Genomic DNA, 60948 nt, shown 5'->3' with positions numbered 1-60948 from the left:
TGTGTTTAACAAAAGCTTCTGAAGGCAAGACTAATCATATTTATATCATTTCTTATTGTGGTTATCAGTTAAAGTATTAATCTTCGTCTTTGCTCCAGATAGACATGTCAACAATCTATGCTCACACTTAACATAATGTAATATTTGCCATCATGTCATGAACGTAAAAACGTTCTTGACAGAAAAATCTAATCTGTTTTAAAATAACGGGACTAAACTATATTAATAACATTTCATGTATGTGTGACAACAATTTGCTAAACTTGCTACAACAGGGCAGACAACTCAAGCCATTTCTCCCTGTGTTCATTCAATATGGCTCATTCAGCTCCAGGTAAATCGGCTATCGGCCAATGAACTTTTGTGCTCGTGCCCTGTTAGTATCCGCGAGCACATTTGCAGGCAACTTTTATTGACGTAAGCAATTAAATGGGGTGCTAGTTTACCCATTTCGGATTGGTTTCAAATTTAGCAAAAATCTGGAAAAAATGTTTTATGAAAAAGCTAGTAGTATGAGCCAGGTTCGAGAATCGAACAAAAATTATTGGGGGAGATAGTTTTGTAAATGTTGACTGGAGTTAATAGAATAAAAACGACCGGAAGAGCCGGAAGTCTAACAAGAAATGCAATACCACCTACATCCACTGGGGCCGTTGCTTCAAGCCGAGGGGCGAGGGGTGGGGGTTGATTTTAACATTCGACAGCCAGTCAGTGATTCAAAAATTGAATTTAATCGCTTACAATATGATAACAAAAATCGACACAGTAAACGTATTTATTCATCAGTCCTTCCAAATTTTTGTTTATTTATTGTTTTGTTTTACTAATTTAGCATGCAATCATTTTACGACAGTTTGATCGCATGGGGACTGAGTCAGCACGCTTATGCGGACCTTGTTACCGACAGGGTGCACGGTTGGTCGTTTGGAACGTATGTTTAGTGTTGTGAACTTCTTTTCAACTAGACCCATCAGCATTCAAGTTAGTATTTTCTTACTTTGGAGAACAACACATTCGCAAAGAAACAGTGCGCGGTATTGCACAAATACCCCTGTTCGGAGAGCAGGTCTGACTTGGAAACAAACGAGATCCAGTTACTGTTTAAATATGTCCACAATTAGCAAGGGAATATCGTCTTCAAAATCTGACGCCGGGATGTCTCAAAGAATGGTCTGGGTGGATTTAGAGGTAAATTGTGAACATTAGTTAGGAAATTTGCTGCAGCCACTTGCCACACTGAAACAGTTCACCTTGCTAACTTAGCAGTAGCCTACAGTAGCTAACTGTTTGCCAGCCCATAAAATCAGTTTCCTTGCTGAATTTCCCGTCTGTGTCACTCTTGTTGCTCTGACTGAGAACGGTGGAGAACACTAAGACCGTGGAAATGGGAATGATGCACACGAATTTCAGTGTGAAATTCCGTTAGCATTTGCGTTCCTGTTCCTTTTGGAAGTAGATACTATTGATTCATTCAGTCATCAACCACGGTGTTTTCTGTTAATCTAATCCAAAAACCAAAACCATTGTGGCAAACCATCCAACACAATTTATTTAAAAATGTGTTAAATGGCTGAGGTTTCACGAAGAATATAAATCTGCACTGGTATTCTTACATCCTATGCTTGTAAAATATGTTTTGGAATGGGATTGGATTCTAATCCCATGTCTCTCACCCAATTACAGATGACAGGTCTTGACATTGAGAGGGACCAGATTATTGAGATGGCATGCATCATTACAGACTCAGATTTGAAAATTTTGGCTGAGGTAAAACATCTGCATAATTGCCATAAGGTTGGTTACAGTTTTCACAGACATAAGGATGCATAATAATGTTGCTCTTGTGATGACAGGGTCCTAATTTGATAATCAACCAATCAAGTGAGCTGCTGGACAGAATGTCTGATTGGTGTAAAGAGCACCATGGGCAGGTAAGGAAAAACTGCATCCTGCACAGTCAGATCTCAAGTTACACTTATTTTTTTTTCTGAAGGCAGTAACATTTATACACATATATTCCCAGACCATGTGGTCCTCAGGGGGTTTCCTGGCTCAAAATGAGGCGGAGGTGGTAACATCCTGATCATGTGTGCATGCCTTCAACTGGCTCAAGCGAACACTTTTTACAAGTAGCAATTATTGGTTCTAATATTTATGATAAAATAAAATGACAATTATCACGTTAAAGCATAAAAAAACAAAAGGTTATATACACATTTCATAATCTGCAAAATGTGGCTCTGTTACAGAGTAGTTGAACATCAAACCTCTTTAGAATCCTGTTAAATTTGCCTGAAAATGCCTAAACAGCATACCCAAAGTAAATTGAAAGCCGTTCTTGAACCATTGGTCTCTTTTGAAAGGTGACTCCGCAGGTCTTTCCCCTGTTGTCAGGACCCCTGTAAATCCTACTGGTGTTGAGTAATAGAAGCTTGAACACAATTAAATTGAACGTTTTATTTCTGCCTGGATTTTGTTTTGAAAACCCATGCCTGAAGAGGCCTAGAGGTGGTGGGTATTACCTGGAAGACAAAATTGGACCACAGCATGAAGCCTTACCTAATTCAAGTCAAAAGTCAAATATAATACCACAATATATTCATATTTGACACGTTTTTCTTAGAATACATCCAGGCGTTTTCTAAAAGGGCCTTATGGAGAATCCAAAAGGACCCTTGGTAACCAAGGTAAAATACTTAAGATAAAAAGGTATTATTTTTCATAATTGTTATCTCTAATGAAAGGTGGTACTTAGAACTATCATATAATATAGTTTTTTGACAAGCTCTGGTAAATATTCGAACCAGAACCAGAGCTATGACCAAATGAATGTGATTGAAAGGATGCCTAAGTCGGCAAATGTAAAATGATGCAACAAGAGATCATGGCTATTGATGGATGTAATACATTGTTTTGGACAAAATACTTTACATGATTAGATAGTTTTGATCTTTGGGAATGTAACCAGACCATTTTTGTTGAGATGTTTTGCATAACTGGACAACTCTGAGCCGTAATAGGTAAGAAGTCTGTTTTTTCTTTCACGTAGCTGACATGCTCGTGGGCGGACAAAGACGTTGATTGTAAAAATGGTTTATATCAATAGAATCACAAGAATCATAGCTTTCCAACAATATATGGCATGTGTAGCAGTCTAAAATATTATTTTGGTTTAGAAGATTTAGACAACTTAACAAGCTACAACCTGCCGGCGGCCCGTTGGATCACAATCTGGTTTTAAAGCCATTGTTTTCCCCTACACAGTTTACAACCAGAGGCAGAACATTTTTGTCTCATATTTTTCATTTTATAAAACCTCTTCATGAAGTCCTTGTAGTCCAAGGCCTCCTGGTCTGGTCCATCGATGGCCACATTGCATCAAGTATCTCTATAAAAAGTAGGTCCATCTGTTGCACACAAGTGTCTTAACCTTCTTTCTTTTTTTAAACATTCATGCCTTAAGAAACTGTAGTATTCTGATACATACTGTACATTAATTGTGATAGTGTTCTCAATCATTCATTACAATCTTGAGTGCAGAAATATTGATGATCGGAAGATGTTAATGAAACTATTTGGCGTCTTTAAATCAATGGACTAATGTTTTTCATTTTATGCTGCTAGCTAGCTAACCTTTAAAAAAAGCAAAGCTGAATACACTACACCAGGGGTACTCAATTAGAAACCCAAAAGGTCCACTAACCAAATTTCCATTCAGTCCAGGGTCCGGAACAATTATGGTTTATTTTTCTGGCCCTTACCTCAGAGTTCTGGGGGTAATTTTGTTCAAAGTGTCCATGCTTTGTGTCATAGTGACCATAGCCGCGGGAACATAGGATATTTTATCAGGGGGGTGCTGCTGGGGGGGGGGGTTCTTAATGTTGCGGGGTGGTAGGGATGGACTGGGTCATGCACATTCTGTTTGATGTGATGCTAGTTCGTGAGAATGCTAGGATACTTAATGCGAGCGCGCGTAGCACGCAAGACCATTTTTTTTTTTGCCTTTTATTTGAGCACAAAATAGTTTTTTGAGCTTTATGTAAAATAAACATAGCCGTTTTTCAATTGGTAAAACCTTGTCTAGTGAAGGTGATGTCTTTTTGTCTCTTAATGTTTCAGCCCCACCCTTACGTTTCTTAGCCTGGTTTTCCATTGTTATTCTTCTCCCGGTGTTCCCGATGGCCAGTCCACTACTGCGGGGCTGGGCTGTGCCGCGGTGGTGAATTTTCAAGTCATATCATTGGAAATTCTCGTGCTGTCAGGGCTACAGCACTCCCTAGTTCCCACGGCCATGATAGTGACGTTTCACATTAGCTACCACTATTGACAAGGGCAACCGTCTCATTAAACACATCGGTTTTGTGCGCCCCACCGGCAGTACAAATGCATACTTGTCTGAAATTAGGTATTTTTGGATTTGGATTTTCACTGGGTTTAGAGCACGCCATGTTTTTCGCTAAGGAAGAAACAGGTACTGTTAGCAAATCGATTAGCCTGCGTTGTTGCGAATGACACACACAACCTGACCCACAGAGGTTGCAACCAACTTTCAGTGAGTGAGTTGTCATGGTGATTACAGTTATTAAAGCTCCTGATTGGACCTTTGTATTGGACAGGTAAGATAGAAACCACATTTAGTTGTAACAAAAAGATGTGCCGGTTAAAATGGAAACGTTCCGTCAAAATGAATTAATTCCATAATAATATATCGGTTATAGGTCCGGGTCCGGATAGGGAACCGCCTGGGTCCGGACCCGGACCGCGGTCCGCCAATTAGTGACCCCTGCACTACACTGATGGGATGTAACGGAAACCTTTTTATGAAATCAGACTGGCTTGGATCCAAAAGACACAATATTCACCTGTATGAACTACCATGAAATATTAGGGCAGTTTTCGCAGCGCTTTTCCCGGTGCACTGTTCTTATTACGATACAGCTCCACCACATCGGCGTTGTGCTGAAATTGCAGTTATAAACAACAGAAATTCACTGATAGCACAATTGTTAGGAAATTGTGTTTTCCATGAAGACACCCGTCAGTTTTGTCGAGAGCTGGAGGCGGCACAGAATTTGACGAAGGCGACCGCCTCATAATTCTCAATGCAGGAAAAACTTTGGTCCTGTAAATGGACTGGAATCAGAAGAGATAGAATCTCTTTATAACTAGACTCTCATGGAATTTGACCTATTGTGTGTTGCAGTTATTGCTGTGTGTTTCTGTCTCCCCCAGTCAGGGCTTACACAGGCTGTCAGGGACAGTAAGGTCTCCCTGCAGCAGGCAGAGTACGAGTTCCTCTCCTTCATCAGACAACACACCCCACCTGGCCATTGTCCCCTTGCTGGTAAAAAGTCCTTATCTCTCTTTCCTCCTCCAGTGTTCTTTCATTCTGTTTGTTTCTTTTTGAACTCAACAATGAATTTAAAAGCAAAGAAAAAAGACACTTGGTGGTTGTCAGAATTTAAACATCATTATTATAAAAATGCATTCATTTTGCAGACACTTTCTATTAACTATGAACAGTTTTGATGCTTCTCTCCACATAGGCAACTCTGTGCATGCTGACAAGAAGTTCTTGGATAAATACATGCCGCAGTTCATGCACCATCTACACTACAGAATAATTGACGTGAGCACCATCAAGGAGCTCTGCAGGTGTGTTTATTTCCCACTTTATAAAGACTCAATACCAGACTGGTTATTCTTTCTTACCACATATTCAATACAATAATAGTTGCCACCATTATTTTGTCCACTGGCAAGTTCAACCCTGGGCTCCCTGTAACAGAAGCTGTCAATCAAGGTCCCTGTGGGTGTGATCACGTTGAAAGTGACCAATCATAAGAGGGCTAGTGCCTCACTTGGTTTCCGTCCCCAAATTGGGGGTCAGATGGCTGAGCGGTTAGGGAATCAGGATATTAATCAGAAGGTTGCGGTTCGATTCCTTGTGCAAAATTACGTTGTTTCCTTGGACAAGGCACTTCACCCTACTTGCCTCGGGGAGAATGTCCCTGTACTTACTGTAAGTCTCTCTGGATAAGAGCGTCTGCTAAATGACTAAATGTAAATTGCCAAGTCATGAAGACTTGATCAATTGCACAAGCTGTGTGACCTGTGAGAGTGCCAGTGTTCGCTAGACAGAGACTCTCGACTTTTTACTTTGTTTCTTGCTCGCAGCTGCCTGCACAACATTCAAGTTGTTGAATTTGTGCGCAAGGACGTGTGTGAGTTGCAGTTAATGTCTGTGCATGCAAAATAAAATCATTCGCTTTTAAGCATTTTTTATCGTGTTCACAACTTTCAACATATATCTGCCATGATCATTGATTATCATTAAGGTTATGTCGTTAATCAACTTGTCAGTATCAGTGGCTCTGTTGGTCAAGGTTTTTTTTACTGACAGTAGCAAACTTTCAATTAAGTTTTTTTCAGTGAACCCTAATCTATTGCAGCAGAGAGTTCTGTGTAGGATAACAATGTGTTTTTATGCTTAAAGACGGTGGTTTCCTGAAGAATACATGCTTGCACCACAGAAGAAAGCATCTCACAGGCAAGTCTGAAAACTATGATCAAAATGACATTGCATTTATTAATTAAACTGGTCCATATGAGTGGAAAACTCATGTTGATGAACTGTACAACAGTGTTTTCCCACAAGATTTTGTGAGACTATGGGGGGTGAATCTCAGACCCTCTAGTGGTTCTGGGGACATGCACCCCTGGAATACATTTAGTTGTATTATAAAGTTAAAAGCATCAATCTTTTTGGTCTTGTAAACAGTTTTGTGCTCTTAATAAATACTATTATGTATCAAACATATTGTCATATATAAATGACGATGACCTGATTCAAATGAATGGTCATTACCCGGCTTCCACAGAGCTTGATAACAACCCATTCATTTGAAACAGGTGTGCTGGAGCAGGGAAAGATCTAAAACATGCAGGACAGCGGCTCTCGAGGACCAGGGTTGTCCACCCCTGGTCTAGTATCCCAACATATCAACATTTTATATTTGGCTGACAAGATTTTTCTCCAGTCAAAAGTATAAACAAACACACACCAGGGCTCCAGACTAACTTGTTGCCTTGGTTGCACTGGTGCGCCTAACTTTTTTATTTAGGTGCACCAGCACAAAATTTAGGTGCACCCAAATTTTTCCTTGCGTCGCCACAATTTCAAGGTCACCTTTTTAGCACGCTCCATATACATTCATATATATTATGTAAATGATCTTAAACAAGAATAAGGTGTAGGTAAATATGTTTTTTATTTGAAGCGCAATCATACTGTATATATATAAAAAAAAATATTTTAAGTGCTTCACTGAGCTACCAAACTAAAACATTTTAAGCAAAATAAAACATTTCAAAATAGAAAGTGCTACTGTTTAAAAGTGCTTCCCTGAACTGAGACCTAACATTTCATGGCTCAAAGTCTAGCGGGTCCCACCTTGCTGTCGCATGCCCTTCAGATGGCCAACACCTGTAATTTGGCCTTCTTGCTCTATGGCCTTGGCTAAATCATCTTGCCACACTCTCCCTAGCATCAAAATCCTAGCTCCATGGGTTAGCTCCATGGCCCAGCTTCGTAACTCAGGGGTCCGCAATTCATTTTTACAAGGGGCCACATGAGAAACCTGAAATGTGTTGGAGGGCCTCATCAATTTGCTCACTATTAATTTTCTCCCATGTAAAAAGCAATAAAGTATATATTTTGATTAACTGCTACTGGTTATCAGAAGAATAAGGATATTCTGTAAATATTTATATAAATATTTTAGATTTTGGTGTAGGTCAAATAGGAAATATTATAGAAGTAACTAGAGAGGGTACAATCTCTGGGGAAATTGTAGGGTGTGCTTGCTTGCGTCGGTTGCACAGGGGTCCGTTTTTGAATGACATTTTTACAACTGATATTTCTGTATATTTTATATAAAAATGCATACTTATTATTTATAAAGATTACATAGGTTTAAAAGCATTTTTTTGTGCTGCTCATTTACAACTGAAAATACGAGGGAAGTGTAGAATTAAATATGATATCTTCTCATTTCCCCTGCAAGAGGCAGCCTCATAGCTGAATCAAAACAATTTGGCAGACCGGTGTAAAAAAGGACCTAATATCTATGACTTAAACGTCCATGTAAGTTTTCCCTTCTCGTGATATTTTCAGGCATTTAGCCTACTCATATTGCATTCATTCATTAATAAAGAACCCCCTTTGAAGATTATTCTACGACGTTACCGGCAGTAGAAGATGGAATCGCGATTCAAACAGTACCATCTGCTGTACCAGAAGCTGCCCCGGTAAATTCTACTACTACAGTACAGTACTAGACTACTGCTGTGTCGGTCTTGGTAGCGATTGCGTTGGTTGAATTGGATTTAACGTTCCGTTGTACGGTTTAGGCTGAAATTAATTACTTTCATGAACAGATTGACAAAGTTTAGGCTGTGGCAATGAAGTTCAGGTTAGTAGTCAGATAGTTTCACCTATTGAAAGACTTTTGATTTAAGTAAGGGGAGTGCCAAACATGTTCTGTCGCCGTTTGACTTCCTAAACAACTGTGTAGATGTTTTTGTAGTGTGTCTCGCGTAGGCTACTACAGCGTTGCAGTGAGCAACACTGGTTTGAAACCACAGGGAATTATAATTTCACCAACAAATCGTTTACTTGTAATGTAATGTCATAATAAATCCTACAACGAAAATGTATTTGTGAGGAATGTTTATTTTAACGATTGAAAACAGATGCATCATAGACCACTGTAGTATGTGTTGCCCGGGCAACAGAGGCTAATGTCATGCTAATGCTTCAGTGAAATAGTAGACTACCGTTTCCGAAAGTAGATGTGGGCCTACTTCCTTAACAATATCAGCTAATATTGTACATTACATTTCACAATTGTGTTTCACATCACAAAGTAAAATGAGTAAATAGTCACCCTGGCCTCTTTGCTTGTGGCGTTTCTGCAGCTGCCTTGCAGTAAAGCTATAGTTAGCCTAGCTATCCCCCAAGTTAACAGATGCGAAACGAATGTTCTGCTACAGGTAGTCACGTGTTTTCGTGACGTTAGTGACGTAGTGACGTTAGTAACGTCAGTGACTGGCTATTAAATTAGCCACCGTTAGCTTCACTTTTCGCCACAAAAACTTAACTTGAGCCTAAACCATGCACCGGAACGTAAATCCCAATAGAAGCAACTCAATCGCTACCAAGACGAAACTTTTGACACCTAGGTTGTCTATGTAGGCCAAATATTGACTGAGTTTTAGGGGGAAAAAAGAATAATAATAATAACTAGAAACGGCTGTTCCTGCGAAACAGCAGTGAGAATGCTGAAAACCTGAATGGGGATAGCTGACCATGCTAAAAAAGCTGAAAATAGTGAAAATTTAGTAGAAAGATATAATCTGAAGCTTCAAAGCAACCGAAAGGTATTTTTGAAAGGGGCTGGAGCAGCATTCCAACAATGATTTGAAAGGATTTACCATTACTTTTAAAGGGAGAATAATTTGCACAAAAACCTTAATATTTTAAAAAGTATAAAAGTGAGAAATTAGAAAATACCCGCAAGCTGAAATGAATTTCAAAAATGTGTGAGTCACACAAAAGAGGCAGTGTGGAAGCTGAACTGCATCATGACAAAGCTAAGAGCTAAAATAGCCTACAATGTGGGAGAAGCTGAAAGCTGAACTGTTAAACAGAAGAAGTAGGCTAGCTAGTCGTAACAAGAATATTATCGTTTTAACAGATGAAATTATAGTTGGGATAGTATTAGCAGTAGCAGATGTAGCCTATGCGTTTACTCGGCTTTCTTAGTTGGATTCAATGTGTTGATGGAATGAAACATACAGCAGTAGGGCCGATACAAGAAGACACGGCGACACTTTGTTGCAGAAGGATGATGGTGCAAGTTTTGTCCGTGGAGCATACAACGATTAATAAAAAAGAATCATGTAGACGTGTTTGAGTAATCGCATAACTAATTACACATGTAAACGGAGTAATCGTATTATTGGCATAAACCGACAATTGCTAGTAATCGTGTTTCTCATGGTCAAGTAAACGTACCAATCACCTGTGTGAGAGACTGAGTGGTGCGTGTCTGTCGTTACGGTGATGGTGCAGCTATGATTGCTAACGCGCTGAGGGCAGAGAATAAGAGAAATGTAGCTAGAATACACACCTCAAACAAGATAACCTAGACACAAAACTGTACGTCCAATCCAAAATATAAGGATATTTTCCGAGACCCAAGACTCTGCCGAAACCAGAGATATTCTTTATATGTCTGTGCAGTCAGAAATACGACTCTACCTGCAGTTTCAAAAACGTGTTCCTTTTGCTTTCCTGGTGCTTGTTTGTTTGGTTGCCACGGTGATGGCGCAGCTGTGATACCTAACGAGCTAGGCAGAGAGAAAAACGAACATTTACCTAGCATCCACACCTCAAACAAGTTGACCTAGACGCAAAACTACGCGTCCAATCAATAAAATGAGGATATTTTCCGAGACCCAAGACTTTGCCGAAACCAGAGATGTCCTTTATATGTCTGTGCGGTCAGAAATACGACTCTATCGGCAGTTTCAAAATCTTGTTCCTTCTTGCTTTCTCTGACTGATTTTACTCACCTCTCCATTGAAGTTAGTGAGAGAATTTGAAAGGCTGCTCTCGCTTCAAGGCTCATAGCTGAAAATCTGTAAATGTGAGCTCTTTAGTAGTTACATTGGTTACAATGCTTAACAGCATTCTCACAATAATAATAATATATATGTGAGAGAACAAAGGTTGTGCCCTTGCCGAAGGCAAAGCACACCCAATAAACAGTATAAACAACAACAACAGTGTTTCATTTTATTTGTAACCAGTTAATCTTCACAAACACTGAAAAGTTGTTTTGCAGTATGTTAAAGATGTGGAATTGATCAACTTTATACAAAAATCAATACGTTTTTTCAGTTCATTTTGTTCTGTGAGAGAAATCCAGTGGGCTTGAACAAGTGCATCGAAATCTGTCTTAATGTCTGAGGTGGATATGCGAAGGACAGCTGACAGGTAATGATCAGGGTCTGCAGTTCAACTAGCAAACCATCAGCCAGCCCGCGCCCACTGAATCAGTCAAGTTCTTATTATGTCCGCGTTAGTTTTTTTTCTTCACAGCTTTCACTTTGACCTCAGTAAACAGATACTTAGAAGTCCATGTCTTGTTAAAAGTTAATCAGTGGCAAAGTTTTTCATTTTCGAGGGCTAACCAACAGCTAACTCTCCTGTCGGTGAGGTTGCGCAAGCGCACATATATAAATCGCCTGATCACTGTAGTCTTTCAGGACTACATATTTACCACCGCTCAACACATTTATTTATTTTAAATTTTTGATTTACCTCACGCGGGCCGGATTGAGACAGCCTGTGGCCGGTTATGGCCCGCGGGCCATACAATGCCCAGGTCTGCTAAACTGACTCTCTGGTGCTCAGGGGCCTGTACTACGAATCAAGATCAACATGCTCTGGATCACTTTCAGTTACCCGGCTACGCGAAGCGTAACAATCGCAATCACAATAAGTGGTATCACGACGGCGGTTATCAACTCTCTAACTCAACCCAGATCTTTCCAATCTAGAGACGTGCGCGTTCACATAAAGGGGCGGTGTTTGCACCGTATGTCCAATCGCAAACATGGACAAAACAAGAGCCGCACATTTCACGCAAGAGGAGCCGACAATAATCTTCCAAACTTTGTCTACTCCTCCTGCGTGAAATATTGTAATACAAACATATCAGGAATACAGACATATAATACAGACAAAAATCAACAAAGTCGCTGCTGCCAAGCTGCAGAAAATAGCAGACGCTGTAAATGCGTAAGCTACATGACTTATTGATATCTTGTGCCCCAGGCACAAGATGTGACCACAATTACACGTGTGCATTCCATAACGTTAAACTTGTGTTGCTGTATTATTTTAGTTGCAACCCTGGCAGTGGCAAACGATCGTGGGAGCAAATAAAAAATAAATATAAAACCATAATTCAAAACGGTAAGTAGCAGTAGGCAATACCTACTTGCACATATTTTAATGCTAACAAGTACAAGGCTGAATTGCCTGAGTCAGTCCCTTTTGTAGGATATTGGTATAGCTACAAAGGGCCTATAGAACAATGAAATTGCTTGCAGCCAACAGGAAGAAAAATACGGCATGAAAACTGGGGGTGCCCTCCTCCACAGGACTTCACTCCTGCTGAGGAGCTGGCCCTCTCCAGCCATCAGGGTCGCGCCATGATGGAAGGAGTGGAGGGGGCATTTCTTCAGACCCTGGTGGCAGTAGCTCGGAAACCCAAGCATATGTATGTTTCAAGTATGTGACTATCTATGTGGTCTATGTGACCATGTTCATTCAACAATTATTTATGAATATTGTAGGAGTGAAATGTATTACTGTTCTCTGCAGTGACAGGAAATACAGTGGTGTTGCTGCCACCACCCATTGTTGTCCCACTGTGCCATACAGAGGTAACAGTGAAACTAATAGTCATACGCCAGTATGTATGCCATATGTGGTTGCTGGATATTGATCAAATATGCCATTTACTTTCTCAAGTGGAGGTCCTAGATGATCAGGAAACTGTGTCTGCCTGCTCAGAGAGCATTTTGGGGGTACACTTTTGAGTAGATATAGTAGATATAGAGTATAAGAGGCTCGATATAGAGTATGAGGCTTTTAATTAAAAAAAACAAGGCTGGCTTTTCTGTGTTCCTAGGGAAGGGAGAACACATAAGGATGTATTTGTTAAACGTTTTTCGACGTTTTGGTCTTTTTATACCTTTTTGTGGCTTTTTTGTTGTGCATTTTGAGTCTTTTGTGGGGGTTTTCACCATTTCTTTCTTTCAATGTCCTATTTATTCTTTTTGATAAATGCTATAAAAGTGCATGAAACATCCAAATTCAATGAAAGTAGTGAAATGATGATTTATTTAACTTGTGAAGAGCATTGTATGGTACCATACACATTGTTCTTTTCGGTTTGAAATGTTTTGGTTGAAAGAAACACACATTTCTGATATGGAAATGATTAGAAAAAGGCACTAAGCAACCCAAGGACAACAGAATGGGTTAAGGGGAGATACCCCAGTGAATAGGGATAACATATCAACATGAAACCTCCCCAGTTGATAACTAATATTAGGTCAAATATTGTTTTCATTACTAGTTTCCTGTAAATGTATGTTTAAATGAGGTAATGATGCATTAAGTTGTAAAATATGATATAATGTGCATACATTTCCAGAACGGAAATCAGAACATTGCATGTAGACAGAATGAAAATCCTTGTTTCATTTTGTCAACATATTAGAGTCCAAAGTTGACTCTAATATGTTGGCAAAGAAGCGTAATTCCCTCTGCTGAGAATCTATATCTTTCATAAAGATACTCATGAGCATGAGTCATTAACGGCATTATCCTCAAGAATGAGTTAGTGGGCGGGGCTTTTATACCGGTTGATCTCTGATCTCCAACTTAACCTGCTCCCGACCAGGTTAGCCGTTCAGCATGTGTTACCATGGCGATCTACCCCGGTAACAAGTGATCCTCCGTCGTAGTACAGAAAACCCTGGGTTGAATCTGAAGTTACCTCGCTAACGCCAAATCTTGATTCGTAGTACAGGCCCAAGGTCGTAATTTCAATCACACAGCACGGAGCTACAGGAATATCTGGACCACAGCCAATAAGAGGCAAAGACCCGCCCCATCTCTGTCTCTGATTGGTTTAGACCACGATATGATCCAACCATGAGTGTCAGTTCCGTCTTAGGATAACAAACGCTTTGTTTGTGGAGAGACAGCGGATGCGAGGAGGTTAGGTGCACCGGTGCGACCTAGGAAAAAATTGTCGCACCCGTACACATTTTGGTCGCATAGTGCGACCAAAATGGTCGCACTCTAGAGCCCTGCACACATTATAAACATTCAATGGTCTAATTAGATCCAGTTATACTGGCAAACATGTAATGTTTCATTTATTGTCAGAACATGGTCCAAGTATTGCTAAAATGAGAGAGACGTATAATTGTTTGGAAATTCTAGGCTATAGGGCTTACTTGATGTTAGCCTGTTGATGCTTAGCCTATTCAATTGAACAACTTTTGGAATGACAAGACACAGTGGATAATGTCAGAAATAATATCAAACTGGTTGAGAATGTGTATTTTGGTTTTATGTAGGCTATTGTATTACTGTAACATTGGGACTCCGGTTTCAAGTGTTGATGGCGGGTTACGCAAGAGCAGTAGCGCATGTAAAAAGAGAGTTGCATTTGATAAATCAATAGGCGGCCTATCTACTACAGCTAGCCTGACAAATCATTTAGAATAGCGGATTAGAGCAGTGGTAAATAAAATACCAACAAGAATATTGCAGGGGATTTTGGCAAATTTCTTTGGGCCACTACCCACACGGTTAGCTGTGTTGCTCATTCCACGAATGCACGATCCTTAGAAGTTGTACCTCGTTGTAAAGGTGACTAATCAGGCTTTCCAATGATATAAAATACTTTTTTTGAGGAGTTTATAAACTATACATAAACTAAACACATTAAGTTTATTTATAAACTATATATTAAACTTTGTCTGAATAACAGAAGACTTGCATACGGGAGCCCTTGCAACATCTGCTGATAGAAAAGAGAATCGGAGCCTTGGAATGCAAGAAAAAAAATTGCCAAACGCGCACCTGGCAGCTATTTAAAGGGGTCATTAACTGATTTTATAGGGTATTTCACAAAGTTCCTTTAGGTCTCCAAATAGGGTATGTAACATTGGTTGGGCTGAAAAAGGCCCGGGTGCTGTTCTATGTACCCTAATGCACCCTGAGAAACAACCCTGGAATTAAACGAGGTTTTCTCCCTTTTATGGTATGCTCATGAATATATAGATGAGCTGCGAGCTGATTGGTTGGTTTACAACGAGTGAAGCTGCGGAGCAAAGATGCAACACAGCCAACAGCACTCACTGAAACATCGAAGGTGGAGACTTGAAATAAAAACGTACAAATTAATCTATTGTGTCTACAACACTGTTTTCAACAGATTGACTAGATATCATTTGAAAGGATAACGTTGGTTGTTTCCACGTCTGTTGTCGAAGCAAACGGGATCGAATTAGGTGGGTAACATTACAGCTTAGCAACCAAACTATCGTGATTAGGGATGCACCGAATCCAGGATTCGGTTTTGGATTCGGCCGAATATTGGGCTTTGACGGGGTTCGGTTTCGGCCGAACCTTAGAATTTTTTCCCACTGAACCGAACCCTACCAGAGCCCGTCTACTGAGAGCCGGTCCACTCCCTATTAAGCCCCATTGTACCGAATTTGGTTGCAGTTCCACCAGAGTTCCACTGGGGGTGATCGCTGGCATGAGTGCAAAATGAATGGGAGTCTATGGAGCTAGACGGCTAAATTTGTCTGTTTCGCCTGATTGTTGTTGAGAAATCTCTGATTTTATTGTAGTTTTTGCAAGTTCAACATGGATTATAGGTCGAAAGTTGAATGAACGAGAACTTATGTCCTTTCGATTTCTTACAGGGTGAGGCGTTGTTGCCCATAACACGCTAGCATTCTGCTAATGAATGCTGATTGTATGACGTCATTGACATTTTAAAAGGCTTTTTAGAACAAAAAAGCGACTTTAAAAAAAATCGAACACCCAGCAGTGTGTAATTTCTTTGCCCCCCTTTCAAATGCAACATTCAAATTACTAGACAAAAAATTATATCCTGAGAAGTGGATTTTGAGGGGTATAGCTCCATAGAACTCCATTCATTTTGCACTCACTGGTGAGCGCCCTCATATGAAACCAGAGTGGAACTGCAACCAGTTCAGAACCCGGAAGTTTCCCGAGTGACAGTTCTCCCCATATTAGACATTCTCTGACCCTACACTTGCGCTATGCGCGCTACGCTGGTCGACGTAATGACGCCACCGTTGATTACGGGAAGGTGTTAACGTAGGTGGACCATTCAATGCAGTAAGCTGAGAGAAAGTGAAAATAGAACTTGAGCATAAAAAGTGTTGTTTGGCAGTCCTTTCAGTCAACAGAAGGCGATACAAGTAGAGCTACATGTTCAATTTACAAAGCCGATTTGTCTCGTGGTGGCAAGGACCCTAAACAATACACATCTCCGCTTTTAAAACATTTGCGTATGAAACATCCAAAAACAATTCAAGAAATCTAAAAGGCTAATATTTTGGATATTGATTGGATCTTGAAATAGGGTAAAAATAGGCATATGGTAATTGTCAAAATAGTTTTGCCCACTTGTCTTCCTGGCATAATGTTGCCTAGGCCTTTTTTTCAGTTAAACTAAAATAAAATGAATACTGTGGACGTTGTTTACATCATAAATGTGTTAACTGTGTTAATGGACTGATGATGTGAGTAGGATTCGGTATTTGGTTTCAGATTCGGCAGAATCTCAACCAGTTGATTCGGTATTCGGCCGAACCCCAAAATCTGGATTTGTTGCATCTCTAATCATGATTCAACTCAGCTTCAATTAGCTCTAGGCTAGCTATCTTTCTGAAAAATAGAATAAAAAAAAACCTGACAAAGATCTGGACAAACATGCATCGTGAATTGTAGATTTACATGACAACACAGAAATGAAATGAAACAGTCAGGAACATGAAATAACGTTAGCATTGCTAATAACTAGGGTTGCAAAATTCAGGGAATATTCAAAGTTGGAAACTTTCCACGGGAATTAACGGGAATTAACAGGAATAAACTGGACATTTTGGGGTAATTTAACTGTATTTACCTTGTCATAAGCAGACATGCATGCAAACATTTATAATACAACTTTTGTGTGGACATACATCCTACTCTCACTGCTGTAAAAAGTTAGTGTACTGTATACAAATAAACTTGGTATTAAAATGAACATGGCTTCAGTTTACCAAGTAATCAATATGCTAGGTAATGACAAACAGTGTTGTGAAACTTTCTACATGAACTAGTTCAGTTCATAGTTCACAAATTTTAAAATGAACTAGTTCAGTGCATAGTTCATAATTCAAATTTTTTAACTAAGTTCACAGCTCCAAAAATGTCTTGCAATATGTTGCGAGGTATAATTGAAATCTCGATCTCTCTGCAATACCGCTCTTGGCCTCTACGCAATTCGGCGCTCTCACACTTGCCAGGCATATGGCTGAAACGTTCAGACGCACCACGTTCAAAAACAACAGAACGGTTTAGATTTATGTTTCTGGCAGACAATGTTCCCAACCAGCTGCATTCAGGGTCCAGCTGAGCTAGGCGTGCATAGTCTTGTTCTCAACTACATTGAAGTTCCCTGTTACATGCTTTTGCAAAAAAAAATCAAAATTCCTGAGCCAAAATTCCCGTGGAAACTTTCCGGAAACTTTCCGCCCCTTTGCAACCCTACTAATAACTGTTAGCGACTACATCATACTACAGCTTGCGGATGTGATGAACATAATGAAATAAGGTCGGAAAAGCACCTCTTTTCAGCAACAGCTTCATAGCAAATCCTGCTTTACATTGTCCCAGGTTTTCAAAACTGTCCTCTGTGAAATGGTTCGAGCAAATGTGCAATTGAGGGTCAAACTGCACAGGGATCTTCTCATAGACAAATATCACAGCCACTCTGTGTCAACATTCCCTGTACAGCCTGGAACACTGAATTTACGACCATAGTCAATTTTTTATATCCTTCAAAAACGTTATTCTTTGTAATTCTGGGAAAGTACACAGAGCAGCGCGCAGCAAATTTTGGGGTGTGACAAAGGTACAGACCAGAGGTGCAGAGAGCAGCAGTTTCAAATTGTGAGATTTGCATAGGGAAAAGGTGTCAATGGACTTTGATGTTCATTGTATGTCGATTTTACCCACCGAACTGTCGTTATTCAACTATGACAAGGTAAACTCGGTTTGCAGTGAGTGACTCCTTTAACAGTAAGCAGGAGTGAAATAGCCTCAAATTAGCTTTTCCCGGTGGGATTTAGAAAATTTTAAAATTCTGGGTGATAAAACACACAACTAGGAAAAGTCAAGAAAGCAGGGTCGTGGAATTTGATCGAGTGCGAAGATACAATAAATGTTTCTCTTCACTGGGTCAAAATGGCGCTTCTAGTGTTAGTGACTGACCTAATTAAACAGAGGTCCAGCTGTGTCACAATTAGTGAAATGGATATCACCTGAGTGCAGTTGATGTGTGTCAAGTGATTGTAGTATAAGGACACCTGTGTCTGGGAGTTCCAGTCTTTGGTTCATCAGTATTCCTACTACAATTGCAACATGAAGACAAAAAAACAGTCCAAGCAACTCAGAGAAATGATAATTGAAAAGTAAGTCAGGAGATGGCTACAAAAAGATTTCCAACTCACTGGACATCAGTTCAGTTCAGTTAAATCCATCATTGAGAAATGGAAGGAGTATGGCACTTGTTTAAATCTGCCCAGAGCTTGCCGTCCTCACAAACTGAGTGACCGGGCAAGCAGAAAACTGGTGAGGGTGGCCACCAAGACACCTACGACCACTCTGAAGGAGTTAAAAGCTTCAGTGGCTCAGATGGGAGAGACTGTACATACAACAACTGTTGCCCGGGTTCTTCACCAGTCAAAGCTGTATGGGAGAGTGGCAAAGAGAAAGCTAACACCAGCGAACACCAACTCTGCACATCACCACAAACACACCATCTCCACCGTGAAGCATGGTGGTGGCAGCATCATGCTCTGGGGATGCTTCTCAGCAGCAGGCCCTGGAAGGCTTGTAAAGGTAGAGGGGGGAGCATGAATACAGAAAAATATCACCAAATCCTGGAGGATAATCTGACTCAGTCTGCAAGAGAACTTCGTCTTGGGAGAAGATTTATTTTACAGCAAGACAACGACCCCAAGCATACAGCAAAAGCTACACAGAAATGGTTCCAAGACAACAAGGTGAATGTTCTGGAGTGGCCAAGTCAAAGCCCAGATCTCAATCCAATCGAGAATTTGTGGCTGCACTTGAAAAGAGGTGTTCATGCCCGTTCCCTGAGCAACCTGACAGAGCTTGAAATGTTTTGCAAGGAAGAATTTAGAAAAATTGCAGTGTCCAGGAGCCTCATGTATAAACGGTACGTACGCACGAAAAGCTTGCATACACTGGTATTCATGCACACGGTGTGATGTATAAAAATTAACTTGACGTGAGAATGTGCGGGCCGTCACAGAAACTTTTGAGCAGACGTAAGAATGTGCGGACCGTCCGCAAAGTCTTGTCTGGCTCTGTAACGTGGCGAATTCGAACTGAAAAGTGCCAAAACTCACCAAAGATTACAAAATAAAGTTTCCCCTACAGTTACTGTCATAAGTCTATGAAGTTGACTATTCATAAAACATAAAAATAAAACTTTGATCATTAATGTGGATGATCACATCAAAACCCAAACGGGAAATGCTACTGTTTAATCCGCCACCACTTAAGAACTTCTGTTAAACTTGTGTGTCAAACGAACAACAAAATCACTCAGGAAATGCATGTCACGCTAACCCTATAGCTGCCATGCTGTTACGATGCGCCACTACTCGTTTCTTAATTTCGAGTTTTACATCGGACCATTTCTTCTTAATTTCTGCCATGGTCCGGTTCTCCGAACCCACAGCATTTACGACCCTATAATAATAATTGTATTTGTAATGCACTTTATATTTAGCTAAATCTCAAAGTGCTACAGGTTAAAAACAATAAAGGGCGCAAGTAGTGACAGTTTTCCACTCTGCCGACTTTCTTTTGTTGCTAATACCTGATGACAGGACACATTTTCTCGCCTCCACCTCTGTCGTTAGAACCTCGATCTCACAGTCTGTGAATTTTCTTTTTTGCGTGTTTAGCCATTTTATTTCAGACAAAGAAAGGACCGCAGGAGCGCATTTATAGTTCATCTGCATATTCATTTATGGGAGGAGGCAAGGCGGGGTCAGTGGATCGTTCACGTGCGGTCAATCTCACGTTGATTGTGATTTATAAAGGAAAGGTGCACAGGACCTGGCGTATGACCGGTTTTATACATGTGAATATTTCTATGCGTAGGTACTTTTCAAGTTTTGTCCGTACGCCAACTTCTGGTATGAAAGCTGCGCAATCTTTTATACATGAGGCCCCTGATGTGCCAGCCTGATTGAGACATATCCACACAGACTCAGTGCTGTGATTGCAGCCAAAGGTGCATCTACTAAATACTAAATACCACCGCTCCTCATCTCCCTCCACTGGCTTCCCATCATGGCCCATATCAGATTCAAGACCCTGGTACTGACTTTCCGAGCAGTGAACGGGACTGCACCCGACTACATCAAGTCTCTCCTCCAGCCTTACACCCCCACCCGCCACCTATGGTCGTCTTCTGACAACCGTCTGGTGGTCCCACCTCTCAAGAGCGCCCGCTCCCAACCCAAGCTCTTCTCCTGTCTGGCTCCCCAATGGTGGAATCACCTCCCCACCTCCATCACAGACACTGACTGTCTTCCCACCTTCAAGAAAAGGCTTAAGACACACTTGTTCTGGGAGTACAACGATACTTAGGAATGATTTGCTGGACCTGATATTAGTTTCCTCCAGGAACACAATGACTCTTACTGAGGGACTTGTTGCTCTTGTTGGTTAGCTATAACTGATTTAACTTGTCTAACTTGTACTCGCTGTGAATTATATTATTGTTGCTTGCTTTTTCTACAGGTACACTCTTGCCCTTTTGAGGTTCATGTTGTTTAATTTTTAACTTGTTTAACAACATGCTCTTATGGTTCTTCCCATTGGCACTTATTTGCTTTTCACAATTTATGCTTCATGTTTGGCTACTCGCAATGTTTTGGGGCTATGTCGTTGTTATGATCAGTGACCTATGCACTTTTGTAAAGCTCTCTCTTGGAAGTTGCTCTTGGTAAAAGCGTCTGCTAAATGTAATGTACATGTAAATACTGACCAGAAGGGGGTGAATATTTATGCAATCACTTTAGATTATTACACTTGACATTATTTTTAATGTATTGACAATTTTTTGTAAAAATCAGTTTTCACTTTCAAAGTTGTGTGCAAATAAAAAAAGCTAAATATATTGACCATGATTTCATGTATAAAAGCAACAAAAGGGGAAAACATCCAAGGGGGGTGAATACTTTTTAAAGGCATTGTACATAGGTCTTTATTTGCACCCTGAATTTTGACATGACATTTTCCTTGGCATAAGAAAAAACGGTTCTACTGCCCTTTTAAAGTTGAATTATTCTGTGCTGTGGGAATATTAAGCTTAAACCGGTAGTGTTACTTCTGCCCTATGGGGCAAAGCTCAACGATATATAAAGGTGGTTATGGAGATAACTCCAGTTCGGGAGAATGTTTTGGGAGAATGAGCAGCCCTCATACACCTTTAATTTATTCTAGCCACAATAAAGACTTTGGTCTTAGGAAGGCTAATGTCTTGTGACCAAATTTGAAGTGGTGAATAAAGGTTAGGTTATAATAGAAGTAACCCATAAACATTAGTGCAAGTGCCATAAAGAATACAAATGTACACAGATTCCTAATTTATACAGAATCAGTTTGAGGCTTGAATGTTTTTGTTTTTTCTCCAGAGCACTGGATGACATTGAAGAAAGTATTAAGGAGCTGAAGTTCTACAGAGCAAATATTTTCAAAGCAAATATGGAAGAAAAACAGACCAAGATTGTGGAGAACGGGGACAATAACAAGAGTGCATAAAGGGTCCCACTCTGGAGTTGGAAAGGGAATATTGGGTGTAAATCTAACTTGCCCAATCTGTTGTTAGTTTGAACTTCTGTGCACAGGTTTTCAAGAGCAGTATTTATAAATTCCAATTAATACTTGTATGCTTTGTTCAGTAGTTTGTTTTGTTGTGAATGAAACAAGTCCCATTTCTTCCCTATTGAAAGATTCTCATCAATGCAACAATTTATTTGCAACTTATTTGAATAATTTGGACTAATCACTATTTACGGTTATGAAGTAAGATTGGTGCCGAAATTATATCATTAAATAATTAAATAATTTAAAAGTGAAATGTTACCTTAAATAATTAAATAAAAACATAATTATTTGTGTCCATATTTGATCATTTATTTCAGTATGTATTTATTTCAACATTTATTTATTTCAGTATTTAATTATTTTTTGTCACATTGAATAATTTCATGACACATTTCATGAAATTTGGTTCTGTGAAATAATTATATCTGTCAACTTCAGACATCAGTGGCAGTGGGTGGGATTATTGTTTATTATTGTTTATTGTTGAAAGGATCTCCATTAGCTGCCACCAAAGTGGGATGAGCTCATCTTCCTGGGGTCCAAAAAAAAAAGTAACAATGATAATCTAAAAGCAGTAAACATTGTAGACATCATTATAAACATCATCAGAAATGATTCAGAATAAGTTATTACATTAATACAGTAAATATGTCCATTCCCTATTCACAATTTTAACCCTTGTGTTATCTTCGGGTCATTCTGACCCATCAGTCATTGTGACCCACCATCGTATTGCCACAACTTTACCGCATACAAAAACAAAGTGAAGCATTTTCTTTTAACTGTTGGGCTGTCTCAGACCCCCCACATTGCAAAGGTTAAAATAAAAATATTTGTATTTGTTTTTGTATTGGGTAAAATTTGGTAAACACAACGATGGTTCGTTATGAACCTTTGGGTCATGTGACCCGAAGGCTGCACAAGGGTTAAATAGTGCATTCTCAGATAGTACCTGAAAGAGACTTTGCTTTTCATTTGACGTATATTCAGTGGGCAATTATTGCTATGATTGATGGCCCGATAAATAACTGTTCTCTTTATAGCATTTGATTTTGGGCATGGTAGCATCATCTGGCCATATACAATCCATAGTTTACACGTTTGGTTTGACAAAATTCACCCAATAAGATATTCTTATATAACCAAATTGTTAGGTGTGACCAGGTTCATTATCATTTGGTTATATAAGAATATCTTATTGGGTGAATTTTGTCAAACCAAATGTGTAAACCCAACCAGTCTCGATCAGTTGATAGCCTTCTTGGTAGAAAGTGACACTGGTAGTGGCGTATTTCTGATATAAAGTTTAATAGTTATTCCTGTGGAGATTATGGAATAAAATAAAAGAAAACATACATATTATAAAATCTACAATATTAACAAATGTACACATTTAAAAAGTTTTAATTTGACTTCAACGCTATTGCTGGCTAATCAACTCCGATGCAGATGGCTGCAGTGACTTTTTGCTGTCACCTACTCCTCACTCGTTTCCTAGTGAGTCCTAGTGCCCTGCCGGTAAATTAACAAACTGCATTCCTTGTGGAACAGTTAATGCTAAAATGTTCCAACATATTTTTTTATAAGTAGTTGCAAGACGTGAAACGCTTCAAACCACGGGCGTAAGAGCAATTTTTATCTGAAATGATATGGACAGGGCTCGAAATTAACTTTTTTACTAGGTAAAAAAAAGTGGGATCAGAAGTAGCGTACACCCAAACAGCGTCTCTCAAGTTCTGATACCCAACCTATCTTCAGCTTCGAGTACCCTGGAATTTGTCAAGCATCTAGTCTTTCTAAGCAATATTCAATAATTATAAACGTCAGTCACATTCCTTTCCCACAATAAACTGACCATTTGCCTTGCTTTCTCACAGACAATTTAATACATTCCAATTCAACATAAAAATTATACAATCCATAGTAAAAAAACATTTCCTTCCAGTTGGTTGAAATCTTGGACCAACTGGTCCCTAGCTTGGCCATCAGGAGATGTCTTAGTTCATGTGTTGTCGGACGGAATTCTCTGCAGAAAATTCCTAGCTCTATTGCTGCAAGTGTCTATTGCTTATCCCCCCCATCGTCCGGGGACAGCAAGTGTCCCATTTCTTGCAGTTGAACTGTCTCTGTGTCATCCTCGAGCAACATTGGGAAACTGTCTTTTGGATCCTCTGTATCTCAGTCCCGATCTGGTGGTGTGTGGTGGGGAGGTGAGAGGTGAAGGTGATGAACAGGTTGGTGGGGCTGACGCTGCCGGTTGACAGCAGGCTGTACAGGTGCTTGGGCCTTGGCCTGTTGTTCCTCTTCATCTGCTACCTCTCTCCGTTGGTCGAGTGGTGGGCGTCTTTGGGGAGCACAGTTGTTGAAGTCTGGATTCAGCACCTTTTTGACACACTGAGACAGGGGTGAAGGTTTATCTGTCCCTTTTCACAGCCTCTTGCATCCAATCACCATAGGCTCTCCAATTTGCCTTGAACCTGGCTTTCCCTCTCTTCTTCTCGGTTTTTCTCTCTATAACTTAACTTAAAGTTCACAGATAATAACCCCATTTTTAAACAAGCTTTAATCTTTAAAAAGCTCTTAATCTTAAAAAAAATCAAATAAATTAAGACAGAAACGTATGTAGTTTTGAGAACATTTATTGTGCAAAAATGCATTATGTTGTAATTATACAACAAAATGCTTAAATGTTGCAGAGAAAAACTGGTGTCTTTTTAGTTAAGGAACAGACACTGTACTGAAAATACTTTCAGTATTAGGCAAAGAAAATTATTTTGTGTAATGCACAGATACTTTAAATAAAAACATATTTCAAACAAAGTTTCTTACCTGCAGCATAATGTAATGCATTTGGTTTTAAGCATTTTGTTCTCGTAATGAAATGAACGGAATAAAGGAACGGATACTATGAATTAGGGAAATACTTCCAGTATTAGGCATGGCTATTTAACAATTCTTCTAAGTGTAGTGCACAGATACTTCAAATTAAAACATAATGAAGTGCAAAATTAAATAATAATAATAATATTTTTTTGGAATAAAGAAAATACTTTTAGTATAAGGCACATATGTCAACTAAAGAAAATGTTTCAAGAATAAAAGTTTATTTACAGTAGTGCCATGCCATAGACAGTAAAAAGAGCAAAACAGTGCAGAAGGCACCAAATGTAGTTTTAGTTATTTTCTTAAAGGACACACAAGATGCAAAGAACAGGAAAAACTGGTGTTTTCTCAATTAAAAAGCAACACAACAAAAAATCTTAAAATCGGGCACTCACTGAGATGGTGTTTACACCATTTGTCAGGCCCTAAAGATTATTTGCCAGGAACACAAGCTTGTCCACAGTCTCTGGCTTCAACAGAGACCGGTGGCATGTAACAATGTTGCCACCGATGCTAAATGCCCTTTCTGAAGGAGCACTTGTGGCCGGGATACAGAGATATTTCTGGGCCAGTCTTGCCACCCTTGGAAAATTAGCTTGGTACAGCCACCACCAGTCCAGTGGGTCAGTCTCTCCATCAACCTGCATTGTCTGCAGGTAACTTTTTAGCTCCACTTCGATGGCCTCTCTGTCAGCGAGAGCAGCTGTGCCATCGGAGGCCTTTTTGAAAAAGCTTCCAAGGCTCCGGTTCACCCTCTTGGATTGCCTTTCGACAGGTACTTCAGCAGCTTCAGCACCATCAGCAGCTTCAGCATAATCAGCTGCAGCTTCTGTGCTTGTGTGTGGCTCTGTGACCGTTGCAGCTTGCACCTCCAACAGTGACAGATATTTCTGCTACCGCTCTGGTCTTGATGAAGTCCTGGTGGTCATCAGCTATATATTTACCTTTGAACCGTGGGTCGACCAAGGAGGCCATATCCAGCAGGTCAACCGTTTCTGGGTCTGAGTATTTCTCGTTTAAGTACTCCAGGATTACTTTTTTCATGTCTGTGGTCAGCTTTGTGTCATCATCAGATGCAGCAAGAACAGTGTTGTTGAAAAGATGGAGAATGGGTTTGATGTACGACACACTGACATACTCTTCTCCAGACAGCGCGTCTGTGAATTCAGGGAGTCAGGTGGCTGAGCGGTGAGGGAATCGGGCTAGTAATCCGAAGGTTGCCAGTTCGATTCCCGGTCATGCCAACTGACGTTGTGTCCTTGGGCAAGGCACTTCACCCTACTTGCCTCGGGGGAATGTCCCTGTACTTACTGTAAGTCGCTCTGGATAAAAGCGTCTGCTAAATGACTAAATGTAATGTAATTCCAGCAGTGGGCCGAGGGTCTTGCTTATAGATTCCAAGACATTTGTATCTTGCCAAGTGGGTACCAGGTGTCTGGTTTTCTTGTTTGCTTTCAGTACCTGTGATAGGGCCTTCTCTTGTTCAAGCACCCTCTGGATCATCAACTGGCGTGACCCCCACCTTGTTGGTGTTTCTGTGATGAGCCGATGAAAGGGAAGATGGTGCTCTGCCTGGGCTTTCTTCAACTCTTTTCTTCTTTTCCAAGAGTGTGAAAAGGCACTCACAATCTTCTTGCATAAGGCAACAGCACGGTCAATTTGGGGTCTTTCACACTTTTTTCTGTTGACAAATTTGTAAGATATTATTAGTTCATTTAATTTCACGAGGTCGCTGCTGACCTCGACGGGGGACGTCCTGGATCGGTGGAAGGAATACTTTGAAGACCTCCTTAATTCCACCAACACGCTTTCCGACGTGGAGGCAGAGTCTGGGGACATCGGGGGGGGCCCTTCTATCTCTGGGGCTGAGGTCGCAGAGGTGGTTAAAAAGTTCCGCGGTGGCAGGGCCCCTGGGGGTGGATGAGGTCCGCCTGGAGTTCCTTAAGGCTCTGGATGTTGTAGGGCTGTCATGGGTGACACGACTCTGCAACATCGCGTGGACATCGGGGATAGTGCCTCTGGACTGGCAGACCGGGGTGGTGGTTCCCCTCTTTAAAAAGGGGGATTGGAGGGTGTGCTCCAACTTTAGGGGATCACACTCCTCAGCTTCCTTGGGAAAGTCCTGGAGAGGAGGGTCCGTCGGATTAAATATTTTTTTTAATGCTGTCAAACGATTCAAATATTTCATCGCATTAACGTCATAGTTAACTTGCAATTAATAGCACTTTTTTTAACTATTCTAAATGTCCCTTGATTTCTTTTTGTCCCATAATTTGTTGTCATTTTAATGCTCTTAAAAAAGTGGATCGGCTTGCTTTGTTCAAATGTATTTTTATTGAAAACAACATTGGCATGTACTCTAGTGTTCAATTTCACACTAACATGCTCACTTGGAGCAGTCATTCACACTTGGAGCAAATAATCTCTCACACAATGTAACACTGTCCATCCTTTTTGTGACAACGTAATACAAACTTTTGTGTGACAACGTAAATACGTTGTCACACAAACAGCCACTTCAACAGCCCTTTCTATGGGATCAAAACAGTGTGATACAAAATAAAACTAGAGAGGGTACAATTTCTGGGGAAATTGTAGGGTGTGCTTGCTTGCGTCGGTTGCAGGTGGGTCCGTCCCCATAAGTTTTTCTCTTCTAGTGACATTTTTCAACCATTTAGCCTACTCATATTGCGTAATTCATTAAGAATCCCCTTTGAAACAAACTACTGTAACAACGTTGTCACCGGCAGTATTTCAGATGGAATCGCGATTCAAACAGTACCATCTGCCAACTGAAATATGCCCCCAAAAACAAAAATAAGCTTGACATCTATTTAGGGAGAATTGGCTAATTCAAAAGAGGTTTGCTACGAGCAAACTAGTTGCGGTGGCTAGCCAAACTTCACTGAGTGAGGGGATTGTTTGAAAGCGTCGGAAATGAAAACGTTTCTTTTGACATAAAGTTTAGGCTGTGGCACTGAAGCCAGCAACGCACCACACAAGCTTGAGTTTAAATACATTATTTAATGTTACAATACTTACTGTACATGCAAGTCTTGATTTGATTAAATGTACATGTATGATGTTGCTAGTACACCACGGCACGATACTCGCTGTGCAAAAGCACATCTATGCACGTTGTATCCATGCGTCGTTGCTAACGTGTGCTGACGTTGTGACGTAGGCTAGCACTGAGTACCCTTTGTTGACAAAAGGCACGTTTTGACACAAAAACTTAAGTTCAGCCTAAACCGTGCAACGGAACGTAAATCCCAATAGAAGAAACGCAATCGTGACCAAGACGAACATTTTGACACCGACGTTGTGTATGTAGTCCAAATATTGACTGATCCTTAGGGGTGGGAAAATAATAATAAGAAGAAGATATATGTGAGAGAACAAAGGTTGTGCCCTTGCCGAAGGCAAAGCACACCCAACTAGAGAGGGTACAATTTCTGGGGAAATTGTAGGGTGTGCTTGCTTGCGTCGGTTGCACAGGGGTCCGTTTTTCAATGACATTTTTACAACTGATATTTCTGTATATTTTATATAAAAATGCGTAGGGCCTACTTATTATTTATAAAGATTACATAGATTTAAAAGCATCTTTTTTTGTTGCTCATTTACAACTCAAAATACGAGTGAAGTGTAGAATGAAATATGATGTCTTCTCATTTCCCCTGCAAGAGGCAGCCTCATAGCTGAATCAACGAATATATTTGGCAGACCGGTGTAAAAATTGACCTAATCTCTATGATTTAAACGTCCTTTTAAGTTTTCCCTTCTCGCAATATTTTCAGGCATTTAGCCTACTCATATTGCATTCATTCATTAATAAAGAACCCGCTTTGAAGATTATTCTACGACGTTACCCACAGTAGAAGATGGAATCGCGATTCAAACAGTACAATCTGCTAACTGAAAATATGCCCCCAAAAACGTAAATAAGCTTGACATTTATTTTGTGGAAAATTGCTCATTCATAAAAAGCTCACTGGTAGCGATCATTGTCAGTAACAACGCAAAATGCGATATAGCCCTGTGTGGAGAAGCTGCCCTGGTAAATTCTACTACTACAGACAGTACAGTACTAGACTACTGCTGTGCTCGTCTTGGTAGCGATTGCGTTGGTTGAATTCGATTTAACGTTCCGTTGTACGGTTTAGGCTGAAATTAATTATTTTCATGAACAGTTTAGGCTGTGGCAATGAAGTTCAAGTTAGTAGTCAGATAGTTTCACCTATTGAAAGACTTGATTTAAGTAAGGGGAGTGCCGAACATGTTCTGTCGCCGTTTGACTTCCTAAACAGCTGTGTAGTATGGAATATGGAACGCCGACAGGGTCAAATGTACTCGTAATTTAAACGCGTATTTTTGATTGGACACCCGTTTAGGAAGCGCCTGCAGCTGTTTCATAAGCGGCTGCAGCCGTAAATGTGCAGGCGAAAGTTACACATGAATGTACGCGTTAGTTAATGCTTGCAGGCGTTAAATAAAGGCCTGTATATTTACACGTGCAATTGCAGGCGTTAAATAAACGCCTGTATATTTACACATGCAATTGCAGGCGTTAAATAAACGCCTTTATATTTACACGTGCAATTGCAGGCGTTAAACGCCTGTATATTTACACGTGCAATTGCAGGCGTTAAATAAACGCCACATGCAAATCACTGCCCACAATTTCCCTAGCTCCTCCTGCAGTTATCTGGGCTAGTGTGATTTGATTCTTCCCTGTATTTTCAAGTACCAGCTCCTCCCCACTGTAGAAGCGGAAGATTTCAAAACAAGTTTAGCCCAGCACACAGAAGTTTGAAGGATGAGAAGATGGCAAGAAGGAACTTCCTAAGACAGTGTAAGCCAGAGGTGTAGTCCAGGGTATACGCTGGTATACGGCGTATACCTACTTATTTTTCAGTCAGCATTGCGTATACCCACTTCTAAATCCCCCCTGATGCGCATCATTCAGTAATATCTGTGAGTCAGATTGCCTATTTTCTTCCTCGGGGATAGTGAAGCCATGACCCACCCTCCTCTGCCTCTAATTGGCTGGTACACGCTGCTTTCACTGATTAGATTGGTTAACTTTAGGCATGAGGACTGATGAGCCAATCAGAGGCAGAGTAGGGCGGGTCATGCCGAGGAAAATATCTCAGGTGCCAGTGAAAAAAAAAAAAAAAAAAACTCAGGTGCCGGTGCCACTTGACTACGATAACGGCAGCAGACCAAACAACAGATGAAGAAATGACACAAGCGGCGGTGTGCCACCCCAGTTGATGGAAGACATCATTCTGAGGTAAGTTTTAAGGTGGTTTCCAAATGAATCATTATTTTAAACTACTGGCAAATTGCCAGTGACTGCACATTTAGAGAAGAGATGTTGCCGCCAATAGTTAGTGCGAGTCGGCTAACGTTATGAAGCTAGCTACGTAGATTGGGATAATGTGGGGAAACCGGGGCATTGTTGGTTTTCAGTAAGTGTTTAATCAACCCAGTTCATAAGAATTTCATACCAGACTGATGAAACTGATTATCTCAATGTTTATGAAGCTTGTTTATTATTGTAAAGGTCTAAATTATAACGTTAGCCAAGTTACTAAGCCCTAAATTATAACATTAGCCAAGTTACTTAGCCCTAACTAACCTATATGATCTAGTTTAATTGCATAGTAGCTAAGCTGGTAGTTGATTTTTAAGTAAGTTAAAACACAAGAATGGGGACAAATAGTTTAAGATTCAGCCTAAAACAATATTGAGGTCTAATCAGGCTGTCTTATTTTGTATAGGGACAGGTAACCATGAAAAGGAAGGGAGATATTGCTGACTTTTTTGTAAAGAGGCACAAATCAGGCCCAGATCAGGCCCAGGCAGACCCCACCCCTAAAACCAGCAGCCCTGGCAGCTCTCAACCGGGAGCTAGCCAGGCAAGTCTATGGCAGGCCGTTTTAACATTTATTTCTATAAACGTACTAGTCACTATTTTAAAGTTACTAGTACTTATTCTTTAGTTACTAGTAACTAATCCAATAGTTACTAGTATCTATTCCCGTTTTACTAGTAACTTTCATTAGATACTAGTAACTATTCTTTAGTTACTAGTAACTAATCCAATAGTTACTAGTATCTATTCCCGTTTTACTAGTAACTTTCATTAGATACTAGTAACTATTCTTTAGTTACTAGTAACTAATCCAATAGTTACTAGTATCTATTCCCGTTTTACTAGTAAGTTTTCATTAGATACTAGTACCTATTTTTTAGTTACTAGTAACTATTCCGACATATCCCGAAACCAATAAGTACTAGTAACTATTGCCAACAAGATATCTAGTTAACATGCAAATTAGCTTGAGAAGATATCTAGTTAACATGCAAATGAGCTTCTAAAGATATCTAGTTAACATGCAAATTAGCTTTAGAAGATATCTAGTTAACATGCAAATTAGCTTCTGAAGATATCTAGTTAACATGCAAATTAGCTGCTGAAGACCACACCTCACAGAAGACAGCGCCACAGAGAAAATATCAACGAACCAATTTGAGAAATGGCACACCTATGTGTAATTGAAGAAATAGGACGAAAATGCAGAGCATTAGAAAGAGCTTTCCAACAAGCTAACATAAGCCACGCACGATTGATGCCGATTGAGTCATCACTTGTGAATTTAAGAAGACTGGACGGTATTTTATCGGTGGAGACAATGCAAGAACTTGTTGCTAGCCTTGAAGAACTCCGAGCTCTCATCACCACCACACATGCGATGTCAGGAGAGCACAGCGAAGACGCCTTTTCAGCCCCTCGTATGCCCTCAGGTAACGTTTGGATTTCACTTTTAGAATAACATTACTCGTACAATGGTAATATGGTGGTTAGCCAAATATACCTTGTATTAGAGATCCCTGTAGGTTATTACTTAAGATAGCTTGCTAGCTGTCGAGCGCCGATGTTATCTACCTTGACTTTACAGTATTGTCTTTATTAGCTACATTAGTTGCTAACGTTTCCTGACCATCTCTGCCCAACTTGTATCTCTAACTTATGTTCTCAGGCCAGCGAGGGAGACCTAAAATTGCCATAACAAGGCAGCAAATACAGTTCCTCGTGGGTCAAGGCTACACAGTCAAGCGGATGGGACAGCTGCTGAAATGTTCAGCATCTTTTTTATATAAGAAAACCAGAGCGCTTGGATTACCAATTAGGAGTTCCAGGTCAAGAACCCTAACCAATGAGGAACTTGAAGATCATATAAGAAGACTTCACAGACAGTTTCCGAGATCTGGAAATGAGGTGACATTGTTATAAGTGTATTATAACTAATCAGTATTTTTGTAACATTTTCTAGCATCCTGGCCCACGTTTTCATTCTGAAAGTTTGTTGGCCTTTTTGTTAGCATTAATAGACAGTGTTCATGCACTACCGCTCAAATGTTTAAGAACACCTAGGGTTATTAATGTTTTAGATAGTTTCACTAAGGTGACATTAAATTGATTAAAATAGATATCCAATACCTTACCAATGTTGCAAATATCTATCACTGTTGTAAATGACTGATTCATGATTACTAATGTAAATACAACTGCAGAGACATTTTCCTTTTAGCTCATTCATAATTAATTATGTTTGACTATTATTTCTGATATATTTAATGCCACCTTGGGGAATGAAGATTCAATTTTCTATCAAAACACGTCAATTTAGTAAAAAAATGTTTTACCAAAGGTGTAAGTTGCCTGTGGTTTCAGATGATGAGGGCATTGCTGCGAGCAGAAGGATTCTTTGTAACACGACAGAGAGTGAGAGCGATGCTGACTTATATTGACCCAGCGGCTGCTGCGCGAAGATGGAGTGCTACCGTGGCAAGAAGAACATACCATGTGCCATATCCCAACAGTCTGTGGCATATGGATGGAAACATGCGTCTCATCAGGTATTCAGTTGTATTTGACAATTAAATATGCACTGTTGTACCAAGCAAACTACTTTCTTCAGTAACCAGCTTCCAAAAGCTGTAGAACATGTATTCCCTGATTATCAGAAATATCAGAAATTCAGCATTTATAAGATTGTCAGCTGGAAAGAGAAACTAGTTTGTTTCTTCTCATATTCTACAAATGGCACCATTAAAGATGTATTGTATATAACTGAGAAGTACTAATTTTGTTGACCAATAGTTTTTCCTTTACAGGTGGGGCTTAGTTGTTCATGGAGCCATAGATGGATACTCACGCCTAGTAACATACCTAAACTGTAATACAAACAACAAAGCTGTCACTGTACTTACACAGTTCTTGAAGGCAACATGCCTGTATGGACTCCCATCCAGAGTTCGCTCTGATCATGGTGGGGAGAACACACAAGTAGCATTGTTCATGAATATTGTCCAGGGTGTAGAGCGCAGTAGTCACATAACAGGGGAATCTGTTCACAACCAGAGGATAGAGCGCCTCTGGAGAGACGTGTTCCTGCAAGTTCTACACTACTTCTACAATGAATTCTACAGCCTAGAGGATGCTGCCATACTAGATCCAGAAAATGACATCCACAAGTTATCACTACACCTGACCTATCTACCAGAAATTCAACGTAGGTTGAACATGTTTAGAGAGGCCTGGAATCAGCACAGTCTAAGGACAGAAAACAACCGAACACCCTCACAGATCTGGACAGAGGGCATGCTGACCAACATAGAGGCAGACAGCACTCCCATCAACAACGTATTTGGTGATGACCCATATAGGGAGGACAGTTTAGAGGCCCTTCTGGCACAACATGGCATCAACAACTTTCGAACTGACAGAAGAACAGTTCCCAGCTGTAGTTGTCCAACAACTCAATGTAAATCTTAACCACCAACAACAGCAAGACATTTTGAGGGCTATAGAGGGAATTGTGGACTTGAAAGTGAAATATCAAACATGCTGCACTGAAATTTCTAATAAGTTGAATGAGCCAGCCAGGGGACTGCCTTGAATCACATGACTAATGCATGTCTATGCTCTCTTTTTAGATTTGCCTTGCAATGTGCTTGATTCATAGATCTAGGTGATGTTATAGTAACAGAAAGACCACTTTTATTGTACAACCCTTCAGTCACATTTAGTTGAACAACATTTTTGTACAATTGTAAATTACGTTTGAGGTTCAGAAACAAAAACTTGGTTTGAATGTGAATTAAAGATGAACAGTACCAAAAAACAAAAAGCCTATTGACAGTTTCCTTATACCATTTCATTCTAAGCCCTACTCTTGACCAAAGCCCTGTGTATTGCAAATACCAAAGTCCATATTGTACTTAAAGGCAGTGTAATCCTTGTGCAAAGGTAGACGCAAGCAGTTCACACATGTGTTTGCCGTTGGAAACTTCGCCCTCTGTTGAGTGTCCCCAGGTAAAAGACCGTCAGTGTGCAGGAACTCGATGGATGGTTCCGGCTTCAAGCCAATGGCAGGTAGCGCACTGCATCCAGTCACAAACATTAGAATTTCCTCCAACGAGCAGGGGGAGTTACCTTCTGTAAAGAAAGAAATGTTATAAGGAAGCCAATTCAAGCTGCCCTATGCAACTTTCCATAAAGTGATCCTGTCAGCCTTATACTAGTTATTACTGAACATGGTAATACTGGGACAATAACCAATTTCTGAAAATGCACATTATTAATTTGTCCATAATATGCATTATTTTCAAGTTGATGTCGATTTAGCCATTTTATTGTCGTCTATAGTTTGTATTACCGTATTGTTCGCACTCAGGCGCACTGTCAATGAATGGTCCATTTTCGATCTTTTTCATATATAAAGCGCTCTGGATTATAAAGCTCAGTTTTTATTTTAATTTTAATTAAAGGCTTTTAAGTGTGCCTTATAGTCCGGAAAATACGGCAGTCAAATTTGTATTTTTCAACCACTGGATCCAATATACTAGGTCCTACCATTTACACAGTTTATATATATTTGGGGGGGGGGGGTTTCAAAAAGTTATAGTGCAGGTTTAAGTGGTGTTCAGAATCATGCACTAGAGTATTAAGTTAAGCGTCAGCGAGCTGTAGTGTGTCTAACTCGTCAGTGGCCGGGGTTTGGATCATGTGTGACATTCAAGCTATGCACGGGCAGGCCCAACTTGCCTGGTAAAATTATGGTAAACTAAATAAAAATCAAACTGATCTATTACTTGCCCTCTGCATCTAGAAGGTAGTCTCTCCAAAAGCCCACAGCAATGTTTTCCTGTACTCGTCTGTTACTTCCTGCACTGGAAAAACAGATGACAAACAGGTGATCGAGACCATCTGCGCTAAGGGTCTGTGGTGGGCTGCAGAAGAGAGGACGAAAGGCTTCTGGCTGTTTGACAACCTCCTCCAACAATCCTAATGTCCTCAGGCCTTCCTTGAACCTTGAAGAATTAAAAGTGGATAGATCCAGTAGGTGAGTGAGCTCAAGCCTGAATTGTCACATTATACAAATGTAGCATTGAAAAGCAAACTAAAATTGTGTACTGCAAGAACAGAACTTAAACATTTCACGTTGTGTTACTGTGTAACCAGGCACTGCATAGTGCAGGGAATCATTATCCCGTATAAATATCTTTCATGGGATAAATGAAAATTTACAGCATTTGTACGCTGGTTGCTTTACAATGAATGCTAGTTCCAATGTTAGAGCTCAAATCGACAAACAGCACTTTTAAAACAATGCTCAATTATACCGTTCGAGTGGACCATGGAGTCGGTGTACGACTTGGAACTGGAGGATGTCCTGCAAAAGCAGGTCTTTGTCCTCCAGACATTTTACAGCTCGTAGGCAGCCTGCATTAGACAGGTAGTCACTGTGACTGGACACAACTGAACGCAACTCCTCCATGGACTTGGCCTCTGATACCTGGCAAAATCAGATATTTTAGCACGAATAGGTCAAGTAAATTTTTTTTTTAAAAAACTGAAATTACCTGTATGATTTTAGCTCGCAAGTCAAGGTCGTGCACATCATCGATGGTGGGTGAGACGTTATCTTTCACAATGCAATCAAATAAAGTGGGAGAAAAGAATCCCGGTGATGGCCCCCCATGAACCATACTGACTGATATAGCCTTCCCCATGATATAGTACTTGTCTTCTCTGACAGCTGGAGAGTAAAATTGACATGATAACATTACTCCAAAGTAGTCTTACATGTAATAGCCAATTATCCATGATTACTTCATTTTATTCAAAACTTCCAAGGCAACCATTCCATCTTTTGCCAGTGCTACTGAAATGAAAATGTTAACTGAAAATGTAGACAAAAGGGCTCACCAATCGAGTCAAGAGCAAGGTTTTTTTGTCCATCTGGACCTGTCAGCATCGGGGAGCGCTCAATGTCTTCCATTAGTAGACTTAAAAGCTCTCGTCTTGGACCTCCCAAATCTATTCCTTCCTCAACATGTCCAGTTTCATCAGAAAACTTAACAGAAATTCTCAGAAATTCTCTTAAATGGATTGTATGATTTCCGGTTGAATGCTCTAAATGCACCATCGAGTACATTGTTTCGGTTGATGTTAAATCTGCAGCTCAAGTTGTAGTTAATATTTTTCCCAAGTTCCAAAAGAATTTCTTTTGGGGAACAGTCAAAATCTTCTGTGCATCTGCAAACATTTTAATATTGTAAATATTAAAATGCAGTAAAGTCCACCCCCCCCCAAATGCATTCAAAGTCACATGCCAAAATCTATATTTTCATCTAGAAACAACTGACCATAGACTGGAAACGCTACAACAAAATATGTACAACTCACTGAATTTCGATGTTATCCGTTAGCTGCATCTCATCTGGCTCTGACATCTCAGTCTCTGGCATGATGTCAAGGTAATCTATGTAGATTTCCTCTGCAGGTCCACACTGTGTAGGCCCAAAATCACTTGGACAACCTCCATCAAATCAGGCACTTCAGCAGAAACTCTGTTTTGCTGCTGGTAAATGGTCTTCAGAAAGTGATAAGTTGTACACAAAGATAAAAGATTACATCTATTACATTGTTTTCGGAGCTAAAACTTAACACCTTTGTAAATCTTTACTTTCAAAAAAGTAAATTTTAATTCAAAGGTAAACTAATTTAGTTCTATCCACAACAATGTTAACCAAATCACACTTTCAAATTGGTAATTGAGCTTTGAGGTCTAGCATGCAATGCATTAAACAAGTGTTGAATGAAGTTGTAACTGCTGCTTTAATACCAAAAGGTACATTACACATGAGTCATTGCAAATCCTGTGTTAAAATTTATTTCACAGAAACATAAATGAGGCTGTCCAAAACACAAGTGATAAATACCCACCCCACTACTTGTATTATATTATTCACCTGCACTTCCTCCATGTCCATCCATCGAACATGGAGGTTCAATGGAGAGGTGATGTTGTGGTCCAGAAGAGTCCCAGACACCATGTTGATGACTGTGGTGCCTGACGTAGTTTCTCTGATGTAAAAATACTCAGTGGCTGAGGCATGTGATCCAACAAAGTCAAACAAGGCCTGAAATAAAATATGTACTTATTTACTAGCCGGAAAATATCAGTACAATGACAATCAAGGTTTATGACTGCCGTTTTGACCTGACATCCTTGCTGTGTTTATATATTTTAAATATATAAAACTAAGTGTTTAAACCAAAAAATACAATTGCACTATATGCAAAATGTGGGTAACATAGTACCATATTTATAGTATAGTCAGTAGCAGGTAACGCAGTCTCATTTACACACCAGTGGAGGGCAAGTAGTAAAATGTTAAGGTTTTTAGTTTCTAGAGTTATGAGGCCTGCTTGCAGGCACCAGTAGATGGTCAATTTAGACAACAAGGACAAACCATGTCTATGTAGGGATGAGGAAATTGATATGATATTACATAATGTCATCATGTGTTCAGAGGTTTAATTAGGTAACCTCAGTGCGGAATGCTAAGCACTCAATTGAATGATTTTGCCTTCTGTAAAAACACAGCCTTTTCTTTGAAAAGCCGTTTTCATATTTGAGATGCAAAACCTTACAGATCTACATGCTTCAGATGGGTCATGGTTTTTGGTTGGAAAATTCCAAATTTTACAAATCCAGAAGAATCACATCAAAAATTTAGCAAATTAAGCATTTATACATCTGTACATTCAACAATGTTTACCTGCATAGGATCAGATGTATGGAACCGTCTGATCTTCATTGTGCCATCTGGAAAACTGACTTTCAGAGGTATGCCACCAGCAGGTTCCTCAGTTGTCCTCATGAGTCTCTCATCTATTGTCTGAGAGACAGTGAGTTTGTAACAGGTTGAATATGTGCCTTCTACTGAATAGATGCTTACGGAGATGATGGTACCTTCAAACGCCTCTCCTCGTAGTCGCAGACAGCTCGTCTGCTCTGATCCTGTCATCAAATAAAAACCATCAGCTTCAGAAATTTTAATCACCATGAAAGTTTGCACAGACAAGGAATTGATGTTGGCAGGAAGGTGCATGCGTATAGGAATACATAAGTGGTGTTAAGTTTAAACAAATCTAACTATACTAACAAGGTACAAAGCCAACCTAAAACCAACTACTACGGGGAAAGGTATGCAGAATAAATTATGTATATAGGTAATATACACAATATAAAAGGCCCTGGGGACTTGAGGTGCAGCCGTTGGTGTACAAGGAGAAGAGCAGAGGGGAAAGGCAAATACCTACAGTTAAATGTTCCAAAAAAATATACCTTTTCTTGGTCAGCTCTCAATGACAGATTGTATTCAATGTCTTGTTGTTGCCGTACAGTCCTCCACTCCTGTTAAAACAATTATTAAAACCAGGAAGCAAATGCTATAACACTTTTTTATAACTATTGTTTAAATGACAATGGTGAACAATTAATTGAAATTGCTTGGGTTTTAATTCAAGTTGCACATTACTACAACAAACCAGAGTCAAGGATAGAGACAACAATGAGTCATAGAAAAAAAAGAAAAAACCCTTGACACAGCAGATAAATGTATTTGGATAGGTCCTCCAACCCCTCTATGTAAAGTTAGGAAAGAACAAGTTACCTCTACATCATGTGGTGTTCCAGGTATAGGCAGTACAACCAGTCCTGGACTTTGAGCTCTCTCAAGGTTTTCTACAGTCTCAGTGCTGGTCGGATGTAGACTCTGATGATGACTGGACGAGTCAGAGGTGTACCCCTGCAATTCAGAAAAGCAAATAGGACATGTGGTTACGCATTTGCTCTGATCCGCCAACCCCCCTTGGGTTCATATAAATAGTCACGGATGAAATCCAGTCCAATAGTAAAGAATTAAGACAGCAAGTTACCTACCTCTACATCATTTATTGTCACAGGTACAGTGAGGACTTCTGCTCTTGGACTTTGAGGCCTCTCAAGTGCTGGGTTGCCTTGTGCTTCATGTATGGTGTCAGGTGGTATGGGTAGATCCTGTGTCTGAAGAGACTAATCAGAATATTTTGTGAATTATGCACTTGGACACATGGATGCAAATACAGTGAATAGAAACTGCACTGTACCTGCCCCACTTCAGCACAGGGGACAATGTAGAGTCTGCTCTTTCCCATCACTTTCTTCAGGGCTCTCACAGAGTTGGCTTGGACCTTTTTGATTTTTTTGCCCTTGTCTACTTTTGCCAGCTCAAACCCCACCAGGTTCAAGCTAATCATTGGGAATCTCTGACAAACAAAGTGGTTCAATTCTGCCAGACTCCAATTCAGCTCAATGGTGGACAGTTGTCCATCCACTGACTCCTGCACTGGTACTCCTAAAAGAATATTGAAAACAAATGAATAAAAGACATAATCCTCTAAAACTGATAAACCATCCACTAGATTGACTATGCCTGTATTGGCTTGCAATACTAGTTTGATTACATACATTAACTTTTTTTAAGGATTGACAAACTGCAAATGCATTATCCATTTGATCATTTTAAAATTACAAAAGTTTCTATTATATTATATTACCAATGTCATACAAGTTAATATTAATTTTTGTCAAACACATTTCATTGCTTCTACCTAATAACAGTGCATGATGTACCTAATCCATTATTTGTTAGAGCCTGACGCGCAGAAGTTGATGGCAGAGACTGGATATCTGGTCTTGGGAGCAGAAAGAGGCCCACCTGCCAAGTCGAACGTCCCCTTCTGGAGGATGTGCCTAAATCAAAGTTTCAATAAGATTGAGATTTACTTTATGAATGAATAATTTCAATACTTCAGGCGATTTGCAAAGCAAACTTCCAGTTGTGGCATTATAGCACACCTAATTTAAAGCCAGCATGGAGCCCATCTGCATCTCAAATGAGTTTTAAGTATCTTGGTTTACTCGTATGCAGTTTAGCCAGCGGGACCAACTTTTAAGGGGTGGGAAAATAAATACATATGCAAGAGAACAATGGTTGTAGGCCTACTCGCCGAAGCCTTGAGCACACCCAATTATGTTATTGTAATAGGCTACAGTGTCATTTTGGAAACTTTTTGGTCGTTGGTGTGCTGCAAGATTTTTCCAATGTAAAAAAAATGTGCCGTGGCTAAAACAAGTTTGTAATCGCTGAGCTAACGCTAGCTTGTGTCATTGATGAACACCATGTGCACCCCCAACCGATTAGGTTTTCAAGCTGCAATGGAAAATGTTTAAATAACGTGGCAGAATCGATAACTAGCTATATTTGTGCATTTAGGTAGGAATATTGTACAACGAAAGTAAAAAAATTGATCTCTGTAATTATCGTTAGCCATTATTAGCCAAATTACAGTTGCCTGTGCCACCACTGAATGAACTGGATAGAGCTAGCTACAGTACTAACCTTGAACTCGATTTCCACGTCTTCTGAAAAGATTTCTGGTTGATCTCAAAATGTTGGTGCCAGAAGTCCCTGCCGATGGAGCCAACGTCAATTCGTGCCTAGCACGTTGCAGAGCATTAAACACTCGGTCAAACACTGCTGCAGCTGCAACTGGTTGCTCATTAGTGTCTTGATTAGTGTTCGTCGGTGAACGTGTCTCCGCCATAGCTCAATTAGCTATATGGCGATCAGCCTGTGCTGGTGAATTGTCAAGCTCCAGAAAGGCGCGGGAATTGAGCTAGGAGATTTCATTGGCTGAATAAAAAAAAAAAAAATGGTGCGGTCTTCTGTGAGGTGTGGTCTTCAGCAGCTAATTTGCATGTTAACTAGATATCTTCTAAAGCCAATTTGCATGCTAACTAGATATCTTGTTGGCAATAGTTACTAGTAACTAAAGAATAGTTACTAGTATCTAATGAAAAGTTACTAGTAAAACGGGAATAGATACTAGTAACTATTGGATTAGTTACTAGTAACTAAAAAATAGGTACTGGTATCTAATGAAAAGTTACTAGTAAAACAGGAATAGATACTAGTACCTTTTGGAATAGATACTAGTTGGAAACAAATAGTAGATATCTGTACAGGAGAGCCCCATAGAATACAATTGTAAAATTGGTCAATTTGTTACTAGTAAAACGGGAATAGATACTAGTAACTATTGGATTAGTTACTAGTATCTAATGAATAGTTACTAGTAAAACGGGAATAGATACTAGTAACTATTCTTTAGTTACTAGTAACTATTCCGACAAGAGATATCCCGAAACCAATAAGTACTAGTAACTATTGCCAACAAGATATCTAGTTAACATGCAAATTAGCTTTAGAAGATATCTGGTTAACATGCAAATTAGCGTCTGAAGATATCTAGTTAACATGCAAATTAGCTTTAGAAGATATCTAGTTAACATGCAAATTAGTTTTTGAAGATATCTAGTTAACATGCAAATTAGCTTTAGAAGATATCTAGTTAACATGCAAATAAGCTTTAGAAGATATCTAGTTAACATGCTAATTAGTTTTGAAGATATCTAGTTAACATGCAAATTAACTGCTGAAGACCACACCTCACAGAGGACAGCACTACAGAGAAAATATCGACGCAAACCGATTTCAGAAATGGCACATACGTGTTATTGACGTGAATTTGAGAAGACTCGAAGGCATTTTATCGATGGAGACGATGGAAGAACTTGTTGCTAGTCTTTCAGAACTCCGAGCTCTCCACGCACTCGATGGCAATAAGAGAGCACAACGAAGACGCCTTCTCAGATCCTCGTATGCCATCAGGTAACTTTTGTATTTCGCTTTTAGAATAACATTACTCGTACAATGGTAATATGGTGGTTAGCCAAATATACCTTGTATTAGAGATCCCCGTAGGTTATATTCCTTAAACTAGCTTGCTTGCTGGCAAGCGCTAATGTTATCTACCTAGAATACAGTACCAGGGCTTGGTTTATACTTATCAAAATGTCTAGCCACAGGGTGACCAAAGGCAGGCTAGGGGAACTCATATTAATGTTAAATAATCTCATAAAGTGAAATGTTTATGCCTTGAGACCTTAACAAAACAATCACCATGGCAATGACTACACAATGGAACTTGCATTTAGCTTAGCTTAGTTCTAACAATAGGGGCCAATAAATGGTTATGGTGTTGCATGACAAGTTATTGGCTATCCAATCAGAATATGCAAAATGTGTGTCATTCAACAGTTTGTGATGGTGCCCTTACCTGTGTTGCAGCTGGCTAGGGCACACTCTCATACTCTTGTGTCATGGCGCTCCCCACTGTCCTATCTGAGGCAAAGGCTACTATTTGACTGTAGTTCCAAATTTGTGTCCTGTTTTTCATTACTGCAGGTACATGGATGACCTCCGCAAAGCAGGACGACCTGCCACCTCTGCTGCTCACCAGGCTGCTGCGCTGCTATTTGAAAATGGCGTGGGCACAGATTTGGACGTAGAAGCTGGGCAGTGCTCTGTGCCGTCACTGTCAACCAACACAGCGTACAAAGTAAACTTGTTACACTTCACGTGTGAGGAGTGAAGTGTGGAGAGGGTGGCGGGACTTCCGCTTCTTGGGGGTCCATTTACAGGACAGCCCATCCTGTAGTGTGAACACCTCTGAGCTGCTGAAAAAGACTGTACTTCCCGAGAACACTCAGGAGGAATAACATCACACAAAGACTGCTGGTGTCCTTCTACCGAGCCTCCATTGAAACCATCCTCACATACTGCATATTCATTTGGTATACCAGCTGTACAGTGGCTCAGAGGGTCATAAACAGCATTGTTGGCTGCCCTCTCCCCGCACTGGAAGACCTACACAGATCCTGTTGTCTCAAAAAATGCCCAGAACATCATAAAAGACACTTCACACTCCTGGGCACTCCCTGTTTAAAATGTTGCCTTCAGGCAGACAATACAGATCAATCAAGGCAAGGACAAACATACTAAAACAGTGTCTATCCAACTGCAATAACCACTGTTGCTGCTGGCAAAACATAATGTGCACAATGTTATGTATCATGTAATGACTGTGTGTGGTTCTTTACGGTACAGTCTTAGGTATATTTATTTGAGTAATTTTAGCACTTTAGTAATTTTATCCTGATTTTTAAGTCAATGAATGATCCACTGACCGGAAGCACTTTAATTTCTTTGTACCTGTGACAATGACAATAAAGATCTATTCTATTCATTTGTATAGTATGCAATTGTGTTTGGGGGCACAGCCTGGCCCAAGGAAAATGCTGTAGACTAGTTACATGGAGATTTTTATTAATGGACCCAGTAGTGTTTGTTATGGGACAGTTTATACATGAGATGATCAATAAAACTACCATACCTGAGAAATCCCCAGAACAATATAATGATCAATTCTCGCAACTGGCTGAGCCTAAAACATCAGAACAATGGCCATTTGGTCTCATAGACAGAAGTCCTTGTATTCCACACCTACACTGGTACAACATGATACTAGTGTGTCCATTTCTCTCAGGCAGACAGTCTGAGAGGTCAACCAGCCCAACACATATTTCCTACATTATCCTACACTAACTGCAGCTGAGGTGAGGCAGCGCAGATCAACCCTCGCAAGGCTCCTGGCCCAGGCGGTATATCAGGTAGGGCCCTTGGGTTGTGCTGACCAGCTAGCAGGGGTCTTCAGTGACGTCTTCCACCTCTCCCTCAGCCTGTCTGTACCCCCCACCGCTTCAAGATGACCACCATTATCCCTGTGCCCAAGAACACCAAGGTCACATGTATGAACCACTATTGCCCGATAGCACTGACCTCTTTCATCATGAAGTGCTTTGAGCGGCTAGTCAAATCATTCCTCTGCTCCTCGCTGCCCCCCACCCTGGACCCAATGCAGTTTGCATACCGGTCCAACAGGTCTACAGACGATGCCATCGCTCTGACAATGCACACCGCTCTCCCACCTGGACAAAGGGAATACGTATGTGAGGATGCTGTTCATTGACTACAGCTAAGCATTCAACACCATTATCCCCTCCAGACTTGTCTCCAAGTTTGTGGACCTGGGACTAAGCTCCTCCCTCTGCAAGTGGATCTTCAACTTCTTGACGGGGAAGCAGGTGGTGAGAATCGGTGACTGCACCTCATCCACACTGATCACCAACACAGGCACCCCCCAGGGCTGTGTGCTTAACCTTGTTCACTCACGATTGTGCGGCAGCCTCCTTGTTAAGTTTGCTGACGACACAACCATCGTGGGCCTCATCTCTGACAGTGTCAGCCTACAGAGAGGAGGTTGATGACCTGAAATCATGGTGTCAGGACAATAACCTCTCTCTCAACATCAGCAAGACCAAGGAGATGATTGTGGACTATAGGAGGCGGCAGGAAGAAGAGCATGCAACCCTACACATCAACGGATCCGAAGTGGAAGGTCAGCTGCTTCAAGTTCCTCGGGGTGAACATCAGTGATATGAAGATTTTCTATACATATGTGAGGTTGTCTCTTGCTGTGGTCAAGAGGTCACGCAGTGGGCCTTTGACAATACCCATATAGATCAGGGAATGTGCTCTGTTTAACCTTTGAGAAAAGTACAAACAATGAGTTATGACGCATCACCAGTGTGCTATTTCTCCTGTGCATTAAGTTGTGAAATGTGTACTGTTTAAGGGCATGTTTTGGTGGTTACTATATCTGTATGGGCCAGCTCATGTATATAATGGACCTCTGAGAGACTTGTTTCTCTCACATGCTATCCCTCTGTCATGGACTGATGGCATGATCCAACGTCGTTACTAATAAAACCGAGTCAACCCTTTTCTAATAGTCGTGCCTCCTTCCGGCTTGCTTGGAGACAGAGATCTCATCCTTACAATCAGCAATGATCTCACCTGGTCTGCTCACACTTACAAAGGTGGTCAAAGCGGCCTGTAAACGCCTCTTCTTCCTGTGGAGACTGAAGAAGTTCAGCATGGACTCAGTCATCCTCACTAACTTCTACAGATGCACTATAGAGAGCATACTGACTGGTTGCATCTCAGTGTGGTATGGGAGCTGCACAGACAGGGACCGCAAGGCCTTAAGTAGTGTGGTCTGTTCTGCTGAGTTCATCATCGGCAACACAATTCATGATGAATTCTCTTAGCCTTCATATATTACATCATGAAGAAATATAGCTATTCAATTGAATTGTACTCAAAACAGAAAATGTCATTGATAATCATCCAGCTTGTTGTAGTGCTGATACTTCTGGCTTGTACATTTTGCCATTGAACCACAACTTCCACCAGTTATTCTTGGACAAAATACATATGAGATATATTAATTATACAGGGATGATACCCCACTGGTCCCATGGGAAAATACAAATAATCATTAAGATATATTGTCTTCTTTCTCTGGTGTCTCCTCCGCACGGACAGACCCCCACACTAGCATCATGTTGTACCAGTGTAGGTGTGGAATACAATGACTTGTGTTTATGAGACCAAATGGCCATTGTTATGATATTTTAGGCTCAGCCAGTTACAAGAATTGATGATTATATTGTTCTCTGGATTTCTCAAGTATGGTAGTTTTATTGATCATCTCATGTATAAATTGTCCCCTAACAAACACTACTGGGTCCATTAACAAAAATCTCCATGTAACTACAGTATACAGCATTCTCCTTGGGCCAGGCTGTGCCCCCAACACAATCACATACTATACAAATGAATAGAATAGATCTTTATTGTCATTGTCACTGGTACAACGAAATTTAACTTTTTCCGGTCAGTGCATCATTCATTGACTCAATATCAATAAAAAGGATAAAATTACTAAAGTGCTAACATTACTCAAATAAATAAGAATTAATATACCTAAGACAGTGCCATGAACAACCACACACAGTCATTGCATAATACATAACATAACATTGTGCACATTATGTTTTGGCAACATTAACAGTGGTTATTGCAGTTGGATAGAAACTGTGTTTTAGTCTGTTTGTCCTTGCCTGGATTGATCTGTATCGTCTGCCTGTAGGCAACATTTCAAACAGGGAGTCCCCAGGAGTGTGAAGTGTCTTTTATGATGTTCTGGGATTTTTTGAGACAACAGGATCTGTGTAGGTCTTCCAGTGCAGGGAGAGGGCAGCCAACAATCTTTTGAGCGGTGTTGATGACCCTCTGGAGCGTTTTCCTCTGAGCCACTGTACAGCTAGTATACCAAATGCATATGCAATATGTGAGGATGCTTTCAATGGAGGCTCGGTAGAAGGACCCCAGCAGTCTTTGTGTGATGTTATTCCTGCTGAGTGTTCTCAGGAAGTACAGTCTCTGCTGGGACTTTTTCAGCAGCTCAGAGGGGTTCACACTCCAGGATGGGCTGTCCTGTATGTGGACCCCCAAGAAGCGGAAGTCCCGCCACCCTCTCCACACTTCACTCCTCACACGTGAAGTGTAACCCAAGTTTACTTTGTATGCTGTGTTGGTTGACTGTGACGGACAGAGCACTGCCCAGCTTCTACGTCCAAATCTGTGCCCACGCCATTTTCAAATAGCAGCGCAGCAGCCTGGTGAGCAGCAGAGGTGGCAGGTCGTCCTGCTTTGCGGAGGTCATCCATGTACCTGCAGTAATGAAAAACAGGACACAAATTTGGAACTACAGTCAAATAGTAGCCTTTGCCTCAGATAGGACAGTGGGGAGCGCCAGGACACAAGTGTGAGAGAGTGTGCCCTAGCCAGCTGCAACACAGGTAAGGGCACCATCACAAACTGTTGAATGACACACATTTTGTACATTCTGATTGGATAGCCAATAACTTGTCATGCAACACCATAACCATTTATTGGCCCTTATTGTTAGAACTAAGCTAAGCTAAATGCAAGTTCCATTGTGTAGTCATTGCCATGGTGATTGTTTTGTTAAGGTCTTAAGGCATTCAAATGTCACTTTATGAGGTTATTTAACATTAATACGAGTTCCCCTTGCCTGCCTTTGGTCACCCAGTGGCTAGACATTTTGATAAGTATAAGCTAACGCTAAGTCCTGGTATTCTAGGTAGATAACATAAGCGCTCGCCAGCTAGCAAGCTAGTTTAAATAATATAACCTACGGGTATCTCTAATACAACGTATATTTGGCCAACCATGTTACCATTGTATGAGTAATGTTATTCTAAAAGCGAAATCCAAAAGTTACCTGATGGCATACGAGGGTCTGAGAAGGCGTCTTCGCTGTGCAGACATCGAGTGCGTGTGGTGATGAGCGCTCGAGTTCTGAAAGACAACACGTTCTTCCAATGTCTCCATCGATAAAATGCCTTCGAGTCTTCTTAAATTCACCAGTAATGAATCAATAGGCAATCAATTGTGCGTGGCGTATGTTGCCTTGTTGGAATTTGTTCAATAACACGTGTGTGCCATTTCTGTAATAAATTCGTGTCGATATGTCCACTGTGGTGCTGTCTTCTGTGAGGTGTGGTCTTCGGCAGCTAGTTTGCATGTTAACTAGATATCTTCTAAAGCCGATTTGCATGTTAACTAGATATCTTCTAAAGCTAATTTGCATGTTAACTAGATATCTTCTAAAGCTAATTTGCATGTTAACTAGATATCTTGTTGGCAATAGTTACTAGTACTTATTGGTTTCGGGATATCTCTTGTTGGAATAGTTACTAGTAACTAAAGAATAGTTACTAGTATCTATTCCCGTTTTACTAGTAACTATCCTTTAGTTACTAGTAACTAATACAATAGTTACTAGTATCTATTCCCGTTTTACTAGTAACTTTCATTAGATACTAGTAACTATTCTTTAGTTACTAGTAACTAATCCAATAGTTACTAGTACCTATTCCCGTTTTACTAGTAACTTTCATTAGATACTAGTAACTATTCTTTAGTTACTAGTAACTATTAAAATTCTTACTAGTAACATTATTATTCTTACTAGTAACAAATGCGTTTTTACTCGTCATTGCTTATGACGAGTAAAAATGACTACTTGATAGTACAATTTAAAATGTTACTAGTAAAACGGGAATAGATACTAGTAACTATTGGATTAGTTACTAGTAACTAAAGAATAGTTACTAGTATCTAATGAATAGTTACTAGTAAAACGGGAATAGATACTAGTAACTATTGGATTAGTTACTAGTAACTAAAGAATAGTTACTAGTATCTAATGAATAGTTACTAGTAAAACTGGAATAGATACTAGTAACTATTTGAATAGATACTAGTTGGACACAAATAGTAGATATCTGTAAAGCAGAGCCCCATAGGATACCATTGTAAAATTGTCCAATTTGTTACTAGTAAAACGGGAATAGATACTAGTAACTATTGGATTAGTTACTAGTAACTAAAGAATAGGTACTAGTATCTAATGAAAACTTACTAGTAAAACGGGAATAGATACTAGTAACTATTGGATTAGTTACTAGTAACTAAAGAATAGTTACTAGTATCTAATGAAAGTTACTAGTAAAACGGGAATAGATACTAGTAACTATTGGATTAGTTACTAGTAACTAAAGAATAAGTACTAGTAACTTTAAAATAGTGACTAGTACGTTTATAGAAATAAATGTTAAAACGGCCTGCCATACAAGTCAGTGTGAGCATAGACAAGGATCCAGTCTACCACCACCAGGTCAGAACACACAGGCAGTAAATTGCTGTGCAAGTAGAAATTACATATTTTTGGGTAAACTAAATCATAGTCTTACATGTCACTGTTTCTAAAACAGGGCTTTTTTCTGGACTACTTAAAAAAAAAAAAAGGTGAATACTGAGAGTATACCCACTTCTCCAGGGACCACTACACCACTGGTGTAAGCAGACACTAAATGACTGCACTCAGCTTTTGCTGTCGGATAACCCTGGACACGACGACCTTCAGTCCATGTTGACAAAGGTACAGTTTTTTCAAAATCATTATTTGTGACTTAATCGTAATCTTCACCGGCTAGCTAGGCTAACAGGGGTTTAACTTGGTCACTCGCTGTGCGGATAGCTTTTGTTTGTTTGTTTTTTAGCAATGGATTGCTACTGTGATACTTCTGCATTGCTAGCTAGCCAGTCACTGACTAGTCTAGACTGTTGGATAAAGACTAGCTATTTGCGTTTCGTTTTTATCCGTGAAAGCTGCCATGTTAAGGCTGACAGTCCATATCCAACTATCTGTCCCCTAGTTATGTAGCTAGCTAAACGAGTTAGCCTCAACCCCCAACCATCTGCTATCCTCAGTAGTCAGTACAGTAGGCTCCAGTGCTGCACATTCTTGACATTCATTTTTTGTTGTTACCTAAAGTCGATTAGTCTAGCTAGCTGGTATTTTGAGGCAAAACCACTGCTGAAGGCAAGCAAGCTCAACCTTCAACCTAGGCGACTATTTGTTCACGTTCTTATGAGATATGGTCGATAAATTATTACTGGTTTAGATACAACAACAAAAAATACTAGCCTTGTCTACTTTAACACCATTGTCTTCTTTCAGGCTGGAAACAATGCAGCGAAGCCTAGAGTGGGCAAAGGGGTACGCTCTTAAATGTTGCTTCAGCAGACGGCCTGATAGCTGAAGTGTCCGAGCTCATGCAGGAGAGTCGCACCCATGGTCGGCATGCACAACCAGGTGGGAACCATTTCAGTGGGGGTGGGTGCTCACAGCTCAGATAGTCCTTTGAGTTGTTTCACACATCGTTCACTTGCTGCCCATTGCATTTTCCCTTGTGCAGTATTTTTTACTGCCCTAATTCATTTGTTGTTAAATTGCAGTGGTATTTAACAGTGCATGCCTAGAGCTTGTGCAAGTTACAGTCTCTTAAATGTTGTAAGCACAGCATTGTATTATTGTTGCAGCCAGTTCCGGTTACCAGGCTCCATTGACTTGGAGTGGAGCTAGAGGTGCTCCTCATTATCACATCACCGGAGAGCAACTGAGGGGTCTGATGATAGATGGCAGATATTCTTCACGTGTTCCATTCTACACTCAAACCACATCTAAGGTCAGTTGTGCTTGGGGTTGAATGCTATGAAATGCAAAGCTTTTAAATGCATGGATTCCACAATTTTGGCATGAATGGGTTGTCAATAATCAAGTACTCTAGTGATACATTGTCTCATCTGGGCATTGTCAATCTTTCTGTCTTGTCAGGCACTTTGCATTAACCTGAAGGCAGCTGCCTTCCCATCAATGTTGCAGAGGCTGCACAGAAGGTACAGTGTTGCTGCTCTGAATTCTTTATAACACATCGATGGAAACTACAGACTGAAGGTAGATGCTCGCTCACTCACTCACTTTCTTGGTATATCTTGGTTATTTAAACTGTAGGTTGTAACATCTCAAATGCTATCAGGTAGCTCACTTGTTTATCAATTAGAGCAAGAACTGACATGGATATGTGGATAAGAATAGTTTTATGATGTTGCTGCTACTTTAGTTATTGATACAGTAGTAGCACCTTGAAATATACATGCTTATATTGACAGTCCAATGTTATGTTTTTTGTGATTTCAGGTGGAGGATAGTCATCCATGGTGGCATTGATGGTTACAGCTGCCTTGTGTTTCTCCACGCTTCCAGCAACAAGTGCAGCATTACTAAATGCTGAGGCCACACAGTCCATCCAGGCTTAGAACAGGTGATTGCCACCTATTGAATTGGATAACCATGGACCGGAACAGATAATCAATATTTTCCTGCAGTAGTGAATGTAGGTTACGGCTCGACATTAAATTATAACGAGAAGAAGAAGAAGTGAATGTAGCTTGTTTCATAACAACATAGGTTGATGGAGTGATATGGAGGGGTGATTGTCATTGTTTGTTTACTAATTGTTAAAAATAAACAATGTACTGTATATCTTGAATCTGCCCTGAGTCGTCCTTGTGTCTTGCCTCTCTAACATTATACATTTGTGGTTGAGGGACTGCAAAAGCCATAGCAAATAGAATAGAATATAACTTCACTTTTACAGAACTTTGTGGTGTCAGACACATACAAAATGTAGTATGCACACAGGTATGTGCAGTATTTACAGGTATATGAAAGATGATCTGATCCATCGACGTGTTCAATTTTTTGAGTCATGTCCAATACAAAACAGTTCATCCTAGCATGCCCATCCACACCAAAGGAAGCCTCCTCATGCAGCCCATCCATCCACCATAGATGTTCACCACCAGCAGCAGAAGAGAAGGATAGCGGTGGATCCTCTGCAGCCCCATCCATTCCACATCACACAAATAAAGTATAACAGATTAGAGTTGAACTTATATTTCCTCAGGTAACTGATATTTATGTATAATAGAGCATAGAATATAATAATGAAATGAATCAGAATACGTATATTGCAGTATTTTGACCGGGGAGAAGACAGAACCCTGTGTGTGTGTTAGGAATTAAATTATCTGCAGTATGAATCAAGGATTTACACGTTTAGTATAGTTTTCCCAACAGATGTGGTTACATTCTGTTAAAGGCACTAGAGATATTCCACAAACACAAGCCTAGCCTTTTAGTTTTTCCAGATGGGAATGTAAATGATGCAGCAATGTAAGGGCAGCATCGTCTAGACTTCTACTCTTCATGGAAGCAAACTGGAGTTGATCTGCCAGGTTCTGGACTGTCTCTTGTAGTTGCAAAAGTATCAGACATGCAAAACTCTTCATCACCATTGATGTAAGAGCTACAGGTCAAACATCATCACATATGCTGACAAAGCCTCCACTGCCTCATCAAGTGTGTTGTCCAAAAACACTGACCAGTCTGTGTTATCAAAAGCAGTCCCTGAGATATATGATTGTCTTTACCTAACAATGAGCTAATTGCAGTTACAACTGTTAACAACAAAGTTGAAGACAGAAAGTACTATTTGTGGGGAATACTGCTTTGGTCGCACTCTTTTTGGTCTTTTGGTGGTCGCGAAAATCTAGAAATCCTAGAAATGCGGTGCTGAAACTTCAGCTTCAAAATGTTGCTCTCAAGAGTGGTTGATGGGGTGGAGGGAATGATGAAGAGTTGGATGGAGCGATGCAGGTGTATTTGGTGGAGGGGTGGATGGATGTGATACTGCGATTGTTATTGTTTATTATTGTATATATATTTTAAATATATCCATATCTGAATAATCACATTTCCCAGAGTTTTCCTTGTTTCTTGCCTCTCAAACCCTTCAAATATCTTGTTGCGATCTAGTGACACTGCTTTGTTGAGATCTAGTGACACTGCCTTTCGTCATCCAATTCGCTTAATAGAGTGAAACTGCCTTTTGTCATCCAATTCGCTGTCAGGTAAAACTAGGGTCCTAGAACTGCGTTCCTGAAACTGCAGCCTCCGGTACTGCAGGCACATACTATTGATTATTCTTGATAACCACAGAAACATTACATAATATAGGCTTAGACCCTGCATTTCTATCACACAGTATATATATATATATATATATATATATATATATACATACAATTAAGTGTCATACATCTGCCTCTGACTGCATTTTTCTGCTGATTTTTTTTTTTTTTTTTTTTTTTCACAGCATTTCAGAAAACATCCAAACTATTTGTGGGATTGAATCAATAGAGGAATAACTTGGTGTTAAAAGTATCAGACTAGATCAAGAGGTTTTATACTCAAATCTCATTACTTTGAATGCAAGCATCTGCCAAAAACCTACAAGAAAAAGACAACATAAAATACATATTTATCATCCTTTATTACAAACAAAAAATTTCACAAGAGAATGTTATCAGAAGGTGTAAATTACAAATATATCTCCAAAAACAGATGGTCCTACTCTCCACTGCTCTCTTTTATTGCTGCCAGCAGGGGAGAGTTCCGGCATACAAAGAGAAGCCAAGTTTCATTATTGATACATCTTTCCAAGGTTATTGATTTACAGTGTACCGTTGCTCATTCATTCATTTCAATTACATACAATTAGCACAAACTGTGGACGAGGCCCAGGAAGCGGTGCTGGAGGCCTCTGAGGAACTCTCCGTGTTGGGTTCAGTCCGATAAGTGGACCTTGGAGGAGAAGGATGCCTTGGTGGACCACAAAAGTCTACTTGAAAAGCAGGCTCAGGGATGCTTTTGAGCAGTGAGTTTTTATACATGTGAGGATTAAACAAACTGTGATTATCACATCATTTTAACCTCATCACTCACAACTCAGCAGGACATAAGTTCTCAGTATCTAGCATCTCTACTAGATGTATTCAATCAGTAACTACTTTCAATGACAGTATGGTGTTCACTGTATTAAGGTTTGCTTTTAAATGTGATGTTTTTTTTAATGATCTTTTGCAAAAATCCTGAGCCGCCCCGTCCTGAACGGCCCCGTCCTGAACCGTGAAGTGTTAGGTAGCATTTGTTGTGCAAGGCAAGTCCTAATGAAAATCTGCAGAGGGGACTGGTGCCTCTCAGTCCTTAAACCATGGTGGTTCCACTGGTTGCAGAAGTCTGCCATGTCTCTGTTGATTCAAGGCAGATACACATAATGTCTATCCTCCACCTGAAATCACAAAAAACATAACATTGGACTTTGTCACTATAAGCATGTATATTTCAAGGTGCTACTACTGTATCAATAACCAAAGTAGCAGCAACATCATAAAACTATTCTTATCCACATATCCATGTCAGTTCTTGCTCTAATTGATAAACAAGTGAGCTACCTGATAGCATTTGAGATGTTACAACCTACAGTTTAAATTTACATTTACATTTATTCATTTAGCAGACGCTTTTATCCAAAGCGACTTCCAAGAGAGAGCTTTACAAAGTGCATAGGTCACTGATCATAACAACGAGATAGCCACAAAACATTGCGAGTAGCCAAAACATGAAGCACACATTGTGAACAACCAAAATAAGTGCCAAAGGGAAGAACCATAAGAGCATGTAGTTAAACAAGTTACAATTAAACAACATGAACTGCTATAAGTGCAAGTGTACCTGTGGAAAAAAGCAAGCAACAATAATAAAAACAATATATCACAGCGAGTACAAAAATTTAAGTCAGTTACCACTAACCACAAGCGCAACAAGTCTCTAAGCAAGAGTCATTGTGATCCTTGAGGAAACTAACATCGGGTCAAGCGAACCATTCCTAAGTACCGTTGTACTCCCGGAACAAGTGCGTCTTGAGCCTTTTCTTGAAGGTGGAGAGACAGTCAGTGTCTCTGATGGAGGTGGGGAGTTGATTCCACCACTATACCAATAACCAAGATATACCAAGAAAGTGAGTGAGTGAGTGAGCGAGCATCTACCTTCAGTCTGTAGTTTCCATCGATGTGTTATAAAGAATTCAGAGCAGCAACACTGTACCTTCTGTGCAGCCTCTGCAACATTGATGGGAAGGCAGCTGCCTTCAGGTTAATGCAAAGTGCCTGACAAGACAGAAAGATTGACAATGCCCAGATGAGACAATGTATCACTAGAGTACTTGATTATTGACAACCCATTCATGCCAAAATTGTGGAATCCATGCATTTAAAAGCTTTGCATTTCATAGCATTCAACCCCAAGCACAACTGACCTTAGATGTGGTTTGAGTGTAGAATGGAACACGTGAAGAATATCTGCCATCTATCATCAGACCCCTCAGTTGCTCTCCGGTGATGTGATAATGAGGAGCACCTCTAGCTCCACTCCAAGTCAATGGAGCCTGGTAACCGGAACTGGCTGCAACAATAATACAATGCTGTGCTTACAACATTTAAGAGACTGTAACTTGCACAAGCTCTAGGCATGCACTGTTAAATACCACTGCAATTTAACAACAAATGAATTAGGGCAGTAAAAAATACTGCACAAGGGAAAATGCAATGGGCAGCAAGTGAACGATGTGTGAAACAACTCAAATGACTATCTGAGCTGTGAGCACCCACCCCCACTGAAATGGTTCCCACCTGGTTGTGCATGCCGACCATGGGTGCGACTCTCCTGCATGAGCTCGGACACTTCAGCTATCAGGCCGTCTGCTGAAGCAACATTTAAGAGCGTACCCCTTTGCCCACTCTAGGCTTCGCTGCATTGTTTCCAGCCTGAAAGAAGACAATGGTGTTAAAGTAGACAAGGCTAGTATTTTTTGTTGTTGTATCTAAACCAGTAATAATTTATCGACCATATCTCATAAGAACGTGAACAAATAGTCGCCTAGGTTGAAGGTTGAGCTTGCTTGCCTTCAGCAGTGGTTTTGCCTCAAAATACCAGCTAGCTAGACTAATCGACTTTAGGTAACAACAAAAAATGAATGTCAAGAATGTGCAGCACTGGAGCCTACTGTACTGACTACTGAGGATAGCAGATGGTTGGGGGTTGAGGCTAACTCGTTTAGCTAGCTACATAACTAGGGGACAGATAGTTGGATATGGACTGTCAGCCTTAACATGGCAGCTTTCACGGATAAAAACGAAACGCAAATAGCTAGTCTTTATCCAACAGTCTAGACTAGTCAGTGACTGGCTAGCTAGCAATGCAGAAGTATCACAGTAGCAATCCATTGCTAAAAAACAAACAAACAAAAGCTATCCGCACAGCGAGTGACCAAGGGCCTGTTGCACAAAACTAGGATAAGGGATTAAGCCAGGATATCTTGGTGATCCTGGCTCAATTGATCCGTAATCCGGTTGCACTAAAGATGGATAGGGGGCAGGAGGATATGTTATGGTATAAATTACCATGGAGATTTATTCTGTGGAGCTAGCCTGCTCCAGACCAGGCTAAATTCCAGGATCTATTTAATCTCATCCCTAATGTCAGTCAGCAGTCACCACAAATGGAAACCAATAGTTATTTCACTGCTCACTATACATTGTTATCACATATAACTAGACCCACTGTCATTATTTAAACGTTTGTGATCATTAATTTCAATGATTTTGGATAAAAAATGATTTTTAGATGATGTTGCTATCATTAGATAATTTACAGTTTCCCATAGACTATAAGGCTATATATAAAATGATAGAATATTAGGGCCACAGAGGGGAAAAAAACACAAGTCATAATATTGTAACCAGTTGTTTTAAAGGAGGACAGTTGTTAAAATGACAGATGTGGGGCATTTCGTGAAATTGTACTTCAGTATGGTTTCATAAACAAAGACATGCTGATGTGCCAGAATATTAAGTATCACATTGTCATAAGTATCAAAACTGTAAAAACAATATGTAGCTTTTCTGCAGAAAGAACCAGCCTCATAAATTTATGACTTTATCCTTTTTCTTCAGTGTGGCCCTAGTACTCTGTCATATAAACAAATACACATTCCATATGAATATAAAAACACAATGTGTAACATTATGTTCCTTTATTGAATAAGGACAAAACAAAGCAGGTAAACCATCAGCTCCTTTCGAAACTGAAGTCACAGTGACTCTACAAGATGGAAAGCACAGAATCCAAGCATATTATACAAAATGATACATACACATTCAAAGGTCTGTATATAACACACCCTGCATGTCTGCACACTAAAATAAATGCAGGACAAATCCATACACATCAACTGAACAGACAAATGAATGGATGCAGTAGCCTCCCTGCAGCCTTGTATTACACACAGTATACCGCACAAACATCATAAGAGGCCAAATTCGTAAAAAAACGAACCCAAAAAAAACCAAATTCCTCTGCCACCGCAGGACATATTTAACCAAAATTGAAAGCACACATACTAACTAAAATAATTCAACACATATTGGTCCCTCAGCAGCCGACCACTGTCGTCATCAGGGAAGATTGCCGGATTGTCCCAGTCCATGGCTGGTGGCACTCTGGGGGCCCTCTCCTTCCTCAGGCAGGCCACATTGTGGAGGACAGCACAAGCCACAGTAATATCACATGCCCTAACAGGGCTGACCCTTAATTTGTGAAGGCAGTGAAAGCGTGCCTTCAGGAGGCCAAAGGTCATTTCAACTCTGGCCCTGGTCCTGGCATGGGCATGGTTGTAGGCCTGCTGTGCTTCCTGGGGGTCTGTGAAAGGTGTCAGGAGAAAAGGCTGGCAGCCATACCCCCTGTCTCCCAGCAACACACCAGAGAATTCACCTGTCAACACAAAATCTCATCATTACTACCTCATAAACACAGTGATATTCTTGACACAGCCATGATGGTTATAAATAGGGGTTGTGTGGCTTACCTTGTGATAGGCACTGATAGATTTCAGAGGCCCGAAAGATTCTGGAGTCATGGACTGAGCCAGGCCATTTTGCCACAACATTGCTGATCACACAGTCAGCATTGCAGACCATCTGAAATCATAAGATGAGGAATATTACACCAATCAATGCACATCACTGGCAATGCAGAGTGTTCGTCAATGGACAATATCAAAAAGTTATGTTCACCTGAACATTAATGCTGTGAAAGGATTTCCTATTCACAAAATCGGCCTCATGGGCACCTGAGGGGGCTTTTATCCTTATGTGTGTGCAGTCCACTGCACCAATGACATTGGGGAAACCTGTCACACAAAGTAATGAGTATCCTACTATGTGTTAACAGTTGTCCTGTAATTTGTAGATCCTCTTACCTGCAATCCTATAGAACTCCTCTTTGATGTCACAGAGTCTTCTGTGGCCAGGGAAGGAGATGAAGACATCTGCTAATGCTTTGATAGCCAGACACACACTCCTTATTGTGCGGCAAATTGTGGCCTTGTTCAGCTGTTCTGCATCCCCCACTGAGTACAGGAAGGCTCCACTAGCAAAAAAGCGCAAGGCCACACAAACCATTTGCTCCACACTCAGTGCATGGCTCCGTGCAGTGCGGTGCTTAATCCTGGGACCCAGTAGTCTGCATAGATACCTGATGCCATCTGCAGAAAACCTGTATCTTTCATATAGATGGTCATCAGGGAAGGCCAGTGGGTCCAACCGGTCCCTGAAGACCCTTTCTCGCCTGAAGGCTCTCCTCAGCACAAGTGCTTCTTCATCCACCACATCTCGCACGAATGGGCATGCCATTGTCAGAGCAGAAAGGAACACACAATTTTGGGCCTTCATATAGGCTAGTGGCCACACCTGGTGCTGGGGGGGTGGGCAAAAGAGGGCGATGCCTTATAACGATGACTTGGTTGTACTGATTGCTGGGAAAATAAAAAAAACCTTAGAAAGATGCCACCGTCCTGTGTGCTCACAATAAGAGCTCATATGTCATGGCTCACTTGACTTTACGAGAATATACCTAATTTTTATTTTCAGCTGTGTCATCTTCTTGGAGCTGGGGGAGGAAAGAAAAATAATGATTAATACATTTGTGTTACAGTTAGCATACAGTGTACATTGAAGGCATATCTCACCTCCCTCTCAAGTTTTTTTATTTCAAGGTCCAGTTTCCTAATTGTCCTCTTTTTTATTTCGGACTCCAGTGCAAGATTTTCCATCTTTTTCTTCTTGTACTGAATGTCTATGTCTGCCAGTTCTATTTGGCGCCGGAGGTGGTTGCCATACAACTTTCTGATAGCTTGTGAGCTCTGTGAACACAATACAATTAGCGCAGCTGGAATTTGGCAGGATGTGGTGTCCTTTTATTAATACGCACTATGTTGCCAGGCTGGTTTTCCCACTGTATAGCATCTGGGTCCTGTAAAAGAAATTAGATTTTTTGATTTTGATGAGGACTCCTCACCATTGTAGAGTAAATAGTATTTTCACAGTCTTAACATGATACCTCATGCCTTCTGGAATCCAGAGAGATGGTCTCCTCCTCATCATCGTCTCCATCATGTGCTGTTGCTGCTGCACTGGGGCCTTCACCCTATCACATTTAATCGGATTCATATTGAAGCTAGTAGACAAGACATGCCAGGCCTACAGTATGCCTTTGATGGAGTACTCACTGGATCAGCATCGTCTGGTGCTTGTGCTGGTGGCTCTAACAGGAACACAGTCCTGCCAGACACTGCAAGGCAATAGGTAAACCAAAGTCAGACAGTCCAAATTGATTCAATATGAATGTGGTTGTATCCCATGTAGAGATGGAAGGACATACCTTGAATGAAGCGGGTGGCATCTTGGGAGGAACCTATGCTCGTCTCTTTCCCCCCAGGGATCCCCTCTAAGACGGGCCTGCCTTTATTTAGCTCCAAGGCCATGTCCTCTGCTGGGGTAAGGTCAGCCTTTGGTGACCCACCACCCGTGCCTTGTCTGTGGGTATTCTTTTTCACTGCTAAAACAGTACAGACAATGTGTGAGCAGGCACCTTCTGGGTACAATATATGCTTGTGCTTTGTTAAATATTAGTCAGGGACCATACCATTCTGCAGAATGTTCTTGTATTTGATTTTGACCTGCTGCCATGTCCGTTTTGGCCCGTTCATGTTTAATCTACACACACACACACACACATTTAATGGAGTCACACTGCAAAAAATTACTTGGTATTTTTGTCTTGTTTTCAGTAAAAATATCAAAAAATTTATCATAGCTTTATACAGTGTGATGGAGTTACTTTACACAATTTCACTCATATCTGCAGTGCATTTCAATTAAAAATTTAACCGTTTCATAATTACAGTACAACTGCATTTTTGGAGATGTGAATTAAATATTTGAATTGTAATTGTGATGTTTCAGCGGAGCGGTGAGTGTGTAATTGTGCACTACTTACGCATTCAGGCGGTCTGCAATACTTTGCCACGCTTTTTCTCTTTGCTTTATCACTGTGGCGGTGTTGCCTTTCTTCTTAATTATATCTTTTACCTCCTCGTATGCCTCCATGAGGATTTGTGCTTCCGACGGGGAAAAGTACGCGGCTCTAGTTGCCATGGTAAATCAGTTAATCTGTGATCTGTGGCGGGGTCTATTTGAGTGAGCCGTGAGCGCGCACCTATCCAGGATTGGTTTCACCTGGCTTAATGAATCCGTGTCTGCTCATCCTGGCTTGGTCTTTGTGCAACCAATTAAGCCTGGACGCACATGTTTTGGCTTCATTGAGCTCAGCTGAGTCATTTATCCCGGATGTCTTAATTCTACTTTTGTGCAACAGGCCCCAAGTTAAACCCCTGTTAGCCTAGCTAGCCGGTGAAGATTACGATTAAGTCACAAATAATGATTTTGAAAAAACTGTACCTTTGTCAACATGGACTGAAGGTCGTCGTGTCCAGGGTTATCCGACAGCAAAAGCTGAGTGCAGTCATTTAGTGTCTGCTTACACTGTCTTAGGAAGTTCCTTCTTGCCATCTTCTCATCCTTCAAACTTCTGTGTGCTGGGCTAAACTTGTTTTGAAATCTTCCGCTTCTACAGTGGGGAGGAGCTGGTACTTGAAAATACAGGGAAGAATCAAATCACACTAGCCCAGATAACTGCAGGAGGAGCTAGGGAAATTGTGGGCAGTGATTTGCATGTGGCGTTTATTTAACGCCTGCAATTGCACGTGTAAATATACAGGCGTTTAACGCCTGCAATTGCACGTGTAAATATAAAGGCGTTAATTTAACGCCTGCAATTGCATGTGTAAATATACAGGCGTTTATTTAACGCCTGCAATTGCACGTGTAAATATACAGGCCTTTATTTAACGCCTGCAAGCATTAACTAACGCGCGTATGTGCGCATGTGTAACTTTCGCCTGCACATTTACGGCTGCAGCCGCTTATGAAACAGCTGCAGGCGCTTCCTAAACGGGTGTCCAATCAAAAATACGCGTTTAAATTACGAGTACATTTGACCCTGTCGGCGTTCCATATATTAAGACGTCTCCGTGTGTCAACCACGCGTAATTGACGCCGACTTTGCATGCAAAGACGGCGTCCATTACGCCGACTTCCATACAAAGTCGGCGTCTTTTTCGCCTCAAATTGAACCGTGTCACGTGACACGTTCAAAGCACGCGTTTAAACGCGTGCTTTTTTGAGACGTGTCTATCAAACCACACGAAATTAACGCCTGG

The 60948-nt window shown here is 40.5% G+C and overlaps 4 protein-coding genes and 1 long non-coding RNA gene across 8 annotated transcripts; 2 read left to right on the top strand and 3 right to left on the bottom strand.

The window, feature by feature from the left end:
* The first annotated feature begins 688 nt into the window (after positions 1–688).
* smfn (small fragment nuclease) lies at positions 689–22104 on the top strand. 2 transcript variants are annotated; one of them, XM_062486057.1, is made up of 7 exons: positions 689–981; positions 1684–1767; positions 1854–1931; positions 5233–5344; positions 5547–5655; positions 6497–6550; positions 21643–22104. In XM_062486057.1, the coding sequence occupies exons 1-7, from the start codon at positions 886–888 to the stop codon at positions 21767–21769; spliced, it is 660 nt and encodes a 219-aa protein (XP_062342041.1). In that variant the 5' UTR covers positions 689–885; the 3' UTR covers positions 21770–22104. The 2 variants fall into 2 exon arrangements, with proteins under 2 accessions (XP_062342041.1, XP_062342039.1); XM_062486055.1 differs by having other exon boundaries at positions 691–1188.
* Positions 22105–30893: 8789 nt separating this feature from the next.
* Positions 30894–33873, top strand: LOC134039966 (uncharacterized). Of its 2 annotated transcripts, none has more exons than XM_062486185.1 (4): positions 30894–31531; positions 31768–32006; positions 32511–32647; positions 32906–33873. In XM_062486185.1, the coding sequence occupies exons 1-4, from the start codon at positions 31264–31266 to the stop codon at positions 33564–33566; spliced, it is 1305 nt and encodes a 434-aa protein (XP_062342169.1). In that variant the 5' UTR covers positions 30894–31263; the 3' UTR covers positions 33567–33873. The 2 variants fall into 2 exon arrangements, with proteins under 2 accessions (XP_062342169.1, XP_062342167.1); XM_062486183.1 differs by having other exon boundaries at positions 30895–31531; positions 32463–32647.
* Positions 33874–35706: 1833 nt separating this feature from the next.
* LOC134039967 (uncharacterized) lies at positions 35707–40795 on the bottom strand. Its single transcript, XM_062486186.1, has 12 exons — positions 40529–40795; positions 39760–39879; positions 39234–39481; positions 39028–39150; positions 38759–38893; positions 38431–38499; positions 38056–38103; positions 37862–37981; positions 37049–37219; positions 36483–36669; positions 36003–36332; positions 35707–35832 (listed from the first exon to the last, which is right to left on the bottom strand). Exons 1-10 carry the CDS (start codon positions 40731–40733, stop codon positions 36559–36561), a joined length of 1350 nt encoding a protein of 449 aa, XP_062342170.1. The 5' UTR covers positions 40734–40795; the 3' UTR covers positions 35707–35832; positions 36003–36332; positions 36483–36558.
* Positions 40796–53195: 12400 nt separating this feature from the next.
* LOC134040001 (uncharacterized) lies at positions 53196–55243 on the bottom strand. Of its 2 annotated transcripts, none has more exons than XR_009932844.1 (4): positions 54941–55243; positions 54589–54734; positions 54320–54439; positions 53196–53562 (listed from the first exon to the last, which is right to left on the bottom strand). It is a non-coding gene; the product is annotated as an uncharacterized LOC134040001 (long non-coding RNA). The 2 variants fall into 2 exon arrangements; XR_009932843.1 differs by having other exon boundaries at positions 54962–55243.
* A 1106-nt stretch (positions 55244–56349) lies between these two features.
* LOC134040000 (putative nuclease HARBI1) lies at positions 56350–58946 on the bottom strand. The gene is made up of 9 exons (XM_062486220.1): positions 58897–58946; positions 58728–58814; positions 58599–58640; positions 58357–58530; positions 58242–58277; positions 57589–58143; positions 57404–57519; positions 57196–57307; positions 56350–57101 (listed from the first exon to the last, which is right to left on the bottom strand). Exons 6-9 carry the CDS (start codon positions 58058–58060, stop codon positions 56731–56733), a joined length of 1071 nt encoding a protein of 356 aa, XP_062342204.1. The 5' UTR covers positions 58061–58143; positions 58242–58277; positions 58357–58530; positions 58599–58640; positions 58728–58814; positions 58897–58946; the 3' UTR covers positions 56350–56730.
* Positions 58947–60948: the final 2002 nt, after the last annotated feature.

Source organism: Osmerus eperlanus, chromosome 19, assembly GCF_963692335.1.
Source record: "Osmerus eperlanus chromosome 19, fOsmEpe2.1, whole genome shotgun sequence".
Lineage (NCBI taxonomy): Eukaryota > Metazoa > Chordata > Actinopteri > Osmeriformes > Osmeridae > Osmerus > Osmerus eperlanus.
Note: the sequence above shows the minus strand (reverse complement) of the source record. Positions and strands in the feature narration are given on the sequence as shown.

Bases quoted from the DNA above. Each gene is read 5' to 3' on its own strand.
- LOC134040000 (XM_062486220.1), bottom strand. From the start codon at position 58,060: ATGAAGGCCCAAAATTGTGTGTTCCTTTCTGCTCTGACAATGGCATGC. The intron at 57,308-57,403 runs GTGAACATAACT...TTATGATTTCAG, and splicing joins TTCACAGCATTAATGTTCAG to ATGGTCTGCAATGCTGACTG. The intron at 57,102-57,195 runs GTAAGCCACACA...TTGTGTTGACAG, and splicing joins CTATCAGTGCCTATCACAAG to GTGAATTCTCTGGTGTGTTG.
- LOC134039966 (XM_062486183.1), top strand. From the start codon at position 31,264: ATGGCACACCTATGTGTAATTGAAGAAATAGGACGAAAATGCAGAGCA. The intron at 31,532-31,767 runs GTAACGTTTGGA...TTATGTTCTCAG, and splicing joins AGCCCCTCGTATGCCCTCAG to GCCAGCGAGGGAGACCTAAA. The intron at 32,007-32,462 runs GTGACATTGTTA...CTGTGGTTTCAG, and splicing joins TTCCGAGATCTGGAAATGAG to ATGATGAGGGCATTGCTGCG.
- smfn (XM_062486055.1), top strand. From the start codon at position 886: ATGCGGACCTTGTTACCGACAGGGTGCACGGTTGGTCGTTTGGAACGT. The intron at 1,189-1,683 runs GTAAATTGTGAA...ACCCAATTACAG, and splicing joins TGGTCTGGGTGGATTTAGAG to ATGACAGGTCTTGACATTGA. The intron at 5,345-5,546 runs GTAAAAAGTCCT...CTCTCCACATAG, and splicing joins TGGCCATTGTCCCCTTGCTG to GCAACTCTGTGCATGCTGAC.
- LOC134039967 (XM_062486186.1), bottom strand. From the start codon at position 40,733: ATGGCGGAGACACGTTCACCGACGAACACTAATCAAGACACTAATGAG. The intron at 39,880-40,528 runs GTTAGTACTGTA...ACTTTGATTTAG, and splicing joins ACGTGGAAATCGAGTTCAAG to GCACATCCTCCAGAAGGGGA. The intron at 39,151-39,233 runs GTACAGTGCAGT...TAGTCTCTTCAG, and splicing joins CCTGTGCTGAAGTGGGGCAG to ACACAGGATCTACCCATACC.